The sequence below is a fragment of the Hyalella azteca genome, unplaced genomic scaffold (assembly GCF_000764305.2).
Source record: "Hyalella azteca isolate HAZT.00-mixed unplaced genomic scaffold, Hazt_2.0.2 contig11881, whole genome shotgun sequence".
NCBI lineage: Eukaryota > Metazoa > Arthropoda > Malacostraca > Amphipoda > Hyalellidae > Hyalella > Hyalella azteca.
In genome coordinates, this window is record NW_025941860.1 from 147555 (window position 1) to 219643 (window position 72089).

General features: G+C 39.1%; 3 protein-coding genes across 3 annotated transcripts; 2 read left to right on the plus strand and 1 right to left on the minus strand.

Moving 5' to 3' along the window:
* Nucleotides 1-358: 358 nt before the first annotated feature.
* Nucleotides 359-6767, minus strand: LOC108673845. Its single transcript, XM_018161722.2, has 6 exons — nt 6651-6767; nt 5200-5347; nt 4855-4957; nt 3887-4071; nt 3598-3691; nt 359-713 (listed from the first exon to the last, which is right to left on the minus strand). The coding sequence occupies exons 1-6, from the start codon at nt 6718-6720 to the stop codon at nt 534-536; spliced, it is 780 nt and encodes a 259-aa protein (XP_018017211.1). The 5' UTR covers nt 6721-6767; the 3' UTR covers nt 359-533.
* Nucleotides 6768-12702: 5935 nt separating this feature from the next.
* On the plus strand, nt 12703-15631 carry LOC108673837. Its single transcript, XM_018161715.1, has 5 exons — nt 12703-12851; nt 14068-14176; nt 14455-14639; nt 14837-14930; nt 15522-15631. The coding sequence occupies exons 1-5, from the start codon at nt 12703-12705 to the stop codon at nt 15615-15617; spliced, it is 633 nt and encodes a 210-aa protein (XP_018017204.1). The 3' UTR covers nt 15618-15631.
* A 17945-nt stretch (nt 15632-33576) lies between these two features.
* LOC108673846 lies at nt 33577-52718 on the plus strand. The gene is made up of 9 exons (XM_018161723.2): nt 33577-33727; nt 40679-40720; nt 43288-43401; nt 43763-43874; nt 49448-49582; nt 50450-50569; nt 51302-51472; nt 51856-52127; nt 52433-52718. Exons 1-9 carry the CDS (start codon nt 33680-33682, stop codon nt 52526-52528), a joined length of 1110 nt encoding a protein of 369 aa, XP_018017212.1. The 5' UTR covers nt 33577-33679; the 3' UTR covers nt 52529-52718.
* The last annotated feature ends 19371 nt before the right edge of the window (nt 52719-72089 follow it).

A 72089-nucleotide genomic window follows, 5' to 3' on the forward strand; every position in this document is an offset into this window, starting at 1 on the left:
CCTAACGCGGTAACGAATGTTGTTAATCTTGCCAAAGTGCATTCACGCTATAATTCATCGAGCACTTTTGACTAGCATCGTAACCACTGGGCAGGGAGGGCCAGTGGTTACAGTTCAGAGTACCAAGATTGGCGCAGAGGGGTGTGGGTTCGATCCCAGCTCTGTGCGCCAGTTTCTGGTCCGAATCGGCGAGGAGGCCGGGCGGTTAACTAAGCACAGCAGAATTTTAGTGGAGAGTTACTTGTTCCAGACCGCAAAATGCTGTGAATGTTCTGCAATGTTAGGAATCGGCGACAGGCCTACGGCCTAATAAACGCTGAAATCACTAAACTTATTGACAGGGGAGGAAAAAAATGCACCAAATTCTTGTTTCCATTCCAAGAGTTTCAAATACCTACAAATGAACATTCCAAATAAAAAAAACATATATCTGTCCAACACTATATTGCAGCTTATCAGTATATGTAAGCTGACGCGTTTACAATTAGTTCTTTCACAAGAAGTGGAAAATAAACATCATGACCATGTATGCGCTACACATGCACTGTGTGTACGCGTGTGATGGACATCGCGTCCATCTCTTCAGTTGCTGACGTCATGGACGTTTTCCCACCGCCTCGAGTGCCGTTCAGGGGCGCTCCCACCACGCGCTCGGCGTGGCAGCCGCGCTTCACAGACCTGATGGAGTTGTTGGGCAGGCCGATCTCACTCAACTGCACATTGAGATTAAGAATAAAATACCACACGATTTGCATTCAAAGATGCATTTTTCTTTCATTTTAGAGCTGTTGATGGAAAATTTGTTTAGTTTTTTTGTCGCTGCAGGAGAGAGAAGATATCAAGCTGGTTCACTGGTGAAAACAATGAAACGATCATCCCCGACAATGGAAACGGTTATAAGTAAGAATTACCTCGGTCCATGATTCAAATACGTTGCAAGTGTCAAAAAAGATTTATATGTATTCTGCGTTGTAAAATGTTAATCGAATTCGTTGTTATTGAATTACGTGATGAACATCTAAGCCCTTATCTTAATTACGTGATGAACATCTAAGCCCAATGTCAGTTGAATGTCTTGGATGTAGAAATATTTATCTGTCAAACTCCTCCATGAAATTTCTGTTCAGTGGTTCAGTGTGGGCTTTAGTTCAACGGGATTAATGATTACGGCAATTTTTCTTGCCAAGGATGGCCTCTTTTGGTTTGAAGTACGTTACTTGCAAGCGACGCATTATATTGAAATAGTGGCAGCTTTTCATCGATTTTTCCTGAACAGTACACATGGAACAGTGCATATAATATTCAACCATAGAATCAGTTTGAGTTAAGAAAAACTCGTACAAATATACTCTAAACCTGTCATCCGTAGGATGAAATGAAGAACCAAAATATATGTGATGCGTTTTTCAGCAAGAACGTAATTTATTTGGCGCATATCTGATATTTAGAAATAGAATTTTCAAAATTTTACCATCTTTTCTAGCATTGAAGTGAGATAAACTTAGCACAATTGAAGTGAGATAAATTGATCAATTCTGAAACATACGTTATATTATTGTAGTTGCGCAATTCAGCCGCCGTCATTTATTTGCCCAGCGTCCACTATAACGAGAGAGGTGGGCTTCATTCGCTTCAGTATTTCTTTTACTTATCATTGTTTAGGATTGCCATTAAAGCACGTCTCGTGATTTTTAACTAGTTACGTGCACCAAAGGACCAGAATTTTAATACTTGCTATTTTGTTGCGCACTTGTTCCTGACATTGCGTGAATTTCTGGATTGTTTCTTGGCCTCATTTTCAGTGACTCGTAATAAAGTTCACGTATATTCTTATGTAGGAGTTTCCATGGTGGACTCTTGTTTATTAGTTATAGTTAGGGTTTCAGTGTTGACGATTCGTGTTCCTTAATTGATCCTGCTGAAATGTCCTGGATAAATACCGTCGTACAATGTGCTTATGTGGCCTAGTTGATGCTGTTTTACATAATGTACGACTGGCCGAGGACGACAGTTTGCGAATGGCGGTGGATGAGTGGCGCAATGGGAACGCAGGTATTGCTTTGCCCGAGGACGCGAGTTTGGGCCGGCAGAGGACTTGGGATGGGCCTGTGGCCGCGGCCTCTGCGGCGCGGCTTTTGGAGGCGGCGGACCAAATATCCAGGGCTCGTCTACTTGCGGCGACGAAGAGAGAGAGTGGCTTGTGGCTTCACGCTATTCCTTCGAATGCTCTTGGAACACTTCTAGGTCCCGACTACTTCCGCGTCTCAATTGCTCTTCGAGTTGGCGCAAATGTATGCGAACCCCACACTTGTCGGTGCGGAAAGCGGATGGATGCACGAGGGCTGCATGGCCTTTCTTGTAAGTACAGCGCTGGGCGACATCCAAGACACTCGGCTCTGAACGATGTGACTGGGATGCAACCTGCGTCGACACTTTTGCTGAGTCGCACGTCAATAATTCGGCTATTTCTGCTGGGTTCGCGGCTCGTGCGGCGGAGGATAGCAAGAGACGTAAATACGCGGCGTTGGCAGCTCGGTATCGTTTCGAGCCAGTCGCATTAGAAACGGCGGGCACATATGGTGGAACGACTGGTCCTTTAATATCAGAGATTGGCCGTCGCATTACGGAATTGTCCGGCGAACGTAGAGAGACTCTATGGTTGGAGCAAAGGTTGGGTTTGGCTGTGCAGAGAGGCAATGCAGCTAGCATCCTAACAGCAGTCAGAGAAAAGTTCGACGTGGGCCCGCTCCTCGCTCGCGTCACAGCTCGGTCACCCTCGGAGTCGGTGTAGGCCACCATCAGAGGCGTTAAGGTCGGGGCCCTGATCATTGACATGAAACCATTCCCTGTTTTTAATTAATAAAATCAATTCTTTTTTTTTTGTTGGAATGGTGAGTGTGGGAGGCCTTTTAAAAAAAATGTGCTTATTGATACTGCTTTATATGACGGTTCTTGGTTTAGGTTGGATGTTTAACTGATTTTTTTACTTATGGTTATTTCACGCGGACGTGGGTATCATATTCCATCTATCTCGTGTGGTTTACATAGAAAATAAAGTTTGGTTGTTATCGTTGAAGCGAAGGACTATAGAAGGAAACTAACCTTATACCGTTCAATTGAGAAGGCGCTGTTGATTCACTGGAGGCAAGAAGTCTTTCGGTTGTAGAGCCTAACATGGTTCACATTTAGTCACATAGTCCAATGCATTGTATGGGAAAGATTTTAGTGTTTTAGGAGAAGGTTCTTAGCTTTTTCTAGTACAACTCTATTGCCTGTGTTTATGCACTTTTATTGAATCTAACCGGTCTGTATTGATTTCCCAATCTGCAGACGGGGTATAGCACGTATATGTTGAAGCTTCCCACAACATTATATCGCCTTTCACGGCACTCAGGCGTATGCCTATTGTATGGGAGTTCTATTTATTTTTAAAAGAACTCAATGGAAGGAAATGAGACAGCCCGCAATTGATCATCTTCAAAAGCTTAACGAAAAGATGGAGCAGACTGAATCCGATTCAATAAACTTGTAATTTATGTGATATATTTCCATCCCATCTAATAACAAAAATAAAATGAAAATTATATTCTAACTCACCGCTAAAACATGTATAAAGTCGAGATCAGTGCCATTGTTTGAGATGTGCTGATCTGCATACACGCACACGGCGGACCCCGAGAAGTTAAGGCCTCTGTTGGTTTAAATATTTCTTTCGTAACTGGAATGTGAGAGTTTGCAGTTGTTTTGAAATAGTTTGTAAGGGGAATTCTCCCCATTATTGATGTGAGAAGCTTGAAATTATGAAATAAAAATTCAAAGGGTAACAAATTAGTTCGGAATTGTTGATGCCGAGAATTTTTGTTACTAAGAAGGTACGCAGACTCACTCATAGAATGTCCACGCTGACTGGCCAGTCACCACTAATGATGAGATGGTGAGGTCAAAGATGCCCAAGTCAGCAGCGTCTGTGGCGCCTCGGAATTCCTCACCGCGTAGAGTTGTGCCTTTGTACAAATTGTAGTAGTCATTGTTGATACCCGATGGACTGCCGGCATATCTGAGCGAAGATCCCTGCAAGCAATGTATTATTCAGGAGAGATCCCTGCCTCGTCACTCCGAATATGAGAATTGATTCTACTGCCTGAATTATTTAATCATCTTACCGTAAATATTATGTCGATGAATATAAATGTGGGACATGTTACAATTTGAGTGTAATTAAACCATTGATTCATTTCGATAAAGCGTCTTTGGCAGCGGATTTTTCGGCACCGCTATAAGCAAAGTCTAACCGTTGGACTTTGCTTCTATAGCGGTGCCGAAAAATCAAATGTTAAACTCTAACGCGATGGGTATAGAAACGAGAATTAACGAAATAGACGCTTTTGGGGAAAGTGTATTTGAGCGTGGACGTAAGTTACATACGGAAGTTGCACGTGTAGGATAATACTAATTGTACAACACAATATGAGACAATGTTGAAATTTTGCACAATAAACAAGGAAATGTTCCAAATTAGAGGAACAATTCAGGAGCTATTTAAAGGCCTTACCCAGGACGTTGGTAAACAAGGTTGAAGTGAGGTTAGCAGTAGTTCGGATGCTTTATAAAACGTTCAGTATATAAAAAAAATTCAGATAATTATATTCGTTTAACTAATTATAATAGGGTCGAATATTGGATGTCCCTACACGCTGCCATTCAACGACAAATACACGCAATGAAAAAATATCAATCGAAACTAAATGCGAGCTTAACTGTTGTGAAAGTAACGTGCTACAAAGGTATACAAACATTTTGGATTCAAGTAAACATGGCGTAAGAAGTCTGACAGATGAAAAAAGTTTCTCTCACCACATTCCAACAGAATGTGTCCCAAGTCCCGCAGCCGTTTACTCCCTCATAAACGCAAACCTCGTGGTTAGAGTCGTAGTTGATGGAGTCATACAGTATCCATCTGTGAATTAGGTTAAAAGTTGAGGTAAACAAAGTACTTTACATCGCTTTAATGGATGAATACATTTCACATTTTCTTTTTGTGACTTGATCTTTATCATGCCAGGACATTAGGATGAAATTATTTTTTTCGTGGAATGATTTTTCTCCACAACATTTGTTCCTCATTTCAGAAAAGACCAGCAAAAATTTACGAATGAAATAAAATTGCATCAAATAATAATGTTCCGCGAATGCACTCACAATCCAGTCCCACACACGCTATCGATGATATCGTCCATCATCACCACGCTCAAGTCTGGCACGTACTCGGTGAACGTGTAGGACACGCCGGTCGAATAGGGCTCGGAATAACCTATTAGGTACCGGAGGTCGTCCGCTCTTGTGATTTCTGAAATTCAAGAGCTTCAAAGGTTACAATTGATGGATGATTATCCTCGACACAGAATATTGTAGCATGTACTATGACATCCTGAACTGGATCGATCAAAAAAATTACAACGCTGCTATTGACGTAGGGGCATTCTGAGAGTGCCCTCGTTAAGTCATGTACGCGGCTCATGTACACGTAATGTCATGCATGTGCACGATACACAGTTGGGAACATTTCACGTTTATTTTCTTATTATTCACTCTATCTCATTTCTGGCCTTCCATAAATCTACGGTGGCTCTCAGTTGAACATTCGGTGAATTATTATGAGCCTTGGTGCCTAATTTCTTCCCGAAATCTGGTTTGTAATGAAGTTGAAGAGTAACAGACTCGAATAGGCCGTCAAATCAATTCTACTCTTTACTGAATTTTCTTCGTTGGAGAATGTCAAATTAACCTGAAACAGTTTGTAAATGCGACTAATTAATTCAACAAATAGGAGCGAGCACATTTTTGACGCAAGTCAAATATAACGGTTAAGTCATATTTAACTAGCGACGTAATTTGGGTCATAGTTAAACCTATCATCATTCACTGCCTGAAAAAAGTGTTCCCGATGATCAATATTAACCTAACTTAATATTTGCTTACTTGACAGTGCACTACTCTAAATTACCTGCCTATATACGTATGCTGTGCCGAGTCTATCTATTGCACTCAAGGTAGTTGAATTCGCTACCATGATCACAATAATTCAAGTTCTTCGTGAAAGGAAAAGTGCATCCTCATTTTTGTGATCATCTGAAGTTTCGCTGAGCGCATTCCTACTTGATGATCTTCCAGGATTTCCTCGGGACCCAGGACGAGCTTTACTATATTAAAGCGTTGTACTCGTATAATGGATTTACTGAAAATTCGCCCACTCTTAAGTTCAATTACATATTTATTCACATTCCTGCTAACTTTCTTACGGTCAATCCAAAGAACTTCAGTGAATCAATCGAAATTTGCAGTTTAACCATTGAATAGGACAAAATTTATGTAAAAAGCGCTTGTATTTCATTTTCGTTGAAATAACTACTGATCATTCAGCTCAGTAACGAGCTGAATTTTTGCTGAAGTAACGAGCTGAACGCTGTAAATATGACCCGTTTAACGAGTCATATTTACAGCGTTCCTTTCAAAGAGAAGACTTTCCCTGGGTTTAAAGTAGTTTAATATATTGGCCACAAGTATATATGTTGATCGAGAGTCGATTGAAAAACGGAAAAATGTACTTTGCGGTAACAAACAAATAATCGTCAGGTAAAAAATTGCATTACCTTTTTCAATCGGAGAGCTTGAAGCAAGAACCAGGAATGAGCTCCATATTGCACAGAAAAGAGTCATCATCTTGATCTTCTGATAGAACCAGCTAGCTCGTAAAACTATCTGGTGATGTGCAGGCGGAATGCAAGAAGCATCAGCAAAAATCGTTGTTTAAGTACCATGAAAAGCTTTGGAAACCAAGACACATGTCGTAATTCTCATGAGCTGAGAGAACCTGCACGAGTGAATTCCGGGAAATATCATCGATAACTGCTAACATGCCGGTCTCCTGAATTCAAGCACCTTTTACTTGGTACATTTATTGGCTGCTGCTAAGTGATTTACAAATGATGCCATGTAAAATCCTAATTTTTTTCATTTTTTAATTTTTTTTATTTTTTTTCCCAATTAGAAGTGAAAATACGTTGAAATTAAGAATGAATTTTTCATTCTAAATAACACCTGAAATTTTCTTTCCCCATCGGGTAAGAAGAACGTAGAATAAAATTCAATTCTTTGTAATGATTGTTTTACTGTGCTGAAATGATTAATGATTTTCTATTCAACTCATATTTTCGACCTATGTATGTGTTATTATCCTGTAGCGGAATGTAAATTTGGAAATGGCTTCTAAAAAATCATAGTAGACAAATAGTAAACAATATAATATAAATAACTAGCAAGATATTAGGAATTGTTGCTGAGTTTTCATGCGTGAGTAGCATACGTCATATAAATGCGTGGTTTATACAGGAATATATCTAGTGGCGGCCACTAGCTGTTATTTGCTTTTCAAGTCATTTTATTTATTTCAAGTCATTTAACAGTCATTTACATGGTGTTTCCAGGTAACACATCTGCGTAAATCCATTATATCCACAGACTGCTTAAATTAATTTTAAATTTAAATTAAATTCCTCGTTATCTGTGTAAATTTTGCAGTTTTGATGACGAGTGATTTTGATCTATCTTGATGATGTCAAGCAGTCAATTAATTGTACTCGCATTAAGGACAGTATACTTGATGACGATTGCATCGCATTGAGTAGATTGTCATCAAGATCCCGAGCCCAAAATTTATAATGCTGACAAGTCTCTCGAACTAGGGGAATAGTATCGAATATCAGTTTATATAATCATAATTAAGTAGAGGAGAAAGGGGTTCTGAATTTGGGGTTCAATTTGACCAATTGAACCTTGAACTATTTGATCATTTACCCAACTACAACTATAGATGCAACTCCCTTACAGATTCTCAGATAATATATATATATATATATATATACAGGTTTGATTGAAGACCAGAGCGTACTTTTTATTTACGATTTTCTTATTGTTTTTTTCGATAAGCCGAACGAAATTTCTAGCTGGAGCTTGGAGATCAAAAAGCAGATTACCGAATGACATTTTAATAGAATGCGACGTTGTCATGTCATGTCCAAATCTCAATTTTTAGCGTTGTAATAAATGTTCACTTGCTTGATAATGAATATTGATATATTCGAAACGTCGCATTCTATTAAAATGTCATTCGGTAATCTGCTTTTTGATCTCCAAGCTCCAGCTAGAAATTTCGTTCGGCTTATCGAAAAAAACAATAAGAAAATCGTAAATAAAAAGTACGCTCTGGTCTTCAATCAAACCTGTATAAATGAAGAACTTCTGCCTAACTACACTAATATATATATATATATATATACTTTATATATAATTATATAATTTAAACACAAGTGGTTAATGACCAGAGAAATCATTGATTTAAATTTTCAGGATCGAACAATATTCTTCAGTTGACGTTGGTTGATAAGATTCAGGTTCAAGGAAGTAATTTAATTTATTAACGACGTTTCGAATGTGACATCATTCATTTTCAAGTTATAGGAAGCATTGAATACTGAAATTTTGGCGGAAATAAGTACATGATACACGTAAATATGATACAACACGAAAATTTGGAACCGTGAAAATAATTCCGAAACAATCTCAAAGTTCAGAAAATCCGGTAGTTATGAGACGAGTAGCTGCAGCTGGAGTCCAATCCGTAGAGATGAGGGCTTCAGCTATCGTCGGTCGAATATTTCGGGTCACTGCACGATGAAGATGCTGGTGTGTTTCTCCAGCACAGTGAGAGTTGTTGTCAAGGGTGTCAGGAAGCCTGTTGAATTCATCACGGATCATGAGATGAAGTTGCTCGATGGTAAGACTTTGAGACCTGGTCTGGTTGCGAAATTGTCTCAGGTGGCAGGAAAAACAGCTGCTCAATGTCGATGAAGTTACTCCAATTACTCTAATGTAGTCCAAAAGATGAAGAAGTCTACAACCTTCTTTGAAGCAAAATTTATAGATCACATCAGATTCTTGAAGAACTCCTTCTTTTTTGAAGGGGCCGTTGCTGAGTACAGTTCGGTATTTGACGTCGTTGTCAAATACCGAATGTCAATGATTTCTCTGGTCATTAACCACTCATGTTTAAATAAGCTTATTCTGCTATCTTATAGTAATTATATAATTATCTATAATTATAATTATCTAATTAGATAATTATCTTATTACCTTTCTAATAATGATTTTACAATATGGTCCATATTTAATTGAAGTGATACCACTCTCGCTGATGAAAGGTAAGGGATGGATAAGTAGGAGTAGTAACTTATAAGGGATTTAACCACCCTTGGCTAAAAATGTAACTGTTTGCTCAGAGTTAGTATGGCTTAATTGCTGGGGGCTTTCTACCAGCAGTTCACGGCTCAAATGAATGCTGTTTTTGCTGTTTTAACCGAGCAGCAAATTTTAGACCAAAACTTTTACAGAGAGTTAAGATGAAATCCGCTACTCACTGTTTCAATCTTTGAACTCTGAACATCACCCACAAATGCAACTGCCACAAATGCAAATTGTAATTTGACTGACCATTGAGCGATGTCGTGATAAATATTTTTTTTAAACTATAGAGGATAATGTATTAGAGTGGGTTTCGATACTTAACCTGCAATGTTTCCTGGCATGAGCACGCGAAACTAATTAAAGAAAGATTCTCTGTTGCTCTTCATATATTCGTTAAGTTATGGGTGACGTGCATTTTCAAAAATAACAAATACGGTAAAAAAAACGATGTGGGGTAGCGCGCTTGTTCGTATTTGAAATGACAAATATTGACCGGTAAAAAATCAATCTTCCAGACTATGAAAGATGGCATAACATCAATTAAATTTACACATTTATTGACATCTGGAAGGACCCACAAGGTTTTCTATTCTAAAGTAAAGGCAATTTTCAGAATATTGAATATTACAATATTACAATTTCGGTGAGAATTGCCATAAAAAAATGGACTGCAGCCAATTTCCTATTGCGATGAGGAAAGGAGATTGCACTTGAGACCAGTAGCTTTTTCTAGGAATTGATCGCTTTTATTCAACCTTGAGCATCAATGAACTATCAGCATTCAGTGTAATTTTGTGTAATATTTCACCTGCTAATTATCTTCATTTAGATAACATCGATGATATACTGCATGTTTTTGCTTCAGCATCGAAGAAATAATTGGATTATTCAATAAAGTGAATAAATAATATTTAGATTACTTATTAATCACAATAGATATGTTAATAGCTATGATCGTTTATTTATTCACGATTTTTTTCAAATAATAATTTTGACTTGCATAGAAGTTGCCCACTCCTAGGCTGTGTCATGAAAGGCAACATGAAAGACATTAACTAGTTAGACGGCTTTTTGTTTCTTTTTCAACATTAATTACTCTCCTTAATTAGTTTTAACAACAATTCTTCACTTCTGTCTCCAATTACAAGACTATTAAATTTCTTACCTGGTAGAGTAGGTGCTGCTTACTTCTTTTCAATTATCGCACAACGTAGTTCTCAGGTAAATGTTAATAAAAATATAACTCAGTATACTCATTGCAGTGAGTGACAGAGAGCGCATTTTCTCGTCGACGAAAACTTGAGGTCGCGGACGGACGGACGGACAGACAGACGGACATGGCGAGCACAATAGTGCATTTTTTACAGAAATGAGAAAATGCGCTAAAAAGTCACTCTCTGTAACGAGGTATGAAGTGAAAAATTGTTGCTTTAAATAGGGAAACGCCATCAAGTTATCCGATTTTACACCGAAACTGAACGTAAACTCTAATGCATCATATCACATCAACTCACAAAATATGTGATTACATATCGGAAAATTTTCGTATGAATTGTATAAGTTGCTGGGGACTACCAAGTTTGTAAGAAATTATGAGAGTAAACGTTTTCTGCAGTTTAAACACTTGTATAGTTAATGACATGCTGAAGCTTCACAAATGCATGAAGAACCGGTCCATGTTCATTCACCATGTAAAATTTAGTCATGAGAATTAGCGTGAAAACCTTTCAGCGTAAAATAATGAGGCTTTTAATTTATGTTTCGATATTGTAAAGTAGAGATACTTTACAATATCAAAAGAAATTTTTGGTCTGCACGACCATGCCCAGCGAGGCTAAAATTCTTTCTGTTGCGATTCTACAAATTTGGGTTTTATTTAAAATGCATCAATTTGCTATATATTGTGCGCAAAAATTACCTGTTGAATAATCTTATCCCTGTACATAGTATTCGAAACAACTGTTTTTATTACTTGGCAAACATGGGCTGTAGACCCTCCATTTAAGCTGTTCTATGTTGTGTATCACAACATTCTATTAAAGGGCAGGAATAATTGAGCTAAATCGTGTTCTATGTCCGTGAATTCACTTTGGTAAGAGTTAGGTGGTGATAAACTGTACGGGCATTGGATATGGGTGAGAATAGTTAGTAGAGCTTATATGGATGCAAACCACTTGATATCATGAAGGCATAGGTTAGGAGGAATTATCGATGGGACTCATTCGATATAAGTAAAGAATATGTTAGGAGGAATTAAAATTCCCTGTGACCTTTTCTTTATCGATATTTCGAAATGAATCGAATTATCGATGCGGTTCATTTGATACAGGGAAAGAAAAGTTCAAAATATATTATGGATGTGAACCCTCTGATGCGAGTCAGGGATGGTAATGTCGTTTTCTTAACCGCCGTACGTTTGATCGCTTTTCTTGCTGTTGTGGCGTAGTCTCTATGTTGGCTATACATCAATATCGCAAAATTCCGCGACATTATTTGTAGATCATTGAGGTTCGAATTAGGCAATATTAGTGGGTATATAGTAGCATCAATGAGTCGAATTTTTCCGCTTCCGTTCGTGCTCTAATCGCCGGCCAATGGCCGTCCAAACAGATGCTGATCATGTTTGGCCGATGGGCACTTAAAAAGAATCTACTGCGGCGAGAATTTTATTTTCTTAAATACTCAGATGTCGCGTACAGTTTAGCCTGGGCCCTAAGCACACATGTCACATATGCTTCATATATGTTCCTGCCGTTGTGCAAAATCCCTCTTTATTGACCATCTCAACATCAGCGCTCAAACTACGAACTGAATTTATAATCCAAAAACGTGATTAATATACACTCCACCTATGATCTATATGAACTCTCTGACCGGGTATAAGAGTATTTCCTTCAAGAGATGATAGCGTGGTAGCTGGAAATTTTTGATATCTTTATTAGTCAATCAAACGCCGCTCTCTTCAGTTTATCGGCGTTATCTCTTCGCGGCGCATTCTTATGTAGCTGACCATGGGACTCATGACAGACGTTGCCATCTAATTTCGAGTTGCTAACGCTGAATATCTCTTCGCAGAAGCCCCTTCATATTTGCTGTTGTCTTATTTCCGTTGGGAGAAGTTCATCATTAAGACTTTGATGCAGGTATTCTGATACTCTTCCGTTGGTGTTCTGGCTGCATCCATTCAAAGTGAAAAAGTATCAATATATTTTTTCTCATACTAACTTCCTACTACTTATTCAACGTTTCTTTGTTTGTGTTTTTAATCACCATTAAAGAATGCATTCGAAAAGTCTGAGTTCAATTCAAATACCTTTGCTGGGGATCGTCAACGAATGTACTCTGATAACTGAATAAATACTGCATATCCATTTAATTTTCAGGAGATTTCAAATTTTAGGAATGGCCAGTGAGGACGATTTTCGGTACCTTACAACCTATGCCGACCTCTCCTCCACCGGCGTGTCCAACCAGTTCACCGAGTACGCGCCTGACCTGGGAGAGGTGCTGCTGCTGGACAATACCATCGAGAGCGTCTGTGCTACTGGATTGTAAGTGAACACATTGAACTGGTTCTCAATAGTATCATCTTGTCGTCATATATATGGGTATATGTCTTACTTTAACTTGTCATATCAACATCATATACAAATTTTTATCTGCTGTTCACGAACAGAAATACGATTTTTGTAAATATTAGATTTGCAAATTGCATTATTTGTTCAAATAAGTGAAACGGTCAAAATTGAATTTCTGACACTGGCAAACATGACTAGTGTCAAAACTGAAAAATTCAGGTACTTGAACCGTTTAATGACCAGAGACTGAGCTTAAGAGTTTGGTTTAACCAGCCTCGACGTCGTAACAGAGGTTAGCCTGAAAAGTGACCCGCCTGTTTAGTTTGATATGGTCAACCTTTGCATCGTAAATTGAGAATTAAATACAATTTTGGCTGAAAAACAGGCATTTTCAAGGTTGCTGTTGCGTGAGCAACGGTCGGTTGGCAGTAGTAACTAGGTTGCAGCATTTACCTAGCTTAAAATAGTCTAACAAGACAGAGATATAAAAAAAGATATCATTTGATAAATTAATTCGCAAATTAGCGGATAATTCGAATACGGAGAAAATGCTAATGGATAACCATTATTCATTGATAACCTAATTATTTCTTTGAAACGTTAACTGTTTAAAAATTAAATAAAACAAGTATCATTAATTGGTACGAAAATATTGAATGTTGATGCAAATTTTATTAACAAATAAAAAGCGACGTAACGTAAAACACAATTTCATACCAAATTCAAATGATGAAAACTATTTTAGTTACTCATGCGATGTTTCCTTTTGATTTCATTTCATTCTATACAAGGTATGAATCGAAATTAGTGAATGACGGTGAGGCTAGAGAAAGTGAAAGGCACCTGAAAAAATGTGTATGGGTGCTAATACACGTGCACTTTCATGAGTAAGAAACAACTTTTCCAAAAAATTGTAGAAACATTTTATGTTGACATGATTAATGGTGTCATTCTGACATGAAATGGTGCAATGTGATCTTCATTCCCATTTGTTTAGACGTGATCTTGCTCGCCATATTTCTCATATATTTATTTTAGTTCTGTGAAATCCGTGCAAACGCCATTTGGCTGGAACATGAAAAAGCAGTACAATTGTAATTAGTAATTTGCGAGCAATCGCAATGAGATATTACTTACTTGTATGTAATAAGCTATTACAGTGATTAACTTATCCATGACCAAATTACAGTTGGACACTCTATGATGCCATAAACTACGGAGCGAACGACACTGGAGATGTTTGTCACTTTCGTGCCATCAAAACTTGTGACGATTTGAGCTCATCTTGCAGGAATGTGGTAAGAAATCAGCGTTTAGGGTTAATTTACGATGGTTAATATTTTGAAAAGAAAAATGAGAATTGTCTCATGACAGCAGAAATCACTTTCAATGGAAAGATTGAGTGTTCATCACTTATATAGGAACGTTTTCTGTCGCGTGATAATAGAGAGTCTTAGATCGGAACGCGCATTCAAGCAAAAACGCTTACCAGAATTCATTGAGGTTGGCACAATGTTCAAAGCAAAATTTTGTAAGTTTGTATGAATTTGCATTATGCGTTATCTGCTTTTGACAGATTTCATCGCTGAGATATAGCGGAAGTCCGTACGGCATCAACAATGACTATTACAATCTGTATGAAGGAATAAATCAACGCGGCATGGAATTCGGCGGCGAAACAGACGCTCCTCACTTAGGAGACCTGGACCTGGAAGTCTCATCCCTGGTAGTCAGCGGGCAGTCAGCATGGACGTTCTACACGTGAGTGCGAGCAGCAAGGTGAAGGCTATGTTTATTACTATTATTTATGCAAGATTATGTAGAAACCTATTGTAGTACTCGTACAATCCTCCACCAATTAATGCTTAATGGTGGAGGATTAAATAAAAATAAGGTTTAATAAAATTAATCTGCTTAATGTCTCCTTTATAATTCTAAGAAAATATTGTGACCGACAGAGGCCAGGGCTACACTGGAGCCTCTGTGTGCGTGTACACAGATACACATCTCTCTTCCAGTGGTATTCATCTCGACTACATTCAGATCAACGAGGTAGGAAAATTTAAAATAATTACAGATTTGGACGATAATTAGGATATTGTATATATGCATCACATAATAAGGTGGGAGTTAATTCGTAAGCTGCTAAATTTGAATCAAACGCAAATGAGCACTGCAAACAACTTGATTATCCTGGTAAATTATTAAATTACTCGAGGAAAGTCTCCACAATTTGTGTCATGTCGTTGTTATAGTTAAATAGAAATTATAGGCGAAACTTAAATTCATTCAGAGATTGAGAAACTCATTTATATTCATTAAATGGGTTTCCTAAAATATTTTTTCAATATCTTCTCGATTTTTGTCATTTTTTAAAATATATTAACTGATGTTCAAAAGATCTTAAGACCACATTCGACATTTATAATTTTCAACTATTTCTGAAATTTGCACGAGATCGTTTCTCTGTTTATGTAACGGAAAAACAACAGGGGTATGCGTGAAATTTAAATAACATTGGCGAACTCATGAACAATCAAACAACTACCGCAAACCATTGTCCTTGCTTATAAGATGCCTGTACGATTACTCCAGGTCATTTGTATAGCTTAAATTTATTATGCATTCTAATTTGCTGTGCAGTTAACAGAGCTCAGCCTGCCCGACAACTCCATCAGGTCTGTGAAGCGCGGCTGCCTCGCTGACCGCGTGGTGGGAGCGCCGCCCCCGTGGCCTTGAACAAAATGCAACAGCCAATCAGATGTTCCCACTTGCATGCACGCAAAAATAAAATGCTAGAAGTGGATGAGCAAGATATATATTTTCGAGTTTCGTTTGATGTATCCAGTAAAGCCTACAAATGAATTACTGGATATAATTTTGCAAAGTATCAGTTGGAGAAACATCAATGATTATGCATATTCTTTTTCATTTTTTGTTGATTACATAAGATAATAAATTGGAAAATTAATCTGATTCTTTGCTCTTTAACTCACAGATGAGCAAAAAATGTGTGTAAGTTTTTACTTGTGCTAAATCTGGTTATGACCGTTTTGCATGAAATATGGAATTTTATGTCAATTTCGGGAACAATGTTTATCGAAGAGATAATTCTGAAATATTGCTATACGTTCTTAAAATATTTTCATATAAACTATGATGCTCAATATTATTAGGACTGGAATGTTTTCACCTCATTGTACTATATCTTTTCTCATCTGGAAGCTCGTTAGTAAAGATCGGTAGCAGAAGCTTAATAATTAAGTGTCTAGGTAGACAGAGATTAGGGAGAGACTGATCACAATACGGGAGTAGATAAAGTTCATTGTTCTCGCGTACAGAGCTGGTAATGTACTGAACCTGGGAGCAAAGTTATCTGACGAGGTTGACACTGAAGATCAAAAAATCTTCATTAAATAAAAAATAATTAGTTCTCACTACTCGAGAAGATGGTTGTTGATGGCGTACATGGGCCTCAGATGAAGAGAATATAATACAGAATCATCTTTGCAGGGGCAAAATGCTTAAATAATAACTTATCCCAGCACGCATTATTAACGTACACAGAGCGCGATGTTATTTCCAGCGGAACCTATAAGGGGAACCATATTTTATTGAGAATTAGTTACTAGAAAAAAGGCTCCTAGTAGAAATACGTGCAATAAAATATGGTTTCCCTAGGTTCCCCTGGAAATAACTGTTAGAAATAAGGTTCCAATGACGTAACCATTCATTCCTTCACGAATGGAGAGCATTCATATCACGAAACTCATATACACAGTCAAGAAAATGATGTACAAGGAAAGGACATCATTAAAGATTCAAATCTTCGCATCAAACAAATTTTGCGAAGATCTAAATCGGCGAAATTCCATTCAGTGAAATAAATCATAACACTGAAGTAATATTGATAATCCTAAATTGATGTGTTAAAATGCGGGTTGCATAAATCAGATATTCGTATACATAGCTTTGTTTGTAGTATCTTAATGGCATCGTGTTCAGTTATCACTATGTAAATGATCAGCAACAGCCTTCATAATGTTGCTTGTGCGTTTTGCAGTCCGCACCAGATCTAATTTTAAACCTAAGTTATCCTCATGAAAGCTTCGTGGGTTAGAAAGACTGGAAGAGAACCGCACCTTTGACGTTTGCCAAGATTCTCGAGTTTGCGATGGAATGAAAGTCAGCCGAGGAAATAGAATATAAAATGATTCTATGTACTTTATAACAGTTTGAAATAAATTCGCATGTCATACTGCCACTCGTGTAAGCATGTACAAAATTGCTGTGCAGTTTCAGAACTTCGTCTTTCAAATTATAGTGAAATTTAAAAATTTGAATTCCAAAATTTACTCCCGAACCGTGACTCCGGCTTTTCCTTGTATCTTGTAGTCACGTCTTGTATTCGGCTCTGTCGCATGGCCGCGCAGTATATCTACAGACCCCATATACTATGCAGACGCACCCACTAGATTCATGCACTTAGCCTTCAGCTAGTTTTCACAGCACAGCAGTTTTGATCTTGGGCCCTTTGCACTTTAGTCGCTTGCTTATGTGTCTGCCCTCTGAGTGAACTGTACGCCCACGGAGACGAGGTGCAGCCTGACGAGCAGTACGCGACTTAGCTTGCTTGCATTTTCTTGGCGGTCGGCTTTGGGGAGCCGAGATTTGAAGGGAGACTGAATCGTCGCACTGAATTTAGCACTGAATTTGGCAAAGATCGTCGCACTGAATTTAGCCTTCGAAGGTGAGATCACGGGACTAAACCCGGGAGTGCTTTTTCTCAATTCAGCATGGAACTTGATTCCGATCGTCTGAGCACGTTTCAGTATATAAATGCTTCATAGTCTGATCAATTCAGCATTAAAATATATTGGAATTTTAATTTAATATATTGTAAACAAAAAACTAAGATTAATTTTTCGATAATTTTGAGTAGTTAAAGCTTTTCGGGTCATAGCCTCATTACTACTTACTCTGTACTTTACTTGGAGTGACGTGTCATGCAGTTTTAACGTGTACATTTGAGGTGAAACTAATATCGCCCGTGCTGCTTCACTTCACCCCTGTTTTGAGAATCTTCAGCAGTTCGACTCTTGACTCCATGAGAGTAACTCTCATGGTGCTACTGCGACTTCACGTCAGTTCATAATTCCTTGTGGGATCTTCATTGATACGCCACCGAGATGTACAGCCTCGAACCTGTTCTAGCATTCATGGAGTAAAATCTTAATTTGGAAGCATCGCCCGAGTACGGTTTGGATTTGGACGTGAGCATTGGGCACGCGCTGGATTTGGTGTTGTCAGCACTAAGATAACCTCCTCCGGCACTTCTGGTTACCACGTTGGCGACGACTTCGTTTTTAGCCCCGGCAACATCTGCGCGGGTGTGTATCAGCCGCTGGACCAGTTACGCACCGACGTTCACCGAGGGATTTTTTAGTACTTCAGGTACGTCACCCCACCTTCGTAGGCACGGAGTAGGCGGTGATGAGGTGCTAAATCCTGTTCCCTTTCACTTATGACCCGAATAAAGAATAAGCCCGTAACTATCAATATTGCAACTTTCCATAATACATTGAATGAATTATTAACTTTACTGCAATAATAACCTTAAAACTTATACGAAACGTGTGGTAAACCCTTTTTAAAGACTCGGGAAATCTTTTCGCTACTATGCGCAGCCTTTTCTCACCTTGCCTGGAAAAGGACCCTTTTCGCATTGAGCCCTTTTAAAGTCCGAGCATTTTTTTCGTGATCTTTGTAATCACCGTTGCGGTTTTGATTCTTCAGGATTTACGGGTTGGGCAGACGCATGCAGGAGCGAGGCGCAACTCCATTCCCTCTTCACGCATAGTGAAGTGGAGTCGCTACCGCAAATTTTGGAGGCAGTACCGAGCAAGTTTAGGGATGATGGCATTAATGCCATTCATTAATTTTTCATTAAAGAAAATACTATTTGAACATTACTTGTAATCGTGTTTTGTTTGACCTCATTTCCTTTTGATTAGTTTCCCCGCCCCCCAAAGTTTTGTCCATATTGTATGTAATATCTAAATCAATGGAATTTTCTGTGTACAGACGTGAAATGGCGCTAAAGAGGAAGGTGCCTCCATGGCAAGGAGTCTGGGTTTCTTCAGAGTTATTTAAATGTAATAAATTTGCTCTGTGCCTTGACTTTGGTCCATTATCCTCATAATTTAGTGTAAAATAGGTGTGGATAATAATTGCATACTTACTAATAAAAACCTGTGGGTTGAGGGATTTGAAGCTCTGTGTTTATTGTTATTTCTCTGTCTAGAACTTAGAAGGGCACTATATGAACACTAAAATTTGTCATATTGCAAACTAGTTACTAGAACTGATATTTTTTATAAAGTAGCTAACTTTTTTATAAACTACATTATCCGGCAGGATTGATGTTGCAACCTCCATAACTTCAATTCAAGATACTCGGCGACAATTTTTGAGTAGTGAATCGTTTTCAGGTCAATTGTGAAAGCTGCCCCATTTATTACGGCCTGTTAATTTATAGAAATAAAAGAATGTCGAAATGTTGTTATGTTTCGTAATCGACATCATAACTTGGAAGGGCTAAAACTTGAATTTCGCAATATTATCCTAATAAATTTTGAAGGAAGCGTTTTTGGCTTCGATTAAGCACAGAGATTGCAGATGATCTGCTTAATTATTTTGACTATTAATCCTATTAGGTTGACTTGAATTAGTTGTTCATCATGCGTGTTATTTTTATGTGAGGTAAATTTGTTAAGATGGCTTTAAAAAGGAGTTGCGGGTGTTATATGACTATGAAGTGATTTGAAACATTATAACAGTGACTTTAATGTTAAATAAATTTTAATTTTTAAAGACCAAAAATTCGAGAGGATAATTTCACAAACTTTTTGAAGTTCAGTTTCACGATAGAGCGAAAATGTCGTGAAAGTGCGAATAAAACGCGCCTGGGTTGATTCCACTTACATTCCAGTGTCGTTTGAAAAGTTATAAAATACGGAAATTAATAGCATATGTATAAAAATAGCCATAATATCCGTATATTAAAATGTTGTTGGTAAAAGTCATTTCCCATTTCCCTCCATCAGGAAAATAAACATGGTCCGCCTCTTATAAAAGCGAACGAGAAAATAAATAATATGAAACATTCATTAGTCTTTCGACCGAACTAACTTGTCTAGAGTAAGTTCGAATATTAATACGAATGTTAATGCAAATGTATATATGAATTTAAACGTATAATCTAAGCTTTTTAGTATGACTTTGGGAAGGTCATGCTGGAGCTTGCGTGCGTCAACCGAAACAGATGTGAACACTTGTTCGTTTTATGTTTTGAATAGAAGTTCGATCCTCACATTTTTATTCTACAGACAAATGCGATCTAATGAGTGACCCATTAGTCTGAGTGTCAGAAACTCTGAATTATATCGTCAAATTTTAAATACTAATTGCAGAGCACGAAAATATCGAAACGAACGTGTAGTCTAGCATGAGTACGATCGATCGGCACTGCTGGCCATGTTCCAACTCAACTTATGATGAAAGAAACCAAAAAATTTTTATGTGAGAAACAACGTAAAAAAAATAAATTTTAAATGCTAAATACAAGGAGGAGATCGAAGGAAGATAAGGTGACCCTTCAGCCTGGCCTTCCTTTACTTCATACTTAATTAGAATTTATGCCGGTCAAATAGGGCCTGGGTCTGGGGCTTTAATGTGTCTTACTGTAACTGTCGAGATTGAAACGCATGAACCCTCCACGTGTACCCTGCTCGTATGAGCGTTACATAACAGAGCATGGCGGTTCAATGAGGCTTGTTGTTATAAATTCATGAATTCAAATTTCTTACATACTAAAATGAGTATTTTTTACTTATGAAGAACGATGTATCTTATGTTTGGTAGCGTGCGTCTTCGATGACGCACAATATTGACGTTCCAGTCTAGCTTGTCGTTCATCAAGCGTGCAACTTATGGTTGCTGTTTGCGACTTTCAGTGGAAATATAGAAGAAGAAAAATATATTGGTAACTAAATTAATATAGAATGTGCAGAAGGCTGGAGCTTTCTCTTGATTTTTTTTTTGCGTTCGGTTGCACAATAATGTGGAAAAATTATGGAAGTTCAAACAAACCTTGTGTGTAAAATTTTAGACCTCGATGTTGATTTCTTCAGGGTGGTTTGAAATTTAAAAATATGAAAAAATAATATAAAAATTAAAATTTTCTCATAAATCCAAATAACATTTTTAGAGGTCAAACTGAGCAAAAAATCATCTTAAAAACATTATTGGAATATAATTTTCAAATTTCTTATTGCGTTATATTATCTTCTTCAATATAGGTGGACAACGAGAAATAACAGTCATACGATTGTAAAGGATACAATAGCAATAATATCTTTTGGTTACTTGAAAGTTGCAAAAGGTTAAAACAATCATTGAAAAAATCTTTAGGATGCATGTTCCGGTTTCTAGAGCTTTATACAATCATCTTCATGGTCTGAGGGCCACTCTGCAATGACCAACACCCCTATAATTATTTCTTAAGGAATTATTTAGCCATACGGAATCAGATCTTTCTTTCCTAGTTCTTTTTAATTTAGACATTAAACTATAAATATTTGGCCAATGAATATAAATAAATATATATATATAAATATAATAAAGTATAAAATAAGTATAAAATATATTTACTTGTTGCACCCTCGAGACGCAATTTTTTAAGGAATTTTTTCAAGAAATTTTGGAGAATAAAGTCACCATAAGAAATATGAGGTTGGTCAATCGCGTGTTCCCTGTCCGGGAAAAATGTGTCCTCTAGTAATGAGCAGACGTAGAAATTATCGAAATACAGTCGTACATACATAGCAAAAAGACTAAAGGGACTAATAATAAAAAATTTTTACTATGACGACACATTTTTCTGCTCCAACACGCCCATAACCACACAGCAAACATAAATAATGTACATATATCGCCAGGCCACACAGTTAATCCACGAAATAGTGATTACAGCCAGCATTCTGCGTTGATCTGTCCAATCTCCTTAAAATTGGCATTTTGGTTTTGGATTACTGGACTTTATTTTAACTTTAAATAGTCATAGAAAAATATTCATTAAGCCAATATTGTTAAGGAGATGTCTCTACAGATCGATTAGACTAAGTTTTGCTATCCATTAATTTTAATGTTGTTATTCATCGTTCATTATTTCCTGATATGCCCCAAGCGAACGAAGACAGATGGAAAAGGCATATACAATTGCTACCTTCCTTTAACGAGATAGCGATAAAAATTTGAACTGTCCTTGACTGCTGAATTTATTGTTAAATTAAATTATTTTTCGAAGCCTTCTGTAATAATGGAGATGACAATATGGAGCTGTGAAACTTTTAACATAAAAGACATCCACTGCTTTGGTAAGCAAAAAAAAAAAAACAAAGACGGGCTAAGTAACGATAGAAACAAAGCATTTAAACGTTCAATGGGTACAAACATCCCCATGTAAATGATAGACATGTTTGACGATGATAGCTAAGCAGTAGTACCCATTCATACCTTTGCCAGTTGCCTCATCAAACAGCATTGCAAGTATCAATTTTAAGAAATTATTCCGAATCGAAACTAGTGTGAAATTGACAGGATTTATTGCACATGAATAACAAAAAATGGCACCGCAAAAACAACATGGATATGCAACCGCTTCAAATTGGATTCACTTATCAAACTTATAACAATAAAACATTTATCATCAGATTTCCTTTGGCTCATTTTCAATAAATCTTCTCATCGAAAAATACGACCGTTCACACCAACTGATAGATTTTACTAAAAATTTTTCGTACGCTAGCACTTCGAACGACGCACGTATTAAGTTTGTAGCCTCCAATGGGGAACGCGCTTCAGGAGTCACAGTAGTACCACCCTGCTGAGAAGGCCCCGCTCGCATCAGTGGAGCACATGGCGCATCATCTTCAGCGACAGACGAGTTGAAATCCACTCTCGGTTGCAGGTGTTGAAAAGGATCAGCATGTCTACGTCGCTGTCCCCTGTGGTTCTTCCAGTCGGAAACGTTCTTGAGAATTTTCTTGAAAGCTCTGATGATTTCCGGCCTTGGAGTTGTGCGATCAATGGCGCTGCAAATAGATCAAAGGCATCCATAAGAAATTTCGTAGGAATCATTTCAGTACTGACTTTTCCCAGCAACTTAACATGTTTTTGAAAGCGCAAGTCATGGTTTGCAAATGTATATAAGTTTCTCTTATTGCATTTGTTGGAGTCGGTGCATAAAAAGAATTTTCTGACATACCACTAACTTTCAAAATAATCTCTCCTTTCTAACAAGTGCTTTCGATTCAAGTAGAAACACCTAGGACGTACCTCGAAGAACTTTGTATATCGCGTGTTACTTGAAACAATTTTTGGTCTTCAATCGCTTCCCGTCCGTGCCGGTGAAGCTGAACGTCACTGCGAGTGACCGCGTCATCAATCTCTTCACAATGCCTCGCAGTGTGGCGAAGAGCATTACGTCTTCGCACTTGCTGAGGATCTCATACTGGAATTCAAAGAATGTCATGCACAGAAAACAAGTAATAAATGTCTCTCTAAACGAACAACTCTTGAATGTACTACTTCAAGTTCACATGCTGGTTCCCAGCATGAATTAGGATTGGTGTGTAAGTAAGAGCAGGATTCTAAATGTGAGATTCTTAGTAATACCGAAGAATGAGCTGGAAAACTATTTTTAAAGAAACACTGATAAGCCAACTCGTTCAAACTATGAGTTCATTAGAGAGAAGAACGGTCGATTTATCAACGGTCTAGGTTGGCAAAATTTCTGTCTGGACATATGACTGCCATGTAGGCTTCTTCAACTCAAGAAGATCCAGTAGAAGTAGTTCATTCTCCTTTCCAACGTCAAGCGACTTCTCAACCAGCTTCTCTATTGCCGACATGCGCTTCTCAAGTCTTCCCGCATCACTCTGCCAGCCTCTTCCGACCGATGACGGCCGTTCACGGCGAGAGGGTTCTATTCATATCGGGGCTCACTCCTGAAAAAAAAATTACAAAAATATAGTGATAGGAATATTATTGGTTTACGATAATAATAACAAACCTAATAACGTACCGTACTAAAATCTAAAGGGTTTAAATAACACAATTGTCATCATAGACCTTTGTAAATAGCCCAGTAAGGAAATGTGCTTCGTCGTGCATCACTGGTCGCGCTGAACAGAGAATGGTCTATGTCACACAAATAAATAAGTAAGAAACGACAGCAGGAAAATATATTTTTACTAGATATCACTAATGAGCTATAACTTGACGAAGTTTCTCACAATAGAGGGTTGAACTCGGATGTCGCTTGAAGATCGAGTCTACGCAGCGCTGCTGGCGGTGTCCACGTTGGCAGGCTTGGGAGATCACTGGAACGTCGCATTGCCAATTATCCTTATGCGAGAAACAGAAATAAAAGTATGTTTAGTAAGAATTCTTCACAGAAGAACCATGTCTAATCCGGCATTGACAGGTTCATCTAAATTCTTATCAGTTCACGAAATATCTTCATATAATTTTCTATAAACTTCAAAATTAATTAATATTATTTGCTTATATTCAATCTTAGAAGTAGTAACACAGTAGTCACCATGATACTAGCGTCACTATTATCCGTCGCACAGTTCCGTGCAGTGATTATTAGTGAATCAAATGAATCACGGTACAAAAAATAACAGGGATGAAAATTACGAAGTATGTAGTATAAACATAATATTATTATGAAATGTCAGAGGAAATTAAAGATTTTAATAATCTTTAATTTCATTTAGCATTTCATAATAATATTTTGCTTATACTTCATTCATCGCATTTCAAACCTGCTATTTATTTTACTGTGAAAATCACCAGCCCCGAGAAAACACTCGGAAAGAGGAGAAGGGAGCTGAGGAAGATGGGAGGGGAAAAGGATGGGAGATGGTGGAAGAATTTATACAGGATTAAACAAGAAGCACTGTATAGTTTATACAATACAGAAACACGAGCAGTTTAATTGGTGGTGTGGTCTTCCTAACCTCAGCCTACTCAGGAATTTGAGGGAGAAGGATGTCTCCTCCCCTCTCCAAGCTCACCCTTATCCCATTCCTACACACCCCAATTGTATCACTCTGTTTTGAACCTCACAGGCGACGACATCGTGAGGGCTTGTTGTAATAGTACACATTTGTAGCTCACCTATCTACTTTGAGTACCACTCATAAAAATAGATCGTAAAACGATGGCTGCGCGAAACTTTGAGTCATTCATACCACTACGGCACTACCACTCCGATAAAACAATGTAAAAAATCTACAATCATCATCAATAGCGGTGCGGTCAAGGTCATCATCAATAGCGGTACGGTCACGGTCATCATCAATAGCAGTACGGTCACGAACATCATCAGCAGATTTACGACAAGCGAGTTCGGACGAGGCATCATCGTAAGTGAAGGCAGGGCCACCATTCCGAAGAACGGTCGTTATAAAAGCAACGGTTCGACATTACACATCTTTATCAATGTTGAGACAACAGCTATAAAGACAGAGCTACTGAGAAAGGCAACCGCGAGGACGCGTGGCGACCGCTGTGGTACGGTTTATGTCAACAACGGCCGCGTGATGAACGGTCGTTTACGACAGTCTTACCACTCAACAGAAATGAGCATCGGATCAACATTTCTTGTAAATAAGATATTCGAGTGATTTAAACAGATGGATTTTCAACTTTGATTGTATTACGCTTTTCCTGTGCTAGAGATTTTGTTTTACTAAAAATTGAAAATTTGCATATTGACATGAACGCTCCATTGATTGCATTGTTTGAACTTTGGGGTTTATGCATTCGTTTGCTCCATATTCTGAAACGCAATTAAGATTTTCTCTTCGTAATCATCGTAACGCATGACATTTATTTACGACCAGCTTAACAATGTTCACATATTTTTGACTATACATTGATGTAAACATGTATTGTTAGTCTTGGCCTTTTAAAAGCCACACCAGCACCAGACGAGCACTTTGAAAGCTGAGTGGACTGCAAAGTGTGTGGGGGGGGAGAGGGATGTTTATCGTGAACCCACAGAAAATTTACTGCTATGCAGGCTGCCTTTCCTCCGAAGTACGACAACTGAGGGGCAAATCTCGATTAAATCTACGGAAAATTCACGGACCTGTTGTTAAAAACTAATATAACTACCACCAGAAAAATGATTCAGAAATGCTTGGTTTAGCGATCGATGAAGAATAAAGAGTTAAACCAACTGGTATCGCGAAAATGTTAGAAAAGTCGTGCGTTTTACGATCCTCGTTGTTTGAAATTATCGTTAGTGATAACAGTGGTAATACAAAGTTGACATAATTTATCTTAATATCCACAAATTGAAAATAATTTGCAGGATAGCATTCCAAATTTCAGAATTGTATCTTATTTATGAGGGAATTTATCTGTAGAATTCATAGTTAAGAATCTCCATAGACGACTACCGCGGCTGAGCGCGTTGATGCAGTCTCTGTAAATTGGCTCTGGCATAGCGCAGTTTTAGAGCTAAATGGCCAGTTATTGCTTCACGGCTCAATCCTGCTGAAGCGCGACCAGCGCAGCTAAAAACGTCGCCGGTCTCGGCTCACAATTTTAACTGGGTATTTATGTTCACTGATTCCGAGTGGGTATGGGTGTGTTTGACCAAAAAACTGTACCGTGAAAGTAAAAACTTTTAATTTTCAGTCCCTTTAGTCTTTTTGCTATGTATGTCTGATTGTAATTAGATAATTTTTTCGTCTGCTCATTACTAGAAGGCACATTTTTTCGCGAGAGGGAACACGCGATTGATCAACCTCATTTATCTTATGGTAACTTAATTCTTTAAAATTTCTTGTATGGATTGCGTCTCGAGGGTGCAACAAGTTGAGAATTTTTATTATATATATCAAATAGTTTATAGTTCAATATCTAGGTTAAAAAGAGCTGGGAAAGAAAGATCTGATACCGTACGGCCAAACATTTAGTTAAGAAATAATTTTAGGAGTATTGGTCATTTCAGAGTGGCCCTCAGACCATGAAGATAATTGTATAAAGCTCTAGAAATCTAAACATGTATCCTAGATATTTTTGAATGATGGTTTCTACCTACTGCAACCTTCTAGACATCAAAATGCATTATTGTGAAAATTTTCTAATGTATTACTAAACTTTTCTAATGGTTCACTAATAATGTAGAAGATAATGTAGCGCAATTAGAAACTTAAGACTTATATTCATGTGATGTTTGTATGATATTTTTCTGTGTAATGTGACCGCCAAAAATGTTATTTGGATTAATGGGGAAGTTTTCATGTCTATATTATTTTTTCAATTTCAAACCACCCAGAAGAAATTAACATTTGGGTCTAAAATTGCGTATCCGAACACAAAAATAGTTAAGAAAAGTCCTGCCTACTGCACATTCTATATTACTTTAGTTACCAATATATTTTTCGATTTCTATATTTCCACTGAAAGTCGCAAACAGCAACCACAAGTTGCACGTTTGATTTACGCTCTTTAATGACAAGCTAGACTGGTACGTCAATATTGTGCGTCATCGAAGACTCGCGCTATCAGATATATAAGATACCTCGTTCTTCATAAGTAAAAAATACTCATTTTAGCATGTAAGAAATTTTAGCTCATGAATATATAAAAACAAGCATCATTAAACCACCACGATCTGTTATGCGACGCTCTCACGAGGAGCATGGAGGGTTCATGCGTTTCAATCTCGACAGTTACAGTAAGTCACGTTGGATTCATTTGACCGCACAAACTCTAATTATGTATGAAGTAAAAGAAGGCCAGGCTGAAGGATCACCTCATCTTCCTTCGATCTTCTCCTTGTACTTAGCATTTAAAATTTAGTTTTTTAACGACGGATCTCACAAAAAAATTGTTTGGTTTCTCGCATCATAAGTCGAGTTGGAACATGGCCAGCAGTGCCGAGCAGTACACATGCTAGACTACACGTTCGTTCCGATATTCTCGTGCTCTGCAATTAGTATTTGAAATTTGACGATATAATTCAGAGTTTCTGACACTGAGATTGATGGATCACTCATTAGATCGCAATTGCCTGTCGAATAAAAATGAGAAGATCGAACTTCTATTCAAAACAAATAACGAACAAGTGTTCACATCTGCTTCGGTTGACGCACGCGAGCTCCAGCATGACCTTCTCTATGTCATACTAAAAAGCTTAGATTTTACGTATAAATTCAGATATACATTTATACATTTACATTAACATTCGTATTAATATTCAAACTTAATCTTCCTAATATTCAAACTTACGAATTACAACATAATCACACGCAACAACTCACCCTGGCGTTGAATTTAAAATCCTATAATAGAGGAACCAGTGCGCCCGATGGGATCAAGCTACTAAACTGACGGCTGCTAAAAATTAAAGCACATCTCAGAGCGGTCAAGCTTGATCTTTGTGGACTAATTGCACGTAGAAGGAAATTTTCAACCCACTATTTTGCACTTATTATGTATCGATCACAATCTCATCACGTATCGAGCGCAATCTCGTCAAGCATTAAGAACAATCTAATCGAGTATCGAGCACAACCTCGTCAAGCATTAAGCACAATCTTATCGAGTATTGAGCACAATCTCGTCAAGTATTGAGAATAACATCGTCAAATATCGAGCACAATCTCGTCAAGAGAGCATAACCTGGTCAAGAATCGAGCACAGTATCGTTAAGTTTCGAGAGCAATGTCATCAGAACCAAGTACAATTTTAACAAGTATCGAGCACAATATCATTTTTATGTCGAGCACAATCTCGTCAAGTATCGAGCATAATCTCATCATGTATCTAGCACAATCTCGTCAAGTATCGAGCATAATCTCATCATGTATCTAGCACAATCTCGTCAAGTATTGAGCATAATCTCATCATGTATAGAGCACAATCTCATCAAGTATCGGGCATAATCTTAAAATGTATCGAGCATAATCTCATCATGTATCGAGCACAATCTCGTCATATATCGAGCACAATCTAGACAAGCATCGAATACAATCTCGACAATTAAGTATATCTAGTATTATTTTATTGAATATCGAGTACAATCTCGTCATATGTCCGACCACTCGACACATATCGACCACAATTTTATAAAGTATCGAGCACAGTCATATCAAGTACCGAGTTCAATCGCGCCAAGAAAAGAGCACAATTTCATCAGGTACTGAGCAAGATGTGATCATGTATCGAGCAACATCTCGATTGGTATCATGTATAATCTCTTCAAGTATCGAGAACAATCTCGTCCAGTTTAGAGTATAGGGTAACATGGGGAAGAGGGACCACTATCTGCGGGTCATTGGGCCCATAGCGGGTTTCTCGCTAAGTATGGCAGATATTGGTCCGTGTTCTCTACCGCCGGTCGACAGTTTCACTGGGATGAAGTTTATGGCTCTACATTTTGCTAAGAGATTACGTTGATAAATTACTTGCAAATAACTGGCTTAGCCCAGATAAAAGTATTTTTGGTGCTTAATAGAACCGTTTCCGATTACTCTATATAAAGTTTTTGAAATTACTGTGAATTACATTTTGAAAGTACTATTTATAGGTATAATTTTGAGTTCAAGTTTAGACTATCAACTTTTAAAATAAAATGTTGAAACGATATAAGTTGAAATGATACCTAGTGGGGCAACGGGCCCATGCTTGTCACGGGGCAAAGCGCACATGGAGGGCTCAATGCGCTTCTAGAAGTCTAGTGTTATACATCATTAGATCTGTCTCAATGAGCTCTTCAAAACCATGACTAGCTTTTTAAATTACACATTGCACTTCATATTGCATGATTTTTTTTTATTTGCCGCCTCAAGGCAGCAGGTTTTATTTTCCAGTTATGCGTGTTTATGACCCCTTATCGAGTTATTAAATCTTGCCTTGCCAAAAGTTGATTTCAACACCAATGAGCCAAAAGTTGATGAGTTTTCATTGTGTTGGCTGAAATCACGAATAAGTACGAATTCCCTGCACATAATATCTGGATTATGGACGAAATCGGAACGAAGTTTTTTTCTGATCAAGTAAATATATTTTTTCTAGTCTAGGATACATTTTTTCATGTCAAGGATGAATTTTTTATGGCAAGGATATATTTTTCAAGTCACGGATATATATTTTCATGTCTTGGAAATATCTTTTTCACGTCAGTGAATTTCAGGCCGAGAATATATTTTTTTAAGTTAAATATATGATATTTTACGTTGCTAATAAATGAATGAATGTAATATTTTTTATTATATTTTTCTTATTTTGAACTGTAATTAAGTGTTGGTTTGTAATTTGTAAACAAAAAATATGCAATTGGGGTAAAGGGACCAGCGGTGGGCGCCTTGCCCCAAGCCCATGGTCCCATTGCCCCAAGGGTGGGGCAATGGGCACATTTCGACAATTTTTCCAAAATAGTGTTTCATTAGAAATTGGGTAACCATATAGGCGTCTAATTAATTCACATCATTCATTCCTCATTAGTTGTAACTTTAAACATAACAAAGAACTACCTCGTATCAATTAAAACTTCATCAAAAATTTAGCTTAAAAAAGTAAGGGGGGGGGGGGTTCGCTTCCCCCATGTTACCCTACAATCTTATGGAGTGTCGAGCACAATCTTGGCACGTATCGAGCACAACCCCGTCTAGTATTAGGCAATCTCGTCAAGAATCGATCCAGTCTTATCAAGTATCGAGCCCTATTTCATTGAATATCGGGCATAATCTCGTTAGGAATCGAGCACAATCTCGTCTAGCATCGAGCACAATCTTTTCAAGTATCGAGCACCATCTTTTCAAGGTTCGAACACAATCTCGTCAAGTAACGAGCACAATCTTACCACGTATACCACGTATCGACAATCATATCAAGTGTAGAGCAATATCCCATCAAGTTTCGAGAACAATCAGATCAAGTATCGAGCACAAACTCGTCCATTTTCGAGCACAATCTCATCAAGTATCGCGCAAAATCTCATGAAGTATCGAGCACAATCTAGTCAAATAACGAGCACAATCTTATTAGTATCGAACGCAATCTCATCATGTATCGTGTAAAATCATATCAGCTATCGAGCAACATCACGTCAAATATCAAGCACAATCACGTCATGTACGTATCGAGAACAACCTCGATAAGTATCGAGCACGATCATATCAAGTATCGCGACCAAACTAGTCAGGTAATTAGTTCAATCCTGTCAAGTATCAACACAATCTTATCAGGTATTGAGTCAAGTATCTAGCTCAACCTCACTAAGTATCGAACAAAATCATTTCAAGTATCGAGCTTCAACTCGTCAAGTATATGGAACAAAATCTCGTGAAGTGTCGAACACAACCTTGTCAAGAATCCAGCACAATCTGTCAGAGTAACGAACACAATCTCGTCAAGTTCAGAGCATAATCCTATCATGTATCTAGCAAAATATCGTCATGTATCGAACATAAGTTCAACAAGTATCGACCACGATATTTTCAGGTATCGAGATTAATCTCGTCAAGTGTTGAGCACAATCTCGTTAAGTATCGAATACAATTTATCAGCATCGAGCAAAATCTTATCAAGTATCTAGGTCAATTTTTTCAGATATCGATCACAATCTTTTCGAGTATCGGGCCCAATCTTGTCAGGTATGGAGCACAATCTTTTCAGTATCGAGCACAATCGTACCAAATATCGTGCACAATTGTATCAGTAACATGCACAATTTCATCAAGTAACGCGTCCATTCGTTCAAATATCGTGTACAATCGAATCTCTTATCGTACGCAAGTTGTATCGAGTATCGTGCATGATCGTATCAAGTAGCGTTCCGCAGGATCGGAACTGACACTTGCGCCATCCTCATTTCGGAAGGTGTCAGCGCCGGGCGGTGCCTTATGTCCTTATGACCTTATGATGGGTTCGGGAGTTCCAAGTCCCCGGTCACGCTGGTGCGCCGCCTTCGTCGTCCTCCGTCTCCGAGTCGTCGCTAGGCAGGTCACGTCGCCCTCGGGTCCCGGTTAAACGTTGGACGTGTTCCGTCTATTTGCTCTCCTATGGGCCAGCTGATGCAAGATGCTGTTGGTTGTCACTGGCTGACAAGCAGTTTCCCATTACTGGACAATCCGGAATCTTTCTCAACCACTTGTCCAGTCGTCTCTTGAATGTTTCAAGGGTGAACTCCCCTCCTCTCAGCTCTTTTGGCAAGACATTAAAAAACCTCGGTCTTACCACGGACAGTGAGCCCTCACGAAGAGTCTGTACTCCGGCCGCGGCTCGGTTATTAAATGGGGGAACCCTGCACTGTCTCCCCCCTCCTTTCGTTGTTGTAACGTGTCACTATTCTGTAGGTCTCACTCTCAAAGTTGGGAGCCAGTCCGGTTATCAACTTCCAAGTGTACAGTATGATATATCTTTTTCTTCTCCTCTCCCGTGAGTACAGTCCCAGGTGTTTCAGCCTATCCCAGTAGTTCAGGTTTAGCTCCCTCATGCCGCTGATCCTGTACGTGAAGGTCCGCTGCACTGCCTCTAGTTTCCGCACCGCACCCGCCTTGAGTGGCGATCAAAGTTGGCAGCAATACTCAAGATTCGGGAGCACGAGGGCTCTGAAGAGTGTAATCATTGGTGCTGCTTCTCTCGTTCGAAATGTCCGCCATATCCACCTCATCCTTTGCCGGCTGCGCGCGAGTAACTAGTTGTTTCTCCTCGATTTCTGTGCCATCTGATGCCAAGTAGCGATGTGGCATCTCGATCTTTGTGCGGACTCTGTATCCCATTACTTCGAACTTGGTGCCGTTGAACTGCATATTGTTCACTAAGGTCCAATCGTAAACTGACGATAGGTCATCCTGCAACCTCTCGCAGTCTAGGTCATCTGTGATCTTCATCAGCACTCTTGTATCGTCCGCAAATGACGATGTAGAGGTGTGGGTGAGTTCCGAGTCAATATCGGCAATGTGGATGAGGAAAAGGATCGGTCCAAGCACTGAGCCTTGCGGAACTTCTCTTTTCACCTTCGCTTCTCTCAATTTCGAGTTTCCAATTGCGACTGCTTGTACTCCCTTGTGTAAGGAAGTTGTGGATCCACCTTAACAGGCTTCCTCCTACCCCCAACAGCCTCAGCTTTGGTGCCAGGGCATGAAGCTGCCTATGTGCTGTGGTACCAGCGTAGAGCGGTGCCAGTCTTAACTGCTCGCTCTTCCAGCGCGGTCTGTGGTGCCTGGCGTGTTAAGAAAATTTTGTTGTCCCGTCTGGAGCCGCACTATTACAAATACTTTCGATTTTTTCCTCTTATACACTGCAAAGATGGGTATTTTCATTTTTGAACCTTTGTTTGTGAGTGGATATCTTTTCGCTGTAAATGTTCAAGGGGATGCTCGAGAGCGTACCACGACATTTGTCGTGCCGAGATATTACGTGTGAATTTCAATTTCTCTTTAATTTAGAATCAAAGGCTTCTTACAAAATATGTGGTGGAAGAAGATTTTGGTTTACTACCTTACCCTAGATTCAATTTATTGAATTATTAAGAAAAAAGTGCAACTTTTTTAATTACCTACTGAAACATTTATAATAAAAATTATTAAAATAACAAGTCTCATAACAGGTGTCCTCCCCGCGGTTACAAGACTTATTTAATTTCGTTGCAGTAATTTTTGTAGGTCGAAAATTGTATTAAGCTAGAAGGCGTTCGAGCAGTCGTCATGCGGCAGCTTTTTGGCAAAATCTTCTTCGCGGGCCTCATCACTTCGGTACGTGGGCCATGAACTTCATTTTCTGTGTTCTAAGATTGAATTTCCCTTGGTTACTACTGCATAATAATCATATTTATTACAGTAATATTTAATGCCCATGTATCATATCACAAATTTTGATTAAATTAAGTGCATTCTCTGTTATCGAACCTGCATGAACGAATAAATTATGCCTACTAATTCTAAAATACTCAACTAGCAGGTGTCAAACTCAGACGTTGAGCACATTGTTACGGCGGGTAATGTGCGGTAATGTGCGCACTAGCCGAGTCCGTATTGCCGCAGTGATCGCCAAACCGCGAGGTTGTCATGAATTACGATAGAGATGAACAAATTCATATTGACGCGGTGCACGGAGAAGTTGAATACTTTACCTGGGGGTTTTCGTCACTGTTACGTATCTGCTGCTCTTTTGTTTTCGTTCAATTCTCGACGGTTGGTTTGAACTTCGCAACCATCCAAATTCGTTACTGCCAAAATCCGTTTTGTCCTTTTTTCCTGCGCATTGATGACTTTGATTCTTGCAGCCCATGTTTGGGGAAATAAAAAGATTCTTTCCGTTGAGAGGCTCTCCTTGTTCATAAATTCACCAATTGCTTCATATAACTGCGAATTTTGAAATCTTATTATTTGTACATAAAAAAATAATATATATGTTAAAGTTATCATTATAGCTATTATGATTAGCATATTAATAATAATAGGTGCTATTAATCAAAGAAGTGTAACCTTTTTTATGCCAGGTGTCAATTAGTTTTCCATTCGCGGGAAAAATTCCAAAATCTCTGAATCCTAGAGATCTAAGATCATTAACTAAAATCATATCCAAATACATTTCGAGGCAAAATTATTTAGAGCTTTCTCAGCCAACTATATTGCTTTCAGCGCCGATGATTTTTTTCAGTCTTTCACAATCACTCAGTAGATCAAACACATTTGTGAATGTTGATCTATCACTGAGACAATTCTTTTAATTTTTGAGAAGACATTAATTTTTGGTTTCTAATGAATATCTTTATATAGTCATGCTTTTGTGCATCTTTCTCTCCGTAGATATGGAGATAGATACTGCTCCATCTAGTATGCTAGATGGAGCAGGAGTATGCCTGCCAAGACGCAATCACAATTGACGACTTATATGTCAAGAGATGATAGTCAGACAACTTACTCAGCACCAGATATATTATTGAATACTATTTCAAAAACTTAAAGAAGAACTCAATGATTAAATAATTAGTGATTGCTCCACACTCTCTTTTAGCTTGTAATCACAATAATAAGCTGTCGTAAATTAGGGCAATTATGGAAAACTGACAAACTGTACTTTTAAATGCTAAGTGAAATATTTTTCATATTCTTGTTTTATTTGATTTTTTTTATTTTATTGCACAATATTTTGATATTTTCATATAAATCATCCTATTACACCATCGACTTTGAATTTGCCATATCCTCAAGCTCACTAATTTGTTCTTGATTATGATTGATTAGTGATTGATTATGATTTGTTGCTACTCATACTCATTCCGTCTCTACATCCCCAAATTTATATTTTGCTCTAGCATTCGCATACATACTTCACTCAAATCTCACACATTTTTCACTTATTCCAATTTTTCCCAGTGTTTGACACAGAAGCTCTCTATCCACCCGCTCATACGCTTTTTCTATGCCTAGAAAAGCCAGGTACATTTTCTTTCCATTTCTTTTCATTCTCCCGATCAGTTTATTCATAACATATATATTATCTTCTGATCTTCTCTCATATTTAAAACAATGTTGCTCTTTACCAAGCACTCTTTCGTTCCTCATACATCTTTGCATGAGCTCATGCATAACCGCACAGAAAATTTTACCTCTGCTGTCAGCAGGAGCAAACGGCCTGTAATTCTTGAGTTCTTTCTTGCTCTTGTGGCCTCCCTTGTGTAGCAAGGTTACCTGACTTTCATTCCAAGTGTGACGGGATGCATATTATGTGATATTTTTTGTATGACTAAAGAATGCGTAGGCATATTTTTATTTCGTGACTGAAATAGGAATCTCCTTTGCAGTGATATTATCTGTCAGTAGCGTTGCGTTGCAGTCGTCTGCGAAGCGCCACGCGTCGTCTGCTAGCCCTGACACGTTTAGACTTATTTCTTTGATGTGTTAATTGTAAGTTGACTTATTCACTTTAATGTGCAAATATTTTGAAAAAGGACTTTATTCTTATATGATAATTGTAATGATTTGCTGTTGTGCGAGAATCAGTGCTGTCAACCTACGATACTATCGTTAAAGTAAAGACGACTACGTCGCCATCTTGCGTAAGGAAAGCTAGACATCTTAGAGGCAGATGTGCTATAAGAAGTCGATTATAACTTGTAGTCATGTTGTCAAAAGGTTAAACTCTTTGTTAATATGATTTTATTAGGTGATAATACTTCTCATTGTATTGGATAATGTTTAGTCAATGTTCATTTGTCTAGTCTATTTACGAACTGATATCGACTCACGCGCTCGCGAGTTAATCATCCTCGAGAGATATTCTATCTTATATCAACTTTCACATATCATTACTTGACCAAAGGATTATAATATGATTCTATTTTATTGTAATATACTATATTATCTATTTTTTTGCGTATAGACAATTTTATTAGCCAATTTCTTGCACTTTGTAAACGGGGTGTTGATGTAAGCTCATTTTAGCTGAGTTAACCCTTGCGGGAAAGTTGTGTTTGCTCAGTGGTACTGTGTTGGTCGGCATCTCGGTGCGGTTAGTTCCCGTACCATTTGCTGTCCGTTTTTGTAATTTGGCAGTGTAGTAGGGATAGAACCCCTAATCTCTGCGGTTCGTTGTAGGCATCTCGGTGCGGTTAGTTCCCGTACCATTTGCTGTCCGTTTTTGTGATTTGGCAGTGCATTAGGGCTAAGAACCCCCTAATCTCTGCGGTTCATTGTCGGTATCTCGGTGCGGCTAGTTCCCGTACCATTTGCTGTCCGTTTTAGTGATTCTTGTGGTGCATTAGGGCTAGAACCCCTAGTCTCTGCGGCTGGTTGTTGGCATTTTGGTGCGGCTAGTTTCCGTACCATTTTCTGTCCGTTTTGTGATTATTTGCAGTGCATTAGGGCTAGAACCCCTAGTCTTTGCGGCTGGTCGTTGGCCTCTTGGTGCGGCTAGTTCCCGTTCCATTTGCTGTCCGTTTTGTGATTCGTTTGCTGTGCATTAGGGCTAGAACCCCTAGTCTCTGGGTTTCATTGTCGGCATCTCGGTGCGGCTAGTTCACGTACCATATGTTGTCCGTTTTCGTGATTTGGCAGTGCATTAGGGCTAGAACCCCTAATCTCTGCGGCTGGTTGTTGGCATCTCGGTGCGGCTAGTTCCCGTACCATTTGCTGTCCATCGTTGTGATTCTTTGCAGTGCATTAGGGCTAGAACCTCTAGTCACTGTGGCTAGTTGTTGGCATCTCGGTGCGGCTAGTTCCCGTACCATTTGCTATCCATTTTGTAATTCTCAGCTGTTTATTAAGGCTCATTCTGTGTGGTTTCTCGGCTGTTTGAACTCTTGAAGTGTCAAGCCTTTTCTGGGAACTTTTGGACTAAGACGAATAATAAATTTTGCGCCTCGTATGAAGAAACTTGTAATTTGCCTGGAGATTACCAGTATACTACGAAAAGTTTCTTGTGTTCATTCCTCCTTTCTCCAACTCACGGGAATTTAAAGCCGGACCGAAGAGCGACTCTTTAGCCCTCGTGTTTAGGATCAGTACGAAAGTCTATACCAAGTCAGCACGCTACCCGTAAATATTTCAACTTCGCGGCGGTGTTTCCGGTTACACACGCCTCAGGTGCACACTCATTTGTCCAAACAACATTGAACACAGATCAGTCATTTTGCCAATCGCACTCTCACCTCCATACTTATACATCTCATATGGTATCTCATCCCTTCAAGCTGACTTATTGTTCTTCAATCGCTTTACCTCTAGTTTCACTTCCTCATTTGTAATTTCCTCGTCTATGCCACTGAGATTTTTACGTTCTAATGAAACAATATTTGCACTTGGCGTAAATAAGTCATTCATCCCACCAATGTCTTCCCATGCAGAATTTCTTCACAGCTTCCGCCAACATTGTTCGTTCAGTTACATTCTACTTTCAGCCCATCTACTCTCAGATCACCTTCCCGTTTGTCCCCTCGTAGGAGGGCATACCATTTGCGTCCACCTCTCTGTCCCTTCATAACAAATTCATTTATTCTATTTCGCTCATACTCAACAATATGATTTCTAATGATAGTTTTGGTTCGTCTCTGTTGTTCTTCATTCCTCAGCCATGCTTTCTGATATTCCTGCTCACAATCCTCACTCTCATGCCTCTTTTTCTGAAGTTGCCTGCAAACTTGATTACATCTCTTTCGTTCATTTTTTTAAAACTCTCACATCATTACGCCACCAGATTTCATTCATTCTTCGGCTTTTGCGTTTATTCCTAGCTGTCCTTGTATATGCAGTCCTTACCGCCTCGTTCATACATTTCTTAAGTTGTTCATTCTTACCATTCACATCATTTGTCACTTCCCATTCTGTATCAATAAGTTTCGCACTAAAATTATTTCAGTCCACACCTTTCACTTGCCATTTACATTACTTGTCAGGCTCTCTCACATGTGTATCATGCATTTTCAACTCACTAACAAGCATATTATGATCACTTCTGATATCAATCACACCAGCTTCATCCACCCACATGCACATCACTTTTCTTCTTGCATTCGCATTTACCAAAATATAATCAATTGCTGAACAGTTTTCCCTATTGTTCCAGGTCACCTTCCCTTCAGCCATTATAACATTCAGGTTTTCAAATTAATTTTAAAACACAAACTCATTCAGAAGCTCTCCCTCCATTTTTGTTTACAGGCTCTCCTAGTACACTACATGTCTCCCATATCTACTATTATCTTATGGCTATATTCATCAATGGCTATTTTCATCAAGCACTTTCTTTATACAGGCATACTTTTCTCTGTTCTCACGCTCAGACCTCACTCCCTACACAATCATGTAACATACGATCATCACCACTTGAAACCCTTCCATCCTTTCAGACTTAGTTGTTGCATACTCGATCTCTACAGCAAGTATATCCTAGCTCATCTCGCTTTCACCAACACTTGTTTCTTCCACGCCATAGCCTGCCTCCATACGTACAATAACTCCAACTCTCCCCGACCCTTGTTTGTTGCTTTTTCCTTCCCTTATTAAACATCTCATACTTCCCGCTTTTTAAACATCCATTCCCTCTCATTTGAGTTTCAGTTATTCCTCCTATATCCATCTGATGTGCTTCCAACTCTTTACACAAATCTTCATTTTTTCCAAGACCCATGCCCTGATATTTATCAGTCCCACTTGCATCATTTTCGTATTGTTAGTTCTGGTCACATCCACACTCTTTCTGTCTGTTCACACGTTACTTAAGAAGGTTGGCTACATATATAAATGCTGTGTTGAAGATTGTGGCATTTGTTACTTAAGAAGGCTGGCAATATTTATGACTGTTGTGGTGAAGATTGTGAAATTTGTTATTTTAGAATGCTTGCAACACATAGCTGCAGGTAGTCTCGTTTCAGTATAGTCCCGATTTTCCGATAATTTTGAAAATTGTCCCGATTTTTATAATTTATCGTGACAAATGGTCACGTATCGTCTCGAATAATAAAAGCTCCAAGCGAGTCTATGACATTGGGACGCATGCCGGAGGCCTGCTTTGCCAAATTTCACACTCAGTTCATTTTATTTCCGTAGGTAAAAAACTAGAGGGCATTATAGCCTATGAAGTCAAGTACTCAAAGCCTTAGCGCCGGATGTCCACAGCCCCACAGCCGCAAAATAAACTTGCTAAAGCTAAGCATGGCCATTCTACATCTGGCCACGCCTCTTCCGGCCTAACCTACACAAATTGCAACATTTTTCCACCCAAAACAAACCTAGTCGGACCTATCCTAACCTCATTGGCTGCAGAAAGTTAGAAAGGTGGTCCAAGTGTGCTGATAGAGCCAGCCGTTGGCTGCAAGAAGGTTGTGAGCTGGGACAGCGTGCATAGGTTAGGCCAGAAGAGGTTAGGCCGGAGTAGGTACGGTCGGATGAGGAACTGCCAGCTTCTGAGCGATCATGCTTGAGCATTGGCTGAAGGCCTACGGTGCTATTACCTTTCGGCATTGAGACTCTTGTCTACATTACGGAGTTCAAGCGCAGTCTGGTTACGAAGTTCAAGCGCTTCTAGCTCTATGCTGGTTAAAGTTAATGCATGGTGAAGCTGGACGTGGGCTCCAGGGCTTTTATAGAAGTAAAACTTGTGGCCTACGGCTGTGCCCCATGACATAAAGGAGCAGGACATTTTGACGGCTGGAAGACGATAAACTAAAAAGGAAATTTTACCATTAAATAAAGTTTACCTCAAGCATCACTCTCTAGAAAACATTGATACTTTATCATGAAATTCACATGTTCAGTAAAAGTGAATATTTTCTTTAATGAAACTCTTGAGATGAGTCAGCCTTAAATAATTATGGAATTTCAAAATGCAAATGCTTATTTTCCTTTCAATACATACAGAATTCACTTATTTCGGCTTCTTCTATTTAAATTCTTCCAGTGAATGATATATATGATGGTTAAAGGAGCTTTAAACAAAAAATTAGTATTGCACTAAACAGCATGAAAATATTAAGATCGCGATTTGCAATTTCAACCCGCACAAAACATAGCCCCAAACCATGTTAATCGACGGCTAGCCGTAAAATGATATTAGTATGTGGACATAAGTTTACTTTATTTGAATAGCGCATTTCTAACGCATCTTATTGCAAGCATTATGATTAACACGACTAATGTAAACTTTGAACAAGCGTGAGTCAGAAGCTGTTCCCCATTTTCGCCCTAACGTCTTTTGTGTTGCAGATGACGTGTCTTGGACTCGTTTGGGCATCGATTCCTGACAGCGTAAGTACAACGGGCCGGGTCACCGTGTCTCCTGTTGTGAACATTTTGTTATTGAACATTCTTAATTATTACCTTTTTGATCTCGGCAACCTTTCCCAACAATTGAACTGCTGATTTTGACGTATTAATTATGATAATGAATGTACATGTTATTTAATTGGTGTAATTCGGCAGAAGTCTTTATTTTTTGCAATTTTGTTTGAAGACCATGAGCATTATTTCTATTAACAATCTCCTAAGTTGTTTTTTCAATCAGTCAATTTCAATTTCAACACTTGAAATTAAACTTTGGAAATTACAGTAGTACAAATCACGGGCATTATGGATACAATTTGAAATTCAAGCTTAAATTTACTCTGAAAATTCTTTCAGCGCCCTGATGAATCCTTTAGTTTTATGGTTGATAGCTGGAGACTCGCTCTTGATGATGAGAGCCTCAGCACTCGCCAGGCTCGAAACATCAGGCGATAGCTGAGGTCCTCAAGAGCGGGTCTCCAGCTATCAACCTCCAAACTACAGGATTCATCAGACCGCTGAAATTATTTTCAGATTGATTTCAAGCCTAGATTTCAAACTGAATCCAAAATATTATGATTTGTACTACTGTCATCTCCAAAAGTTCAATTTCAGGTGTTGCAAAACTCTTCCCCTGTTTGATAATGAATATTGTATATTGGAAACGCTGCATTCCAGTAAAATTTCGTTTCATAACCTGCTTTTTCTTCCGGCAACAGCAAGAAATTTTGTTCGACTCAGTGAAAAATCAAATAAGAAGATTGTTAATTGTTGTTGGCGAAAGGGAGCCGGTATAGATGCAGTGTACCTCGATTTTGCCAAGGCATTTGATAGTGTCCTTCATCAGCGGCTGTTGCGAAAATTGTAGTCTTTGGGAATTGAGAGTAATGTACTCAATTGGATCAGAGATTTCCTATTAGGGAGACGACAATGTGTCAGTATAAAAGGGATCGTGTCAGACTGTGCTTCAGTGCGCAGCGGCGTGCCACGAAGAAGCGTCCTCGGGCCTGTTTTATTCGCTGCGTTTATAAACGATCTGCCAGAAGCTGTGTCTAGCGTGTGCTCGATGTATGCTGACGACACAAAAGTTTATTACACAGTGAAAAATACGTGCCAAAAAAATGCAGTTGCAAGGTGATCTTGACAGGTTAGTGGACTGGGCTGAGAAGTGACAGCTGCGTTTTAATGCTGCCAAAATTAATGTAATGTAATCCACCTTGGCTAGAACAATGAACAGCAAGATTATAAGTATGAGAAAACATGGTTGTAACGACAGAGTGGTGATGCCGAAGTCGGCAATGGAAAAAGACTCAGGAGTTGATGTCGACAGTGAGTTGAAATTTTCTAAGCATATTGAAGGTCAAGTTAATAAAGCCAATAAACGACTTGAACTGGCCAGACGCTCTTACGCGTACCAAGATGCAGAAGCGATGAAGATGTTGTATATTGTTGTCGTACGTCAGAACCTAGAATTTTGAAATGCCGTGAGGTCACCAAAACTAGAAAGGGCAAAATTTTAGTGGAGTGTTCAGAGACGTGCAACTAGGATAATTCCGAATTAAAAGGGAAGCCTTATGAATAAAGATTAACGATTATGAAGCTTCCAAGCCTCTATTGTCGACGTTTGCGTGGTGATCTCATTGAAGTATACAAGTAAACCCACGGTTTACACAAGGTCCCAGAAGGAGTCCTAGAATTTGAAACAAGAACCAACACCAGGGGCCACGTCTATAAATTAAAAAAAAAACAACATTGTAACACATCCATGCGACAACATTTCTTATGGCTTCGAGTCACCGACATGTGAAACAGCCTCCCTGATAGCATCGTTGACTCTCCGAGTATGAACATCTTCAAAAACAGACTAGACGAAGCTATGCAGGAGCATATGATCAGTCATGAATGCCCAGCAACTTACGGACCAGGCAATAAGTCCAGCAGCTATCTCAATCAATCGTCATTTATGGGAAATTCGGGTTCCAAAGGGCGGATCCCTTGCGGAATCAAGTCACGAAATGTACAAGAAACGGCAATAGGTCATAGGCCTATTTTTTCAGTGCCGAAAATTCTATTCTGTTATCATAAAAAGCATTCTCTGGTCTTCAATCAAACTTGTTATTTAATTGGTATTAATGAGAAATTGTTGAGGCCCGTAGAATCTTTGAGTTTGTGGCACATTATTTCACGAGTGAGTTCAACAATGAGGCATTAATTTGCAAACTCTGTTATTTTTAAGTAGACAAATGGATAGTGAGATAGCATTCGTCTCCCTAGTTCATATAATTCATTTAGCGGAGATACAATCACAGTAGATCAATTTATTGATCAATTACTGCAGCAATACCTGAGGAAATTGGGGTAAACTTAATTATTTCCCCCAAAATTGCGTAAATTATAGTTGTAGGTAAGCATACGCAAACATTTGACAAAAAAAAATAAAACTAAGAAGTTGTTAACCAATTTCTCTCCAAATGATGATAATTTGTTTTCAATTTTTTTTGGCTTATTGCATTTGATTCAAGATCAGGATTACATCTTCCGTTCGCCCGCAGGTCAACTTGGCTCCACGCGCGGCTGGTCCGCTGGACTGTGGACGCGGAAAATCCCGGACCCCGATATCTGTGAGCTTCAGGACTCTGGTGGTGCCGGGGCGGAAATCTGTTGTGGTGAGCATTCAAATTAAAGGTAGATACGATGGGACCAAGTACCTCTGAAATTCGATTTCATTCGTCCGTGAATTCTGCGGGAATTTTGTGTTCTGAGATGCATTTCTGAACGTTGTAGAGAAAGTGTAAGAATGATGGCAAAACATTCGTTTGGAGAAAATAAGTTGAATGGAAAAGTTCTCATAATATTTCGCGTGGTAACAGCTCAATATCAATATCGTGCAGCTCTCTCAATAGTTGTTGTTTTCAATTAGCTTGGTGAATTGTGTTATTTAGGTACTGTACATGAAATATTAGATTCGTGTGAACTCAACGTATGAAAAAATTTGTTATCATGGTTTTATTGAGCCATTTCCTTCAGACTTACCGTCGTCACTCACTCACCGCGGATTTATTGACCTCCGCCGTCAATAGGACCCTACTGCTGTCAGCGAAGGATGTGGTAGAGTGCGCGAGAAAGTCGGCCTTAGCAGGTGAGAATCTTGCAACGAAACGATCCTGCAGCGGAGAAAATGTCGACCTTAGCAGCTAGTAACCCATAGGCGAGAATACTACTTCCATGAACGTATAATTTCAATCGTGATACTGTAGGTCTTGACAAATCAGGAACCCCCGAACGTACCTATCGGCGTTTTACGCGTTGCGAGGGGGAAGACTTGAAACTTGGTTGTGTTGGTCTAGAAGAGCCGTTCATTTTTTTATTATATTTATTTACCTACTGAATGGCATGTCGTGTCAGTTTTACTTTGAATTTGTGTGTATATCGTCCAGTTATTATTTGTATAATGTCGTCTGCAAATGCTTTATACTCTGTGTTGGAGAGTGGCGGAGGGAGACCGTGGGTTTAAAAGCTGTAGAGGAGGGGTGAAAGACAAGCCCCTTGGGGTGCGCCTGTGTAATTGTAGAGGGGGACCTATGTGGTTGTCTATTCTGATTGATGCTGTTCTGTTGGTGAGGTAGCTTGGAGTGTTTCTATAAATGACGAGCGCATTGCAAGATTTTGTTGCATTAATTTTTATTACTGTCCGTTGTGCCAGACCTTGTGAAGTCACATCAGGAGGCACTATGTCGATCGTTTGTCGTTGTGCCAGGTGTATGGCGATTGTTTCGTGGAATGTGGCTAATGCTGTGTGAGTTCCCATGTATTTCCTGAAACCGTATCCTCTGGTGTTGTATGTGTTGTGAATGGTGAGGTGTTCTCATAGTCTGTTGCTGAACATTTTATCTAAGAGCTTCCTGCAGATGTCCAGTAATGAGTTGAGTCGGTTGGTTTGGAGAGGAAGACCATGATGACGTATTTTAGTGAATCGGGGAAACAACTAACGAAGATGCCGTGATTTAACTTGTTTAGTAGGTAGGGGATCATGTTTTTGATTAGGTGTTGCGTTGGAGTGTTGTGATGCCTGTGCATGGGCCGAACTTGTTTGACTGTTTTTAAAGTGTGCTGAAATTCTTCAATAGTGTTGGGTGGGTCGTCAACTGAGTGAAGTCGGGTTAGGTTGACATGATTGCATGGATGAATGAGATGGTATGTATTGCTGTTCACCGAGGTCTTGCATGGTGTGGATGTGTTCGAGGTAAAAGACTTCGTTGTTATAATGTCGTTCGGTGTTAATATGTTTTACATATGTATATGCAAAATAGGTTCTTTCTATTCTGGAGTGGCATGCTGTGTGTTGTATTAGAGTTATGAGAGGGCCTGTCATGTGTTGGAATCAAGTATGCGCTTTATTGAAGATCAGAACTTTATAAGATTTGTTTGTTTTCCCAGTGTTGATGAAGTCCTGTAACGTCCGTGTAAGGAGGTATCTGAATGCAGTGTGTAGTTGTTCGCAGAGGGTGATGAGGTGTCTGTTTAGTGCTAATGATGAGTCGTAGGTGTGGATGTATTGGAGAGTGTCTTGATATTGTGTTTGGATGAGCAGTGTCTCGTGGGTGGGAAAATGCCGGGAACAGTGCAGTGTGTTATGTGGGGAATTAGAGCTTCGGTGGCGTTCTATACGTGTTTTGTCAAATATTCTGGAAGTTTTTCTATGTGTAATAGTACTGGGTCAAATTGTGTAGGTACTGTATGCTGTAATAGTGATTTTGTACAAGGTCCAGTTTACTCTATGGAAGGATCTGCGATGACACAAGGTTGTGGGTGTTGACAGTTGTAGAGTGGGGGCCGATGTGTGTACAATAGCTTTGGGCTATTAGAGAATGAAGTTGTATGTCAATGAGGCTGAGGTCACTGTTTCCTAATGTTGTGTGTCGGGCTCTTAAATCTGCCAGGAGGCAGACGGGATGTGGCCTGTTCAGTAGTGTATGGAAGTCGAAGTAGTTAATGTACTCTGTGCGTGGTGGGATGTGTGTAGTTCCTATTGTGATGAGTCTTTGTTGAGTGTCAAATATGACCAGCATGTCTGTGTAGAAGTGTAAAACACAATATCCTCGATATCTTCTTTACTAACAAAGAAGAATGATGGTGGACGTTCGGGTTGAAGAGACATCACTGTGCGACCACTGCCTGGTGATGGTGGAAACTACATTTGGAGCTGAAACCCAGTCCAGGGTTATACCCCAAAAGGGACTGGCAGGGCTTAGCCCTTTACCACCTGACATGAGTAACCGGAGCAATATTGTAACGAGCCTACTTCTCAAAAAGGGTGCGTTGCTAGTGAGCGCAAAATGATTTGCACTGATGGTTGCCGCCACGTAAAACAACTTTGAGATGTTCTCTGTTGCCTATAAACGTCCTCAGGCTGTTACACTCCATAGTTTACGTATAACTTAACTTGAAAGTTATGTTTCCGGAGATTGACATACGGCGGGAGAGGGTTAACTTCTACCGTTGAAGAACGGATTGGGTAGCAATTTGGAATGAACTTGACGAAACTGATTGGAGAGAAGAGTTTCCTGAGAGGAAGGAAGAAGGAATTTACACAAAACTATGTGAGAAACAAACACAGATGTGTGCATCATATCCCGCTAAATACGGGCCCTAAAGTCCGCAGCATTACAAGAGACCAATGAATCGTCATGGGAAAACGCACACGATTGAATAACCAAATAGCTAAATCCACTAGCTATCTGAGTGGACAGAGACTATTAGTGCTCCAAATGGAAACCGAACGCGGTTGCTGGGCTCGCAGAGGACGTATGAATTAGCTGTCAAGGAACGAGTAGTTGTGGTCATCATGGAGAACTCTAAGTATTTTTTTAAATATGCTCATTCCAAGGCTAAAATAAAGACACAAGCGGGCCCGCCGTAGGGTAACGATATCCTTGCCAGAGGTGACCAGAGTATGTGTGACTTACTGAGATCGCAGTTTAAATCAGTGTTCAGTAAACCCCGCTCCTCAAGACAAGCGAATGAAATCGAAATTCTCCAGGAGCTGCCAGGCGGAAAAGTACTGACGACGTTTTCAGTACCATGACCCGATGGAATTCCGGCAGTGCTATTGAAGAAGTGTGTTGGAACACTGAATTGCTTTTGGCTCTGTTAAACCTCGATGTTGGAGGGAATTATTCCTGAGGGCAACAAAAAGAACTGATAACGCCAATCCAAAATGGAGGTCCGAGGGACAGACCCCAAAATTACAGACCTGTGACCTTGACCTCACCGGTGATCAAGGTTTTTGAGAAGTTATTGGCAAGGAGTCCTGTCCAGTGAATGGAAGAGGCTGAACTGTATAAGAATGGTAAACACTGTTTCCGGTGAAATCGTTCCCATTGGTCATGGTTATTGGAGCGCCATCACCATCTTGTGGCCCTACTGGAGGAGGGAGCTGTCGTGGGCGTAGTACGTATACATGGACTTTGTTAAAGCTTTTGACAATGTTTACCATGGGGTGCTCTTCAGAGAGCTGAAGCTGTTGGAGGAAGCCTGTTAGGTCGAATCCACAATTTTCTTACAGATAGAGTACAAGTCGTCGCAATCGGAGATCGAGAGAAGCGAGGGTGAAAAGCGGAGTGTCACAGGACTCGGTGCATGGACCGATGCTCTCCCTCAACCACATCGCCGACGTCGACTTGAGCTTGCCTACGCATCTAAATCGTTATTAGCGGACGATACATGAGTGCTGATGAGGCTCACAAATGACCAGGACTGCGAGAGGTTACAGGATAACTTGTAGACAACCTCCGATTGGGTACTAGTGAATAATATGCAATTCAAAGGCTCCAATTTCGGTTGTAATGAGATAGAGTCGACACAGAGACCGGGATGCCACATCGCTACTTGGCATCGGATGGCACAGAAATTGAGCAGAAGCAACTTTTTCGAGATTTCGTAATGTTCATTAATATCGAAGCCACCCAGCAGGCAATGTCAGGTTGAATCAACTTTAAACAAAAAAACTCACGACGTTGCGATAATGTTGGATATTAGTTTAGAATGAAAGTTGTATCAACGTCCTTCTTTCAACGTCGTACATTTCGACGTTGTTTCAACGTCGAAATAGCATTAAATTCTGATTTTAAAATCGCATATATGTTTCCCGATTTTATCGTCAGATCTGAGCGCGATCTCAACGTCGAAATGTCCGTCGTTGAGAAAACGATGTTGATTAAATTTTCATTCTAAACTAATATTCAACGTTATTGCAGCGTCATGAGTTTTGTTGTTTCAACGTTGATTCAACCTGACATCTCCTGCTGGGCACGTTCGATGACCACAACAAGGAAATATTGGCGCGAGTCAGACAACGGATAAAGGGGATTTGGCAGAAATTTTTAATGAGAGAAGCAGCGCCAATGATTACACTCATCAGACTCATCGTGCTCCCTGATCTTAAGGACTGTTGCCAGCTTTGGACTCCGCTTAAGGCGGGCGCGGTGCGGAAACTGAAGTCAGCCCAGCGGACCTTCACGTTCAGGATCAGCGGAATGAGAGAGCTAGAGCTGATCTACTGGGGCAGGTTGAAACACCTGGGACTACTCACTGGACAGAAGAAGAGAGAATTATATTGTATTGTGCACTTGGAAGTTGTAAACCGGAGTGTTATTGTAAATGGCTGATAATGTAAATATTTTATTTTGCCAGTGTCGGACGTTGTGTTGTGGTATCTTTATTGAAACCATAGCCCTCATGTCTGGCGCGTCTATTTGTATTTCAAGAATTATTCTGTCAGTTTGATTTGTGCGGTATTGGTGAAAGTGAGGCTGTGTTAAGGAATGCTTGTTTATTATATTGCAGGTTTGTCTGTTTCTGTGTATGTGTGTTGAGTCTTCTGTGATTCTTGGTCTAGTGTTGTTTTTTCGTGAAAGCTTTTTTCTGTTTTCAGTTGGCGGCTAGTGTGTTGTTCCTGTTGGTAATTGAAAAATTTTAAAATGTATTTCTGCAATGTGTGTAGGTGAGGTCGTAAGATGCACACTCATAGCAGGATTTTATAGTGGCGGTTCATAGGTGTAGGGTGGTCTTCAAATTCAAAACATTTGTAGGAGGTAAGGATATGGCTCTATTCCTTTTGCACTGTGAGAGCTGATTAGTACGTCAGTAAATCGATGGCTTAGTCGTCGTCCGTAATTAACTGCATAATTGCCCTGCAAGAAAACTTCATGCTACCTGCTGTATAAGTTTGGAACTGTCAAATGCGTGAAGGAAACGGATACTCTTAATATTCAATTGGAAAAATAGTTAACGGCATCGTCAATTCTACAACTCAATAATCTTGTTTTTCGCCTGATCTCGCAGTTGAATGCCAACACCCATAATGAAAGAAATTGTCGAAGTCAGAACTCTTTTGCTCAATTGTGTTTAGTAGCATTGAACTTCATTCAGTGCCAATTATCAATTACACAAACAAGTTTATAATTATCAAAAGATCGATAACTCAAATTGTTGTTAACTTCCATAAGATATATATTTTGTCCATCAAAATTTGATATTATTTGGAGAATCTTAAGAGCGATCAAGTTCGAAAATCGCACTTCTGGAAGTGTGTCCTCGTAGGTAGCTGTTTTGTCTGCAGTTGCAAAGCTTTCCATATAAGGCTCAAACAACGCGTGTTGAAACAATATTTATAGCAACAGATCTTGGTGTTGAAGTAACCTATTTTTTCAGATATGGCTGCATTTTCATTCGAAGGAAACTGCACGGCTTTCACATTCCGAGAGAAATTATGTAACTGTCTTTGGGGGGCCAAAGTCATTTACTTGACGGACTCCTCTATCACACCTCCTAAATTCGTGAACTCGAGTAAGTCATTGCGGTGGTTAGCTTAGTGATCTGTGGGTGAGTGCAACAACTTCTTAGCAATATTGGGTCGAAATTATGTTGGCGCAGCCAGCGTGAGGCAACTCAAGGCATCGATAAAATCTATCGATCAAACCCGAATTCATATTGCTTTGTTTGTTATCATTTTTGAACTGGTATTGCAACCGACGGAAAGAATAAGTTATTCAGGTAAAGAAATTCATAACAAACCACCCCACGACCGATTAATCTTTGACCGACTTAAAGAACGCGAATAAGTGACTATTGGAATAAAAAGCAACTTCTGTATAATACGCCGTATCTTCAAATCTACTTTCGAAGATGTTCTGCTTTGTATCCTATTTTTAACTCTGTTGTTTAACACTGTTTTTAAACTGTAACCTGTAGACAGGAGGCGGGTCTAGCGAAGCCCGTCTGTAGTTTGTCGGTGGAATAATACAGCTGTTGTGGTCTTTATAATGTTGATGATCATGAGTGAAAAGTTGTATTTATACAGCAATGTGCTTACGAAGTTTCTGACTTTTATTGATTTAGAGGTGCCCCGAGTCTCGACCTAATGTAATATCAACATAAGTCATTGCAAACATTCAATGTTTTCTGTAGCTTTATTGATTTGGTCCGGAAAATGTCACTATTCATGGGGGAAACCTTATTTACGCGAAATGATCAGAGAGAATTGTTGGACTTAGTGCAGGAACATATGACGAGGTTGGTTTCAAACAGACCAAAGGTTGATCTATAATTCAAGTAAATAAAATGTATGTGCGGAGAAACGACTCGTCAATTTCTGTTGTTATATTTTATCAATACAAATTTTGGTTGCCATGTTATAGGAACGTATTCTAACAGGTGCTGCTCCGTACATCAACACTACTTTGGGAGGTGTCTCAGCCAAACAGTACAATCTGTTGGGCTTCCTTCTGGAAGAAGTGTCGAACAACAATGTGTTTCAACTTAAAGATGAAAATGGTGAGTAATTTTGATAACCCCCTAATCAAGCATTTAAAAATTAAGTTTAAACTCCTCGATGTTCTCAATAAGTTCCTATGTTTTCCGCTAATTCAACTATGTTATATTAGGAATGGCTCACCCCTACTAGGCCTCCAAGTACGTCCAGTTTTAAGCTATAATATCATCGGTTTTTTTATTGTGATTGAAATTGTATGACTATGTTCAATTAGTTTGGTATGACAACGTGGGCCCTTCGAGTGATACTGTAGTTTTAAATAATATTATATTTACTCGCAATACTTTGTTTTTGATTTCAGTTATTGATTTTGACGATATATCTTAAGAATTTTAGGGCCAAATTTATAACGTTAGTTGTATTATTGGATTGCGAACGTCCCAATCACTACGTTGGCATTCACAGACTCATTTTTCATCGAACCTCCAGATGCTGCGAACACATAAATTGCAATATCCGACTTTCAGGTCTAGTTGTGACGTCTTCCTTTCATTGCTTACGGCAAATATTTCCTCGTCGTACAACACTATTTCAGGAATTATTTCAGTAAGATTTTTTCTACATGCAATTTTACTCATATTATATTGTTCAACTTCACAAGCTTGAGTTCTTCAAAGCTGCTTCTAGTTCACTGCAACTTGAACAAATGACAAACATACCGCTGAATTCAAGACATTTTATTGCATCAAAAAATAACATTGATACGAAGCATCAGGTATTGTTTTCCCTTCCAGAGGCCGTAGATTTTGTGGCAGACTCTCATGCATACATTGTACCCCATGAAGACGGCGGCTACACGGGAGTCTACTTCTTTTATTTCGACTTGGACTCTTGCCTCATCGACATCTCGTGCGGGCGGCACGTTCTCCTTGTGGCAAAATATGACTCCGTCGTTCATCACGTGTGTGCGTCTAAATCAGATATGACTTTCGTTCTGTTACTTGCTGTATAATATCCTTTTCTAATTAAAAAGTGACATTTCACCTAAAAAATCGAATTATCGCTCAATATGAAAACTTACAATTTTAGTTTATTTACGACCAGATCCGTGATGACATCAGCCCATTATTTATGCTCAGCGATGCTGAACTGAACCATCGTCACGCCGTTTAAGTTGAACGTAACAAGTTTCCGTGAACTCGAAATACGAGTTTCCACTTCTCCGTCCGGACCGCTTTCGTGCCGAGCAAAATACATGATACATTTTCTCTTGATGGAATAAAATCGATTTATTTCATTGCCTTCTCCTGAATTTCAGCCAAAGTATCTTCTGCATTTCTTTTTGCAGTAACAGAATGCGGGAAGATCATCCAAGTCCCTGCTGATCTCTCATCGGCCCTAGTCCTTTACTCGCATCCTGGCGTGGGCTGCAGGCCTTTCCCCGACGGCCCGCATTACAACTGCACCGTAACGTTAACTTCAGTTAAAACGATGAGCATCTCCTTTGAGAACGTTGACTTCATGGGCGCTACCGGGACCTGCGACGGCTATACGTTGAGCGTGAGGCACAATCCTAATGGCGCTCCAATAGAGAAGAAGTTATGCCTCGAAGATTTCTCGGTCAGTAATCTATGTTTGTTCTAGAAGAATTAATCCATTTGAGCCTTGTCTTTGGAACTTCAATTCCGCTGCATGGAACATCGAACGAAGCAACGCAGGGCTAGATAATTTCAAGCATTGCACATCGTTTCTGCCACCTTAACTTTGTTTCATATAAACTGTTGACAAAATGTTATATAATTTATATAATAGTAAATGTTATTAATTAAATTCTTAAATTATTATTAATTTCAGTTATTCGCTCAAATCACTAATGGTCAAACTTAAGTAATGATATGCCCTGATGAACGACCTTTTATCGACAGGGTGGAGACGGTGATGACATTGCAGTCACTTTGAGTGGCACTGCGACGAACAAAACAGCCAAATTGGGGTTTTTATTCAGGATTTGGATTGCTTAGTGGTTGGGCCGCTGTGTTCCAGTGGCAACCATCTGGCGATGGTGTGTCCCAGGGGCAACCACGCCTCTGACGGTGGTGTGTTCCAGTGGCAACCTACGTTCAAGTGGCTACCCAATTTCAAGTTCTGACAGGAATTAGTTGAAAAAATTATAAGCAAACTTGTTTGTTGATTGATTTCAATAAAGCCAAATTATTGAACCGCTGTGATATTTCTTGCGTCCCATCGAAAGCGGCACCGAAAAATTGGTTCCTTGTTCATACTTCTTCTTTATGCGCTTCAGAGAACAGATTCATGAAGCGAATGGAAAGCCTGACGCAAATGTACGACTAGAATGACGAGTGAGGTGCTGATTCTAGCACGACGTGATGAAAACATTTGGTGCAATGTCACAGAGAACGGAACCTTTTCGTTATTTGTGGCAGGCTAATTGAACACTTCAACTCATACATTCTTAGGACATATTTCAGAAAGAAAGAAATGAAACGTATGTGCTACGTTAGGCCCATTCGCGCGACAAGGTGTGCGGCTCACTGAGACGTACATGCAGTAAAAAGAAACGCACCGAACATCCTAAGCGACTAACACCTGCCATATCATCTTATTATTATTGAATAACACCTGCATTATTATCGCCGTTTTTCTATGTTATTTCTTGCCACTTGTTTCGTTGCCATGAACTGCTACGATGAGGAGAGCTCACAGAGACAGAGAGACGGCATGTTCTCCAGAAGGTGTCGTCAGCGGCCGTCATGCAGAGTGTTAGGTGGGGCCTGGCAATATGGGAGCAGCGTTAGTACGGGAACGTTATCCCTGAACCTTGATGGTCCGAACAAGTTGATCGCACTGCTAGGTTGCTTTTAATTTCCATTGAGTGTTCATTAGCGTGTAGGGCGAAGGGTTTTCATGAGCTTGACATTCCAGGAGCTTGACATTCCAGAAGTTTAAGGCATTTTTTTATTCAACGAACATCGTATTTTAAAATCATTCATCAAGGGATTGTTTGCGGGGAATGAATCACGATTATCGATAAATCCTTGACACTGTCATACCTACTAAATAAAGTGGAATTTGCGAAGGAATTCCAATAATTAGATAAGTAGAAACATTTTCAATTTTTTACATGTCTAAGAATCAAATCTAGCCGCACATTAAAAATATAATATAAGACCTTAAACAACCTCACTATTAGTCTAACAATTGTCTGAGAACAACGGCTACCCCGGAAATATTTACCAATGGATCTTAGTGGGTGCGATGTCGATTGGTGTGTGTTGATGCAGAACGTGGGAGATTCGACCATTCTGTAATTTTAGTCTATTTGCCCTAAATAGTCTTTACAGATACGCGGCAACCTATCGCCTGTGGGTTATCGCTGCCGGTCGTAGTAAATTATAGTTGTCTGCTCGACAGAGCAACCCTAAAAAATCATACGTAAACTTGTCGGTTGGCCATTTATTTTGTAAGAACAATAAATCGGAAATTAATAAACACTTCGATTAAACGTGAAACAGTTATTTGTGATTGTTTGATGAACACATAATAACTGATAATGTCAATTAGACAAGCTCAAGCTCTGAGATCTCAAAAGTTCAGGACACAAAGCACCGTGACGCTTTTGCTTAAGAATTATTAAATACTTTATAGGAGCCCAAGACTCAGCAAATCTAAGGTCTCGTTTCTTTTTCTGCAGCGCAATACTCACGTACCTTTTAATAGCGATTTCGACTATTTTGTCAAATATGATTCGTTTTTGGACCTTACAATAACGATTTCAGGATGACTTGCTCATTCTGACGTTGTTCTTCATACTGTATCTTGTAAAAATGCCCATTTATTGCATTCAAAAACTGTCACTGTTTGGTACAGTATCAGGCAGCCTGAGATTACTTTCTGCTTTCATTTGGATTCATTGTGGAATTGGCCAATTCTTAGCTATCTAGGTAACGTGTTGCAAGCATTCCCAACACAACTTCACTATCCATCATTTATCATTCAATCTTCATTCGACCTTATACCTTAAGAGGAGTTCACCATTATATAAAGTATGTACAAATATATCGCCTCCAACGCTCCTTCTGAAATATTCCAAATTGATAGAGAAGACAATAGGTATAGAATGATCATTGATTTTTCACGATGTAAAAATTTTTTATGATGTAGCGGGAGAAATATGCTACTTGAATATTGTTTTTGGGTTACTGTCCGCTGACCTTACCATTCGAGTACTGCTTAAATCAAGTCAAGGAATATTCAGGGGCCGAAAGCTATTTTAAAGTATTGAAAATAATTCCAACACATGACCCCGTTTTTATAAAAAATATAAATACATTAAAATGCAAATTGTCAGGCCGGTTTACATTCACAACCATCGTACAAAGAAAGTTTGCCGAACCTTGGAAACATAACATAATTGTTACGTTTGTACAGTGAATTCAAGTTAATATGTGTATAACAACGCTGGTAAGTCTATAGCTAGGGTCAGGCTACCTATTCGCAATCAGCTGCTTCCCAATAAAGATGCGTAAACTTCTTCTCTTTGGTCGTGGTTGGAGAGTTTAGGTTGCTCAACCCAAACGCGCAGCGTTACAATTAAGGGCGGTCAGAAGAGGGCACATGCCGTAGGCCAGCTAGACCTGATCAGGATGTGGTTTGTTGGGCAAAAAGAAACGACGATTTTGGTTTTATGGTTTTTACTTGCAGTCGTTGGCGACGTAAGCTGGGAATAAGATTTAAGTTACCCATAAAAATCAAGCAATATTTATAGCTTAAGATCAAGGAAGGATATACTACTACATTCCTACCCTATTTAGCGCACGTCGTCTTCTCTACACATATGAACTAAATAGGTTTTTAATTAATGAATGATGAAAATAGAATTTCTAATAAACTCTTTTCTTGGATATTATCATTGAAATTTTCCCATTTGAACAATACTGTTTTTTGTTTTAAGTAGAGAATTTCGTTCTAAATTTCCATTTTACTGAGAATTATTACGAAACATTTATTTACATTTATTTTTACGAAAGCATTACGGAACGGGAAAAACGGTTATATTAAAAAATATCATTAAGTCTTCAACTAACCATGAACACGATATAAAACTAACAACAAATCTATAAGTCGAAAATTTCTAGCGACGTTTTAATTTCCAATGACGTCAGGAAAAAGGTTGAAGAACCTTTCATGCTTTTTGGCTAAGAACAAAGCCATCGTTTATGTTAGAAACGCAATTCTTCAGCCTCGATCTTAAATTCTTAGCATTAACCGAACATGTACCATGTTCGGTTAATGCTAATGAATGTACCGTGATCATGATATCTGTGACCTTATGACCTTATGATGAGTTTAGGACGTCGTAGTCCATGGTCACGCTGATGCGCCGCCTTCGTCGTCCTCCGTCTCCGAGTCGTCGTCGGATGTAACGTTGGACGTGTTCCGTCTATTTGCCCTCCTTAATTTGGGCCACCTTGCCCTCCTTTGGGCCAGCTGATAAAGAATGAACCCGCAATCTATAGACAATCACATTGTCAAATTCATGCGCAGTTACTACACACAGAAAAATAGAGTGACTTTGTCCAAATAGCGATGTACTACTTGCTTTTCAGCAGATCATCCAGACCCAGTTTTGCTCGGCAGAAAGACATCCGTGCAAAGTACAGAAAGTGTCATTATTTAGACGACATAACCCATTCATTTTTCTGAGGGTATGCATTGGGGAGTAGATGGGCTTATGCGTCAGCTTCACTTCATGAAGCAGACTGAGAAGGAAAGACTTGCTTGAGATGTTCCTTGTCTTATCGATTGCGATCGATCTCAGCCGTTGAAAACTCGGCTGAGATTTTTTTTTTTGCTTCGGGAAAGTGAGGGTTGGGCTTTTCGCTATCTGTTGTATCGTGAGAAAACTTCTGATAATGCGATAAACCATGGGTCATTGAGGGTCATTATATGTAACCAAAAATTTTTTCGCTTTGTGAATAATTGTATTCAAAACATGTTAGGAAAGAGATAGTTAGGGCAACGTGGGGCAGCGCGCCTCCCACTTTTTTTAAACTAAATTTTTGATGAAGTTTTAATTGATACGAGGTGGTTCTTTGTTTTGTTTAAAGGTGCAACTAATGAGGAATGTATGATGTGAATTAGACGCCTATAGAGTTATTCAATTTTTTATGAAACACTATTTTGTAAAGAGAACACGGACCAATATCTGCCATACTTAGCGAGAAACCCGCTATGGGCCCGTGACCCGCAGTGGGCTCGCTGCCCCATGTTACCCTATCAAGCAGGGTAACGCAAATTGATTTTATACTGACTAATTTTGTACAAAATTGCTGTGCAATTTACGAATCTCCGCTTTCAATATGAAAAGAAATGTAAAAAGTAAAATTAAAAATTTACACCTGTACCGTGACTTCGGCATTATCGTGAACGTTGTTATCACGCCTCGTGTTACGCCCGGTCGGCAGTAGATCTCCAGACCCCATACCATGCAGTCGCACCCACTTATATACACTTAGCGCAAGACACACCACTGACATAGTCCTCCGCAATGTAACCAAAGCCTTTGACAAGGTTTGGCACACTGGACTCCAAATTCAGGATCATCCTACTCAACCTCCACAGAACCTTCACCAAAATACTATCAGACTACCTTACAGATAGAACAGCATCCATAAGAATAGAGAATCACACAGGGCCCCAATACAACTCCATACAAGTGTCCCCTATAAGGGGCTTGTCTCTCCCCCATACTATACAGCTTCTACATCCACGACCTCCCGCTTCTACATCCACGACCCAACTTTCAACATCCACGCTTTCTACATCCACGACTCAACACAGACTACATAGTTATGGCAGATGACATAACACAGATAACCGCAGGACATTACCAACATAACCACGCAGCAGTACAAACACAACACGTCATACAACTAATCCAAACATTTGAAAATAAATGTCTCATTAGGACAAACACAAATAAGTTGAAAATCATTCCCATAGGTAGGCAAAACACCTCCGACATCTTCATAGACAACACGCACTATCCATACACGAACAAAGATTTTTAATCCAGTATATCAGCAAGCCAACCCATTTTAGGGGTAAACAAACCACAAATATTTTAGATCTAGCATTTACCAGTGAAGAATCAATTTTAGATGAGCTTCGCCACGAGATTCCGTTGGGCAAAAGCCACCACCAATCATTGTTTTTCAGTATCAAGTGCCATGCAGGAGAGACGCTTCAGAAGCGTGAACGTTTGAACTTTGCGAAAGGCGATTATGATAAACTCCGTGAAGCAGTGAATGCGGCGAATATATCGGACTATATTAAGGACATGACTCTGGCTGTTTCACGGTCATATTTCAAAGACTCGATTGTGTCTACAGTTGATGTCTGTGTCCCTAAGATTAAGCTCGGATGAGTCAAAATGTCCCAGTGGATGAACAGTACAGTCATAGCTCAGCTAAAGACAAGAAGGAAGCCTACAAGCGTTATTTACGAACTTGCCGCGATGCTGATTATAACCTGTATGCAAGAACTCGAAATCAAGCTAAAAAATCTGTCGCACCACAGTAAAAAAACTATAAAAAATATTGCCAAAAATGCAAGAAAGAACCCGAAATCCTTCTATATGTACGTTAGTTCGAAGTGTAACACAAACAACGGTATCTCTGATTTGAAAGTAGACTAACGGAAGATATCCTGGCGAACGCTAGTGAACGCTGGTGAATGCGAGTGAACTGGTGATCGCTGTTGGAATGAACTGGTTGTGAGTGAACTGGTGAATGATGGTGAACGCTGGTGATCGCCTGTGAACACTGATGAACGCTGGTGAACATTGATGAAAGCTGGTGAACGTTGGTGAGCATTGATGAACGCTATGAACGCTGGTGAACCTTGAGGTAAACATTGGCGAACGCTGGTGAATGCTGATGAGCGCTGGTGAACGCTGGTGAATGCTGATGAACGCTGGTGAACGCTGGTGAATGCTGGTGAACGCTGGTGAACGCTGGAGAACTCTGGAGACTAGTGAACACGATTGCGCTGGAACAAAGAGTGTCCTGGAGCAAAGAATGCGCTTGAACAAAGAATGCCCTTGAACAGTTGTAAGTTTCGAGGTTATTCTATTCAGAGTAACAACACTAGAAGCGCAACAAACACTTGTGTCGATTGCTCTACGTGAGCGAGTGCTCCTTCTGATGCTAGTCTTGCTTACTCGCTCTGTGCGACCGGTCGCACCGCGTGGAAGTTGCTCAGAGGCGACCGGCCTTATCGGACGGTATACCCTTACCGGCCCCGCGTATACCGTTCCTCGTGGGGAGTGACTATGAAGCTGCGGCTCTGCAGCGACAAGATTCGTCAAACTTATTTTCTGTGTCTAAATTTTTATCACCTAGGTTGATTGGCTGCCATAAATTATTCTTCATCTCTGCATTCATACTTCGACTACTCAGTCAATGACCAGAAATAGACGAGATGACACATTTCCTGGTTGTTTGTTTTATTTTAGTCGATTTTGTTTTCTTTTGAAATTTCTGTGCCGTTTAAAACTAAAAAATGACATATAAATTACTTCAATTTATAGACTAAATTATTACGTTCAAAGAAAACTAATAATCGCAAAGTAACCAAAATGTAATGTACATTTATGAGTCAGTTATAAAGTTAATAAAACTTTAATTAGGCATAATATGCGTTTAAAAATTCCTTTTTAAAGACAACACTTCTAAAGAGGCCAGTGTCTCCGATGCTACTAATATAAATTGGATTTTTTTTCAATATTCATATTTTATAAAATGTGAGGAAAAAATTTAATTTTATTAAATTCATAACTAGAATCGTAAATTCCGACCCATCGGAAACACTGTTTTCTTTAGAAGTGTGGTCTTTAAAAAGTATTTTATAAACACACATTATATTTATTAAATATTTCTGTTTGCGCTGTTTACAACACCGACGCAACCACAGGTGCGTCGGTGTTACACATGTAATTCTGTGTTGTTGACTAATGCGCTATAATATAATAGTATTATTATGTTTAAAATTACTCATTTAAACGCATATTATGCTTAATTAGTAAACGACAACCGATGTACAATCTGTGTTGTGAGCAACGGAATCTTGTACGACAAACAAGAAAAATTTTTAATTATAAATTTTTTTCAAAATTATTTATTCCGTCAATTGATTCGTGCATTGTCTCCAATGTTATGTAAGTGTGCAAAATTTCAGATCGGTTGTACAGGTAGAAGTGTGCTAAATATCGATTATTAGATTTGTAGCGGACAAAAATATTTTTACTATAAAGTTTGTTTTTACAATTTTTGGATTCTGTCAATTGATTCAGGCATTGTCTCCGATTCCACGCAAGTGTGCAAAATTTCAGATCGATTGAACAGGAAAAAGTGTGTTAAATATCGATTAGTTTTGGATTTGAAATGGACAAAATTATTTTTTCAATTTTTTTTAATTTGAATTTTTTTTTATTTTTAACAAACAACAAGAAGAGAAGTTAAAGAGAAGTGTTGTAAAAATTAGAAAAATATCTAAAGAAAAAACTGCTGGAGGTAATTCTGACCTATCATATCATAACTCTAGCGCACTTAATGGTACTCGTAATTTGCTCACAACGCCGGCTTCCAGAAATTGTTTTCTGTTTTAAAGATTATAGCAAGCCTTGCAGGATTTCTCTTGTTATCCAAACTTTTTGGAATCCTCATTTTTTGAGATTTTGTTTACTGATTTTTTTACAACACTTCTCTTTAATTTCATTCTTGTTTGTCTGCTACAAATAAAAAATCGATATTTAACACACATCTACATGTCCAATCGATCTGAAATTTGCACACTTGCGTAAAGTTGGAGTCAATGCATGAATCGACGGAATAAATCATTTTGAGCATTTAAATTTGTTTAATATTAATATTTTTAATATATGAAAATTAAATTAGAAATACATTGTACATATGTAACATTGGAGACACTGGACTCATTAGAAGTGTTGTCTGTAAAAAGTCATTTTTAAACGCATATTAATAAATTTGCTGCTTCTTACCTTATAAATTCGGAAGAAGAAAGTATGGATTAGATTAAATTAATGCAGTGGTTCCCAAAGTGGGCGATATCGCCCCTCTAGGGGCGGTAGAAAGATTTTGGGGGGCGGTAAAGAAGAAGAGGGCAGTAGGGGGGCGAGAGGGGAGGCAATAGTCCGAAGTCTGTGTCAGAAGTTCGAACGTTTGTTTGACGATTTGTACACAATACGTGCAGCACATGACTCCCAGCGATGGTTTTTTCACCAAGATCTGTCTTTTTAACCTCTCTTGGGTTTACCTCTCGGACAAATTGACGGCCGGACTCGCGGCCGGTCTCACGGCCCATTTCCATATTCAATGATCAAGGAATATCTCTCAAACTAATGAACTTAACTCGATGAAACTTGGTACCCGTATTCATTAGGACCAAACGATAATGTTTTGCTCGTGAAAATTGTTTGAATTTTGCCATCGTTTGTTTTTGCCATATTTATACCTAACCTCAGCAACGGCGATGTTTACAATTTTTTCGATTTACAATCGTTTGCGAGTTATACGGCTATACGTATAAGGCTCTTGGTTAAACCGGCCGGTAGAAAAGCCGGTCGTTCCTCCTAAATCTGTATAACTCGCGAACAAAAGCAAAATAGAAATGTCATGAGCTAAACATCACCGTTGAGAGGTTAGGGATTTACATACAAAGTTTCGTCGAAATCTGTTCTGTAGTTTAGAAGAAATTCATGATCGCCGCGAATTAATTCGGCCCGTCGATACGGGCCGAATATAAGGAAGGGTGAAATCAAGAATGACGGTGAAATGAAAAAAAACTCGCAAACGAAGGTAAAATCGAAAAGAAATTATAAGATAAAAATCACCGTTTGGTAGTTAGGAATGTGTTTTCAAAATTTCGTTCAAATCTGTTCAATAGTTTGAAAGAAATTCGTTGACCACTGCGAATTTCTGCCTGTTTCGCAATATACGCGCACCTCACGAATGAAGGTGAAATTAAAAAAAAATTACGAGCTAAACATCACCGTTCGGTTCTGATGAATACGTGTTCCAAGTTTCATAGAGCTGCGTTCATTAGTTTGGGAGATATTGCTTGATAATTGAATTTGGAGATTGGTCGTGAGACCGGCCACGAGTCCGGCCGCAAATTCACCCGCGACGTCCTAGGTTTCTGGTGTTGAAACAGTTAAACAGCTGAAAAACATATTGGTTCACTAAATGGAGTTCCATTTGTGAAATACAAAATTGTATTTAACCCTTATCTTTTAAAATTGCAGCGTATTAAATTTCAAGAAAGAGGCGCATGTCTGGGGGGGGGGCGCTGGAAATTCACTAAGGAGCCAAAGGGGGCGCCAGCCTGAAAAAGTTTGGGAACCACTGAATTAATGGTTGCGTCAGAATGCTCAATGAACTTGTTTGGTATAAAGTTAATAAATTGTTGAAATTTTTTTGAAAAAAGTTGGGACTAACCAATAGTGAAGTGTTTTACAAGTGGATGCTTCTGGAAAGCATCGACTGAAGCTCACGAAATACAGTTCTTTAATTAATTTAGCAGTACTTTAACAGTTTATTTAACATTACTTTAATTAATATTCATAATATATTGTGTATATATTATATATGTTATTCATCTATAGAATACATATCAATACTATATGCATCCTAATTAACTATTTTTGCAGCAACCATTATTGGTAAATCGTTATTGCTCGTTGCAATAAACCCAGAATTAGAATCTGCTGCCATGAAGAAGCTTCAAGTCCGCGTCTTTGCTCTCGGCATCATGGCTACGGTGAGTTTGCGTATGACCATTGATTACTGCGTATGACCATTGATTACTTCAGCTGCGTATGAGCATTGATTACTTCAGCTGCGTATGACCATTTATTACTTCAGCTGCGTATGACCATTTATTACTTCAGCTGTATATGACCATTGAATACTTCAGCTGCATATGACCATTTATTACTTCAGCTGCGTATGACCATTGATTACTTCAGCTGCGTATGACCATTGATTACTTCAGCTGCATATGACGAAGTAGCACTTCAAAGTCTTTCTGCATACGAATCAGTAGTGCGACACTAAGCGACACTAAACATTGTAGAGCTACTTCGAAGTGCTTAGTGTCTGTGACGTATTTAGCATACCAACAGGACACTTCGTAGTGCATAGTGCTACTTCGTAGTGCTAGTGCCCTATTTAGCATACGGGCCCATGTTAGGAGTAGAGCGAGCAACAGTAAACAATGCTTGAGTTTTCTCTAGTTCATTTCAAGCCAGATCAGCCGCTATACTTTTTTCGTTTTCTCTCTTCTTCTTCTTGCCACACATTTCCTACGACACACAGCAATCCCCCAATTGTGGCCTTTTCCTGTGTGTGTCATTAGTGTATGAAACAATCTTACATTAGTTTTACCTAGCCAAAAAACCCTAACCTAACCTAACCGAACTGAACACAGCCTGACATATCCTAACCTAACCTGTCGCAACCTAACCTGTCATAAACCTAACCCAACCTAACCTAACCAAACTTAACCTAGCAATCCTACTCTAACCTAGCCTGATCTAACCTCGCTTTACCTAACCTAATCAAACCTAACCTAACCACCATGACATGTTTAATTTCCATATTGTTTGTTCTATTTCCATACCGTGCATGATTGGGGCCAGAGTTCGCATTTCCAACACTCACTGAACGTGTAGGAAATGCGAACTCCGGCCGAAATACTACAAACTTCAAAAACCTAGGTGTCGGTTTTCCTCTATCAAAGTAAATAGTGGAAAAAATTAGAATACTTAGTCGATGGTTGCAAGAAACACAGCTTCAAGACTTCTTAAGGTAATAGTTTCTCAGCTTGCTAGTCGCATTTACGAGCGCTTCCTACCCTTGACGCCGGTGGTCATCGTACGTCGTCATACGGCTTGAGCGAAATTCTAGTTGAAGTCTTGTTTGACGGCAGATATCGAGGGAACGTCAGGGCCCCGAGCTCAACACTTGGGGCCATTATAAGGAAATTTTTTTTTCTTTTCATTGTTATTCGTGTCAATTTTCTTCAATCCTGATCGTTAACGAGTTAAAAGACATTGAAAGAGCCGAAAATCGCAGTTACGGACAGGGGTCATTCGAGCACGGAGCAGAATTAATGTTTCACGAAAACTGTTGTCTACAGAACTTTTGAGCTTTTTTCTTCCGCATTATTAATTCTAAAAAGCCGAAGCAGGTAACCATTTAAGAATAATGTTTCTATGTTAAAATTAAGATGCCCAAATATTTGCTCAAAAAGTGGAAAAAATTGGTCTAATTTTAATTATCAAGTTTCTTAAAGAAATAATATTTTGAAAATAAGTGATATACACAGTAATTAGCGCAGTTTTATCCTCTGTTGATTGCAACTTTCAAAAAGCTTCCAGGAAATACGCAGCTCGCACAATAACCTTAAGAGTAAAGACGTTGAAAACGTTCAGGGAAGCTCTCAAAATTACGCGATCCCGACGAAAATTCGGTCAATTCTTGTCGTCAGTGAAAAATCATATCTCGAGTTCTATAGAAGCTAAGATCATGAAACAAGAACCAAATTGAAGGCAAAGACTTGTGCTGTATAAATAAAGTTGTTTAAAAATCTGCAAAATATTTCCGTATAGTTGTGAAGAAAAAGTAAAAAGTTGGTAAAAAGTTTATACAAATATCTTCCCCACAACTTTGTGAGTTTTAAACTTTTTTCAAAATCCGTTTTCACCAGCGTGTTTGTCTCAACGAGACGTATCTTTTTCCCGCTTTCACTATGGCAAAAATGAGGTTGAGTTTCCGCCACCTCATTTTAGGTCATTTTTCGACCAAATTTTCCCCTTTTTAGGAGATTTTGTTGGGGGAAGGATTGGATATTTCGGAAATCCGACAAGAAGGTTTGGTACACAAAATATGCGTACGTGTCTGTGCCAATTTTAAAAAGATTCTATCCTGTGAACTCATGGGAGAAATGGCTCGAGTGAAAACTTTGACCTCAAACCTTCCTGTACGTGATTATACAGCAGCAGCATATCAATGGTGGAGAGTATAAGTATAGCGTCCGCTTCGCTGGCTGTAGGCACACAGAAAGTGAGCCGCTCCTGCGAATAAAGCAATACTTCACGTAAATTTGTATATAGATACATTTTACATATATATTTGTAAAGCATATATTTTGTATTTAAATGGCAGTAAATGAGGCTTCGTGAATAATCACCAAAAATATCTCATTCCATTTTCGTAAAATATCCGCTAACCTGTTTTATTTAATATCAGTGAGGCGAAGAAAATTCCATTATGAAGGAATTATCAAACCTAAGACAAAAGTAGTAGGAGCTACTAACTTATATTGAAACATTACACGATTCACCATTTCACAAGTTTAATGAAGTGAATGAAAATATAAGAATTTTCTTTGTTTCAAAGTTTGAACCATGCGGCATGGTAGTTGCGTACGCAGTTCGTTTCATTAGCAAGTAAAATTTCCAGTTCTGTGTTCCGGAGCCTTGAAAACATCTGTGACCTCGGAGATTCGTCATTCACTGTGGGTCTTTGTTCTGAAACATGATGTGTTGACCACTTAGCTCGTATTTCCACGGTTTGTAAGAGTCGTGCTTTGGATTTATTGACAAGTGTTCAGTCTCCAGCACAGCTGCGCAGTTCGTTTCAGGGTCAGTTGGTTTCAACTCCATTTCCTTGTTCCGGTTCTTTGTAAGCACAGCACATCCTGAAACTTCGTCTGATGATTGAGGTTAACGCGTTCAATGCGGTACGACTCACCAGGGTTGCCACATGGCCTAAAAGCAGTTAAGTCCGCCGGCAAAAAATGTTTAAAATTCCACATTTGCTGGTAAATTTGTAGGCTTCGATGCATGAATTAATTATGAAATTGTCATTTTTTTCTTACTTTTCAAAATTTAATAAATAACTACCGATGTTATAAATTTCTGAAGGCAAACGAAATTGAAAAACTTACTTAATCGCGGAATTTGTCCAGAAAAAAGGCCCTGTAACAGCACTCAACGGCCTTGTCATACAGCACTCAACGTGTTAATAATGGCACCCGTTTGCTTGAATCGCAAATTCACCAGAAACCTATAAGCAAAGAAAACTCAACAAAAATGCTTACTGTCTTAATAGAAAACGTTCTGGAGTCCAGCTCCATCGCCATTTCGAAACTTCTAGAACACTGGTAAATCAGTGTTTAGTAGTCAAGATTACAATGAACCTAAACGGTTAAAACCTACCTATTTACAATTTCACGTGGGTAAGAGCTAATAGCTGAACTTAAACTATGTAGTCCTCTGTTTAAAATAGACAATGATTCTAAAATACGCAAATCGGAAACACCGGATTTGTAAGCTAAACCCTCGAAGTCACTATCAGAAATGGGAACTTCATACTGCTCGGCGTGAGTGCGCACATCCGAAGGCGTTATTCTGCGCCCACTTGCAGGCTCACATTCATTCCATGCTGATGTAGCTTCGAATGTAACAACAAAACTTTCGTCATCGCATCACAAGAAGTAACCAATGAACGAAGAGCACCTGGAAAGTGCGCTGGAACAGCTGTTACTTCTTCTTCTTCTTCCGGAACATGTGCTGGAACAAAATGCGTTGGAACAAAGAGTGCGCTTGAACAGTTGTAAGTTTTGAGGCTATTTTATTCAGAGTAACAACACTAAAGCGCAACAAGCACTTGTGTCGACTGTGCTACGTGAGCGAGTGCTCCTTTCCGATGCTAGGCTTACTTACTCGCTCTGTGCTACCGGTCGCACCGCGTGGAAGTGCTCAGGGGCGACCGTATCCCTTACCGGCTCCGCGTATACCGTCCCTCGTGGGGAGTGACTATGAAGCTGCGGCTCTGCAGAGACAAGATTCATCAAACTTATTTTCTGAGTCTAAATATTTTACCTAGGTTGATTGGCTGCCATAAATTATTCATCATCTCTGCATTCATACTCCGACTACTCAGTCAATGACCAGAAAAATACGAGTTGACATATTTCCTGGATGTTTGTTCCATTTTAGTCTATTCTGTTTTTTTCGAAATTTCTGCGCCGTTCAAGATTAAAAAATAGATATGACATGTAAATTCCATCAATTGTTATGACTAATTTATGACGTTCATAGAAAAATAATAATCGTAAAGTAATATGAATGTAATGTACATATATGTGTTACTACCAATATTACGAAGAAGTTAATAAAACTTTAATTAGGCAAAGGGCAAAACGAAATTTTTAATAAATAAAAATATCGGTAAATAAAATTTCAAAGAGGTCAGGATTACAATAAGTTCAGATAGCTTGAGTAATCCTGCGAGGCTTGCCACCGTATTTAAAAAAGAAAAAAATGTCTGGAAGCTGGCGTTGCGAGCAAATTATGAGTGCCCTAAAGTGCGACCGAGAGCAGCGCTAGAGCTATGATAAGATAGAATGTCAAAATTACTCCAGCATCTTTTTTCTATAGATATTATTCTAATTTTTTTATTTGCTGCTTCTAACCATATAACCATGAAAGAAGAAAGTATCGATTAAATTAAATGGTTGCGTCAGAATGCTCAATGAACTTGTTCGGTAAAAAAATTGTTTGGAATAAGTTGGGACTAACTAATCGTGGTGTTTTGCATGTGGACGCTACTGGAAGGCATCGACTGAAGCTCGCGAAATTCACAACTTACTAATATTCTTAAAATATTTTGTATATATTATATATATTATTCATCTACCAGGAATTTAAAAGCAAAAACGATACCACAAAAATTCACCATATCTTTATAAGAGAAAACGTTTCGGAGTCCAGCTCCATCGTCAGTTCACAAAATTCAGTTCAGAAGAAGTTCAGTCCTAGCAACACAAATACAATCAATTAGTAGAGTAAAAGGCACTATTAGGTTTTAAAACGGAGAATAAATAAATAAGACATGAAATTAACGCTATTAAACGGTTTATCTATTTACTATTTCAAGAGGAACGGAGCTTAAAGCGGCATTTAGACTAGGCTTCAGCTTGAATATATATATATAGGGATTCTAAAATGCGTAGATTCCCCCTACGCGGAAATGCGGAAGCTAGAATTTTAAAATCATTATCGGATACAGAGGTGTTGCACTGCTCAGCATGAACACGTACAGCAGAAGTAAGTAGATGTGCAAGTAGGTTCCCCGTCCTATAACTCCTGCCCTTATGCTCAGCCAGCCTAGTATAGAAATTGCGTGACGTCATACCGACGTACGCTGATGCGCACTGCGCACAACTATATCTGTAAACTAGTGACGATCGCATAAGAACAGGTAGGGTGTCCTTAAACCTGAAAAACGAGCTGATTCTAAAATTGTTAACTAGCAACACATGAAGATTTATATCCGGAAGATATTTAGCAAATAAAACTTTTAATTCCTTTGACATAGCCTCAGATGCGGAGCCAAAGTAGGGAAAAGAACAGTAAACAACTTTCCTATTGTCACACTTGGGAACGATTGCAGTATAAATTGCTTGGACATAAACTTCTTAATTTGGGTAAACACCAGGTGCGATGGAAAACCATTTTGTGAAAAGATATTGCGCAACAATTCAAATTCAGAGTGCATGGCTAGAAAAGTAGAGCAAATGCGAAAGTCGCGGTTTATCAATGTTTTGATCCCATTTAATTTGAAGCGAAAAGAACAAAAACTAAAAAAGCTGGTGTCTAATCCGGTAAAGGTCGATTTTCTAAAAACAGAAGTTTGGAAACGGCCATCAGATTTGGTAACTTTGCAATCAAGGAAAGACAAGCCATTGTTTGATTCAAGCTCCATGGTGAATTTGATAGATTTATGTTGGAGATTAAGATAGTCAAAGAACAGGCCCACATGTGAAGGATGCTTAAAAATCAAAAAGGTATCATCAACGTATCGTTTATAGAAAATTGGCTTAAAATCCAGAAGACAATTGGCCAACCATGTAGCCTCGTGAAAACACATGAATATAGTGGCAAAGGTAGGGCCGAGTGGAAGCCCCATGCCCAAACCGTCAATTTGTCTGTAAAACTTGCCAGCAAATAGAAAAATTGAGTTTAGCACAGATAATTCAAGAGATTTGAAAAAATTGTGGTTAAAACCCATGGCAAGGTCATTGACATATTTAAACAATGAATTAAGACATATATCGATGGTTTCAGAAAGAGGTATATTAGTGAATAAATTTTCTACATCAAGAAGGCCATAGTCAATTCCTGAACATTGGTAAAACTCTTCAAGCGATATACGAAACTATAAGTGTTATCCACAGTATTTTGGTTGGTCGTAAGACAGTTTAAAAGTGGAACCACAAAAGCGGTAGCGGTAGCGGCGCTACATTTAAGCAATTAATTGTAGCGGTAGCGGTAGCGCCCGCTACATATTTAAGTAGCGATACAAGGTTTTGCCGCTACTGCGCTACCGCTACATTTATAGATAAATCCTTTAGATTTTACTTAATAGTATTAATGGGGAGGTATACCCTCCAGACAAACTTCCACAATTATCAACAGATCTCCCTGAAATTTAACACATATATGTAAAACCAAAAATAATCACATTTTGTTCAGATGATTTTTTCAAAAAAATGCATAGAAAACGTGAAATTCATAGAAAACGGCCAAAAAAGGCCTTACTTTTAAAGTCTATCTCCTCCTATAGTTTTGAAGCTACAGCGATGAAACATATACCATTAGATTTGTAAAGACCATACCAATCGAGTAACGAAGCCCGATTTTTGATTTTCGCCTTAGTTTTTTTACACGCATTTTTCCATTTTTTTCATCAGATTTCCCCCCCTTCCCCCCATTTTGAATCCAAACTATGCACAAATCTAAAAAAAGGCTTCGTTCTCGATAGGTATGGTCTTTACAAATCGAATGGTATATGTCTCATCGCTGTAGCTTCAAAACTGTGGGAGGAGATAGATTTTAAAGTAAAAAAATCACATTTTTCGGTAGAGCAAAAATAAAGAAACGGGTTAAAAAAATTTTCTAGCCCAATTTTATTCCAAACTATGCACAAATTAAAAAAAGGCTTTGTTACTCGATAGGTATGGTCTTTAGGAATCGAATGGTATATGTCTCGTCGCTGTAGCTTCAAAAGTGTAGGAGGAGATAGATTCTAAAGTAAAAAAAATCACATGTTTCAGTAAGCAAAAATAAAGAAATGAGTTAAAAAAACAATAGTATTCATGCGCATGGCACTGGATCCCCGGCTTTACCATCGCTTATTATCTCGTCACGAGCGAGGGATATCATCGGAAGCCACCCGACTCCATGTAGTCCAGTTTAGCTCACGAATAATGAAGAGAATTATTATAGAGAAATGAAGAAAATTATGAGACAGAAAGTTGGAGTGGAAGAGCTAAAACAGTCTCAGTGTCCGGGCATTGGCTTGGCCAAGTACGATTTTTTCATAGTTTACACATAAAAAATCGTTCCCTTGAACACTTCATCAACTGCAGAATAATGAAGAAAATTATAAGAGAGAGCTAGCGGAGGAGAAATCAGAAGTTGCCAGCGCCGTAGGAGGGATCGCGATTCATGGAGGAACGCTTCGCCTTCTTCCTAGCAGGAGTGAGGACGCGGGCCTGAGCTTCTTGCAGTGCCGTCAACAATCTCTCCGAACGCAGTCCAAGAGCTCGAAGAAGGCTGCCTCCCACATGACCGAAGTTATTTTCCAAGGCAGTTGCTTGAGCAACAAAACGAACGTGATCCATCGTCGCGTATATGGCTTTCAAAGCTCGGAGGCGCGACCCCAGCCTTTTTGAGACATGGTTTATGCATTCCTCCTTCCGAACAGGCATTTCATACGGGCCTGCTCTATCATTCATTTCTGTGACCACCTTGTATGCAGCCGAATCACCGCCACTTAGAAATGTGACGTAACGCAGGCCAAGTTGTGTCGCTCTGCATGTTCCACAACCTCACGGCGGCTTCCTTCTCCATGGACCATGGCGCCAGACTTTCCTTCCAAATTCTTCTTGCATCTCGTATGCGTCCGACTCTAAAGTTCAAACTCTTCCGATGGCAAAGTCGCCTTTTTCGCGGAGCACATCTGGCAACAGTTAGACAGAACTTCCACGTCAATCACGAATCCTGTATTACATTCAACAATGCAACCGATTCCTATGTGAGACTTGTGGCCCGTGTCATCCAAGATCCATCAAAACTGACCTCGATGTCGAGAAGTCCATCTACGTCGCCATCTTGGACGCCGCCATCTTTGAAAGACTGGTAGCAACGCCGTACTGCTGAAATCATCTCAACCTGCTTCGCTGCGTAGAAGGCGTTCATCTGCCTATACAAAAACGAGGCAGGACGATAAAATGCTATCTTAGCAAAGGCAGGGAGGGACAAGGAAGCGCAAGTTCGTTGGCAGCCAGCAAAGCCGTCACTATTCACAAGACTTGAATAGACAAGGCTGACGCTATGGGCATCGAACTTATTAGTTTCCTCGTTCACTGCAGTGACAGTCGCAGGCTTGTACAAGTTAGCACTCTCAAGGCATAGCGTGCACTTTGCAGGAGACTTGCGGCTCAAGGTGATTAATCACCACAGATAGAGTGCAGTCTGATCCACAAGAGGTACACGTGAGATCCTTTGCAGAAAGGTTCTCAAGAAAAGAAAGAGGAAGAAGACACTTATCGCCATGCTGCGCAGACGAGGCTACTTGAGTAGCAGGAGCATTGCTGCAGCCTGCCACGTCTACTGTAGCCGACCGTTGGAGCAACGAAAGCCGCCTTTGCAGCGGATACGTTACCTCACTTACAGTAGTTTCTTCTTCTTCTTCAGGAGGCTTAGCAAAGGCATACCTCCTTTTGCGCTTCGGCATTGTACCTGAAAAGATGACAAAAAGGGATATTAGAAGGAATGTTAGTAAACAGCGGAGCACAACCGTACGCGAACACAGTCACAGAGCAACTGCAGATGCCGCTTTTTAAGCGCCGCTCTGGGAGTTAAAAGTCAGGCGGTGCTTGGCACTTCACAGCTGCTGCTGACCGAACTAAGACGCGTACCGAAGAGAGAAATATACCATTCGACGCGGGAGATTTCACTCTGCCATATGAAACAAAAATCCAAAAAAAACGCCAAATTTTCGATTTTAGGGTATACCTCCACCTTAATATTAGTTAATAGGTCGAGAAAACGTACATGAAATTTACACTATGCAGGGACTTGACTCCCTTTGTTTAGGCCTAATTAATAACGTGGTAGCTGAGCGTTGTTAATTGACTACTCGGTGACAAGATTGCAACTGGCATGACAGGAATGGTTTATATCAGCATGGTCAATTGTGCAGTATTTCATAGGTTACTTTCACAAGCTGGTTTTCACAAGAAAGAAGGAGAGACGCAACTTTAATGGTAGTTATGTTTACAATATCTGCTTCAAAGAGAGTTAGGCCATATATACCTATTATTGGCGCTTCCTTTCTTAGGCTTGCATTTTCCAACGCTGGGTTGGGCTTTGATTACGATTATGTTGCCAACACTTTGATTATTGAT

What these genes read in the sequence shown, in the direction of transcription:
- LOC108673837 (XM_018161715.1), top strand. Translation starts at nt 12,703, where the DNA reads ATGGCCAGTGAGGACGATTTTCGGTACCTTACAACCTATGCCGACCTC. An exon ending in TCAGCATGGACGTTCTACAC is followed by an intron (nt 14,640 to 14,836) that starts GTGAGTGCGAGC and finishes TGTGACCGACAG; the next exon opens with AGGCCAGGGCTACACTGGAG. An exon ending in ACTACATTCAGATCAACGAG is followed by an intron (nt 14,931 to 15,521) that starts GTAGGAAAATTT and finishes TTTGCTGTGCAG; the next exon opens with TTAACAGAGCTCAGCCTGCC.
- LOC108673846 (XM_018161723.2), top strand. Translation starts at nt 33,680, where the DNA reads ATGCGGCAGCTTTTTGGCAAAATCTTCTTCGCGGGCCTCATCACTTCG. An exon ending in TCGCGGGCCTCATCACTTCG is followed by an intron (nt 33,728 to 40,678) that starts GTACGTGGGCCA and finishes TTTGTGTTGCAG; the next exon opens with ATGACGTGTCTTGGACTCGT. An exon ending in CTCCGTCGTTCATCACGTGT is followed by an intron (nt 51,473 to 51,855) that starts GTGCGTCTAAAT and finishes TTCTTTTTGCAG; the next exon opens with TAACAGAATGCGGGAAGATC.
- LOC108673845 (XM_018161722.2), bottom strand. Translation starts at nt 6,720, where the DNA reads ATGATGACTCTTTTCTGTGCAATATGGAGCTCATTCCTGGTTCTTGCT. An exon ending in AAGCTCTCCGATTGAAAAAG is followed by an intron (nt 5,348 to 6,650) that starts GTAATGCAATTT and finishes CTTGAATTTCAG; the next exon opens with AAATCACAAGAGCGGACGAC. An exon ending in ACACATTCTGTTGGAATGTG is followed by an intron (nt 4,072 to 4,854) that starts GTGAGAGAAACT and finishes CATTGCTTGCAG; the next exon opens with GGATCTTCGCTCAGATATGC.